Raw genomic sequence first — 68,809 nt, forward strand, 5'->3', positions numbered from 1 at the left:
CCCTGGATAAGCGGAAGAAAATGGATGGATGGATGGAAAAAGCGCACTTCAAGTATACTGCCTCTGTTTTAGTATAAAATAAGTATACTTGTAGTACACTTGAATAAACTACTTTTTGCTAAGGGCTGAAACGAGCTGCAGACTTTAAATTTCACACCAGAACAACCTGAAAACCTGAAATCTGCAGAATAAAATAAATCCAAACTCAGAATTTTGATATTTACATTATGAATGAGGTAATAACACACATTTGTTTCCCCCCAATAACTGAATAAACAAGCTGTTCTCAGAGGAAAACGAGATCCCCACTGTTTGAAGTTAGAAAAAGGTGGCAGGGTGTTTTTGCTTATATGTGACAAGATGCCACATATAAATAAAGTCAGACAGGAAGTGAGACAGCCGAACATGTCAGGGTGTAACCAGCTGAGTAGAGTAGAGGGCCGGAGGCTCTCTTGGCTTCATGCCTTGTGTTTCATACCATGACACGTATTCACTGACAGGACAACAAAGACGCGTTTGTGTAAAATATTTAACTGCTACTTGGTGTTTACAGAAGATTTAAGGACTTAAGTTGTAACTTTTAGAGTTTGTGAATTCCGTAAAATCTTTAAAAAAAAAGATTCAGGCTGAGAAGAAAAAAAGTTTGGTTTATGATAAGATAAGGTTTTGAATCCTTGGAGAGTTCACTCTCACTGTGACCAAACTATCAAACCTGCCCTTCAACTCTGCAGACGATTGTTAAAAGGAAATTGTTAATAAAACCACACAAACCTCTACGTATGTAACGTTCTGAACCGTTTGTCTTTGCTTATATTTGCATGTTTCTCTTTGTGTCTGAGCTCACTGATAAAGAAACAAAACAAAAAAAACAAACCCAAATGTTTACATTAGAGACACGAACAATGATTTCATTATAATCGTTCTCTCATGACCATTAAAACACGGTCGTGTTGTCACACGGCAGCTCTCTAGTTCTTTGAAGAACAATGTGTCAGTGTCAGTCAGTGTAAACAGATGATGTTTTTACAACAGGTGACTCGGCTACTTCAATATTATGTTTCTAGGTAAAGTGGTTCTCAAGTTATAAGCCTTTGGATCTCAGTAGGCACTCTTTGGGGAAAAAAAAGGACCCAAGCAAAATGCACAGACATGCCTTTAGAAAAAAAATTGTGAAAAATCAGGTTTTTAGTCTTTTGACTTCAAGCTGAGACCCCTGGCTATGGCCTAAATGTGTCTGCTGTGTCCATAGACATACCTGAACCTTTGTATCTTAGTCAGTTCATTGACATTTGAATTGGACGGAAACCAATGGAAAGTTACCCAGCCTGCTTTAGTCCGAGTGAGTTGAACCGTTTATGACGTTTAAAAAACAACATGGGTCAAACTGACACTGTCTCCTGCTGCACAACCAGCGAGAGTCAACACGGGGAAACAAACAGACTTCTGTTCAACACTTCATCTTTTGAGGCTCTCTTGGCTTTCTGTCACACACACTGTCTTTCTTTGTCTCTGCTAAAGACGTGTTTGTGTGAAGTATCTCACGGCTACTTGGTGTTCAGATAAGATTCCTATCAGTGCATGCAGCCACAAACCCACAAAGGAATCGCACATTCAAGTTTTGAGAGGAACATTCAGACACACACGCTGTTGATTCAAGATAAAGAGCCTGTCACACTGTGTGTCCTTTGATAGCGCTGACCTCTGACCTCTGTGCAGTTTTTGTGAATCGCTTGAACGCTCACGTCTCCCAGACAATCATCTACTCTCCCTCTCCCCTCAAACATCAAGAGCACGGTAACACACACCGACAGCCTCCACCAGCAGGCAGTGAGTCAACAACGTGCGACTGGATAGTGATTTTATTCACACGCTGACAGAAATATTACAAAAGTCAAAAAACAATACGATTCAAAATGTTAAGGAATACAATCAACGTAGATACAGATAGTGCAAAATCAACAGCAGTGAATTTTAGTGCAATGAGTGTTGAAAAATCCCCTCAAGGGATTTCAGGAAGTAAAAAAAAAAAAAAGGAAAAAATTGAGCTCACACATTCACTCATGGTTGACTGGAAGCAGACAGAGAGGTCAACAAGTGTGACACGATAAACACACACACACACACACACACACACACACACACACACACACACACACTCTCAGCCATGACACCTGGAGATAACAAAGATACAACAGGTGTCCAAAAGCTGTAAAACGTCTATTCTCAAAACAAAACCAACTGCGGCTCATTTCAGTTGCAGGACGTGTAAGAGCCAAAGTGGAGGCTCCGTTATGTTTGTATCCAGCTGCCAGTCACGACTTTACAGAGGCATCTGTGACAACACACAGATCAATATTCAACATTTTCCGCAGCAGTCTGTGAGAATATCTCACATGAACTAGCGCCATTTGTGAAGTGGAACATCTCACGAGATTCTCATGTTGGTAATGCTCAAATTTGCATGACTCTGAAGCTGTAATGGCAGAGTTTCTATCCATATTTAGCCTTTCCGTCATGACATTACAGCCAGCATACAGCGTGTACTTCACGTACATCTCGTAAAACTCTACACTCTGCCTGCTTCTTGAATGAATCTCCACTTACATAGACTATTTCTGTCGTCACTCACATGCTTTTAGCTTTTTTTTTTAATCACTCGGTGCTGCAATCATGAACACACCCCAGTCGGTTCTACCAGGTATGATATCAAGATATTCCAACGTGTGTGGAACCGAGCGGGATATTTTAATGATGTCAGCATTAGATTAGAAAAAATTCTGCAGAGTGAGAAGAAGGAATCAATGACAGAGGTAGTCTGTGTTGTTCAGTGAGGGAAAGTACAGGGAAAAAAGGAGCCCTGTCCAGTTTTTAATAACCTTTGTGGCTGGTGAAGTAGCGAAAGCTAAATTTACGAGGTTTCCTGTACGAGACGTGAATGCATCACGGGAAGCCAGAGCAGCCGCGCACTCAGAGGAGCGCAGCGAGACGAGGCGGACCATGAATCTTATCCTGCAGTTTGCAATGATTTTAGCGATGATTCTTCATCTTGATGGAAAATCCGTGAGGGGGATTGTGGGAGATCGGGTTCAGTTCCCTGTGAACTGTCCGATGAACGGGACGGCCGAGCTGTACCTGGAGGACGGGACGGAGAACCCGCCGCGTGTGGCTGCGCGTCGGGACGGAGTTTGCACACCAGGCGATGGATTCACTGACCGGCTGGATCTGAACTCCTGCTTCAGCTTCAGCCGCTCACTGTACACAGACTCCGGGCTGTATGAGAGCAGATGCGGCGGCGGCGGCAGAGACCACATACAGCTGGATGTGGTTGTGGCTTCTGAATCATCGGTCAGTGAGGGAGAACCGGTGACGATCAGGTGCTACTATAAGACTGCAGGCGGCGGACAGGTGGAGACTCTGAGGTGGGAGAAGAGCGGAGTCATGGTGCTGGAGGTGAACCTGTCCACCAAAGAGATCACAAACGGAACCGGGTTTGAGGGAAAGAGACTTTCAGCTGCTGGTGCCACAGAAGGAGACTTTTCACTAACGTGGGCTCAGGCTCAGGTCCAGGATGAGGGCGATTACTTCTGCTCCGTCCGCAGTCAGGGCGTCAGGAGGGCGTGGGGGGACCCTGCTGCTGCCAGGCTGAAGGTCATCAAGAAAGACCTGGACCCGACGACCCCCTGCCCACCTCAGAATGTAAGTCTGACAGCACACTCTCTGCGTAATTACGCACACGGTTCCATTGTTTATTAACAGTGTTCATGTCAGCTGGAGTCAATCGGGGTTTTATAACTACTGAGGTCGCGAGTCATGAGAACAAGAAGCAGCAGCAGTAGTTAAAGACCACAAGTGTATGAAAACATGTCCTATGTATACATATTACCATGATAAGACACAATTATGGGATACAAAGTTATAAACCGGAGATAAAAGCTGACATTTTATCTCATTGTTATGACTTTTGTATTTGTACTTACGGTGACTCAGGCAGGTAAGAAATCAAATAAAATCCCGACTGTGTTTGTGTCCACATTGGCAACCTGTCAACTACAGTAACATTTAATTATGACATCACCAGCTGCAGGGCAAAATGTGTTGTAGGTGTGTCAGACACTCTGCCTGCATCCACCCCTGACCCTCCCCCGATCAAGAGATAAGGGAGATGATTCACCTGGTAACCTGAGCCCTAACCAAGGAACACCAAGGAAACCTGTCATCATTCGAACTGCAGAACTTGCTTTAGGATTCTCACATTTTTAAGTTTCCCTCTGTATCAATGTGTTTCAGTAACAGCTGTCCACACATCCAGGGTGACAATAGTAACAGGAAGAGCTCAGAGATAATTCAGCATCATTTTACTTACTGCCTAAATCATCAACTAATGTGGGGAACAAACTGAATCCCTCCCCAACACTACAGGATGTTTCATTACATGATGCCAACACATGTGTTCTGTCAGAGACCTGCACCATGTTTAACATGGTGTCCCACCAGCTCTGAATGTGATGTTGTGTTTGTTTCCTCTCTGTGGCTGATCAGAGAACCTGTGGAGGAAGGATGGAGACTTGGATCACTGTCAGCATCACAGCAGCTGTGACGTCTGCGCTTTGGGCTCTTTGCTGGTTCTTAGTTTGGTGGCTGAAGTTCCGCAGACCAAATGTGTCACCTGGACCTGATGGTGGACGACAACTGAGAGATGTGAAGATGGGACTCCTGACCAATGGGAATTCTGCTGGTCCTCAAACCAATGGGAGTTCTAAGGTCTAGATTCAATAAATTGAAAAAAAAAACAATTGGAATCAACAGCCACCACTTAAATCCATCAAATACAGAATGCATTTTGATGCATGTTTGACAAATTAGACACCACGACTCCACAGACTTTGTCAGCACATTTTCCCTCATCAGGCTAAAGAACAATATTTGATACGTTCCAAAAAGATTATGATTCGATAATAACTCTAAATCTAGCCAACAACTGCACCGACTCAAACCCCTTCTTCATCCACCTACCTTGACCCCCCTTTCCTATCCTTTCCAAAGTCTTCTACCAGTGTAAATAAACTACCTTAATTGTTTAATTGTGGTGTGGTCTATGTGTGGTGACTCATGAGTCTGCGCCAGGGAACGTGTCTTTACAAGACTGCAAGTGTTTGTTTCTGTTAGTTCACCAGAGTTCAGCTCAATGATGATCCCACACAGACACAAGCTGCTGGAAGAGAACACCACTTGTTTCATGCTGTTCATGGTGTCGTTTAACTGCAGGATGGTAGATTTTACAATCCAGCGTTCTTCAGTAGTGAAAGCTGAGAGGAGAAACGCTTCTGTAACAATTAGCTTGTGAATACAAGTAGCTGCAGGCGTGTGTCTGCCATTATTTACACATGTTATTTTGTGTCTGGGATTACTAGAGACTTATGGCAAGACAGCAAGGGTGAATCTTGACACCATAACTCTGAAACAATAACACATACAGACTTGAACTTGAAGTTACGCCCAAAAAACAACAAAAGTAGTAGTAGTCAGCAGTGTTCACCTGCTGAAGCTAACGGGTTTGTCTGTGAGCAGTCAGTCACTGGAATGCTGCACTGCAGCATCTATGAATGAATAAATATTACTGTCACATTTCCTGCTGGCTGGGAAACACCTTTTATCAGCTGTATGAACCAGACCAACAACCAATGTGTTGTCATGTCAACATGAGACTGACTGACGCAGGCATACCGACATTATACATGTTTGATTACACATGTGCTTCACCTGCTGACCTTCCACAGTCTAATGTGTTTAATGAATGTGTGTGACATATTTAGTCCTTATGATCGACCATAAAGGCGCAGTGAAAATGCACAGGGTGAGGCAGAAAGTACTGTGCTGCACTGATAGGTGTCAATGTGGAGCTCCTGAAATACAGTGGTGTCTTGACTTGCAGTGTAATTCATTCCGTGACAGAGCTCGTATGTCGAATCAGTTTGCTAACATGCATGTGTAGAGGTGGGTAAAAATATCGACTCATCAATGCATTGCAAAACATTTTTTTCCCCAATTCAATATCGATGCAGAAAATCCTCCTTGGAATCTATGCCGAAGTCAAGGTACCACGTATAGGTTTCTATTTTGGGTTCATATTTGGGTCCATATATTTTTACGTCGGACTCCAGTCACGAACCTCACCGTACGTCACTGTTGTAGAGGTACAGCTCTGGTGAAATACTGTGAAATGCTTCCTGTGGCTGGTCACAGGAGCGCAGAGGGAGCTGGACTTTATTTGCATGTGTTTTCTTTGTGCCGGGACTCTCCAGTTCTTTAAAGAAGAAAGTGTCAGTGTGCTGAACATTAGCTGCCACGGTTTCTGTCAGGTGCAGCTCTGTTGTTGTTGATGTCGTCCCGTGTCCATGGTGACAACACAAAAGTCATGTCAGTTGAGTAAGTTGAGTTCATCTCTGATAACACACACACACTCAACCATCACTCCAACATGTACCTTGTTATGACTTTATTTCAGACATAATGTGGAGTTTATGTCGATTGTCCTCGTCAGACATTATCAGCAACAGGAGCAGGTGAATTCGCTACTTTAAGTGGTTAAGCCCAGCCCTGATCATGGCTGCCAGGCTCATGGCTCATGGCCAGAGTGACTGTGTGTGTGTCTGGAGGGCAGACTGTGTGTTGGAGGGAGGACAGAGTGGGAGGAAGTGTGTGTGTGTGTGTGTGTGTGTGTGTGTGTGTGTTGGCGGGGGGAGGTCGATGGGTTAAACTAATAGTGTCTCCTGTAACTGTAAATATGTGAGAACCTGGGTCCCTCTGCATGAATCCAATGAGTCAACACAAAGAAACAAGCTTCTGTTCATTGGAACCTGATTAAACATGTTGGATGGCATCAGGAGAAGGTTTATGTCACACAGTGTAGAAGGTGCAGTCACGGCTGATGGGAAGGTGGAGACTCTCTTGGCTTCATGCCTTTCTTTGCTTCGTGTCTCATACCATGAGAAATATTTGCTATCAGGCCAATAAAGACGTGTTTGTGTAAAGTATTTAACGGCTACTTGGTGTTCAGACAGACTACTATCAGTGTATGCAGCACTGATCATGAGAGAGATTTAAAGGCTTAATTTGTAACTTTTAGAGTTTGTGACTCCCTGGAAAATCTTATCTTGAAGAACAATTACTGGACTTGTTTTAATAAAGCAGGTCTTCCTCACACTTCATCTGCATCTTCTTAATCAATCTTTTTTTTTTTTAGCTTATCTTGCATCACATTAACACCAAAAAGCCTCTGAACACACAGTCAGGTAAATACCCTCTACGCTCCTCTTGTCTCTTTGTAGTCCCGTTAAGTTTAAGAAAAATGTGCCCGAAGGAATCACATATTCCAGTTTTGACAGGATCATTCAGACACACACACACACACACACTGTTGATACAAGATAAAGAGCCTTTCACACTGTTTGTCCTTTAATGGAGCTGAGCTGACCTCTGACATCTGTGGGAATCATTCAGTTCATTCAGATTGATCACTCACTTCCTCACTGTGACAATCATCTGCTCTACCACTCCCCTCGAACATCAAGAGCACGGTAACACATGCCAGCAGTGGGCCGTGACTCTGCAGCGTCTGACTGGATAGTCTGATAGCTCAGATCAAGATGTGACTGGATGGGCCACATGACATGGAAGCTGTTGAGAAATATCTTCTAGGGGAACACTGAGAGGCTGTCCCTGGACAAATGGCAAGGACATAGAATACGAATTAGACAGTCATGTCAAAGACCTGCTGGTTTATACAAATTGTGCGTGCTGGCCGTAGGAGCCAGAGTCACACCGTCCAAACAGCACCTATAAATAGTTAATAGTTCAGTGGTGCATTCATTTGCAACTCGTAAAACTCTATACTCTACCCGCTTCTTGAATGAATCTCTACTTACATAGACTATTTCTGTCATCACTCTCTTGTTCTTAACTTTTTAAATCACTTGGCGCTACAATCATGACACACCAAGTCGGTTCTACCAGGTATGATATCAAGATATTCTAATGTGTGTGGAACCGAGCGGGATATTTTGATAATGTCAGCGTTAGATTAGTAAAAATGCTGCAGAGTGAGAAGAAGGAATCAATGACAGAGGTAGTCTGTGTTGTTCAGTGAGGGAAAGTACGGGGAAAAAAGGAGCCCTGTCCAGTTTTTAATAACCTTCGTGGCTGAAAGGTAGCGATTGTCTTATTTTACGACTGTGCATGAATGCATCATGAAGTTTCCATTGGTGCTCATGTTATAACTGGTGGAGCAAAGCAGCCGCTCACTTAGAGGAGCGCAGCGAGAGGAGGCAGACTATGAATCTTATCCTGCAGTTTGCAATGATTTTAGGGATGACTCTTCTTCTTGATGGAAAATCTGTGAGGGGGATTGTGGGAGATCTGGTTCAGTTCCCTGTGAACTGCCTGATGAACGGGACGGCCGAGCTGTACTGGGAGAACGGGACGCGGAACGCGGGACGGAGTTTGCACAGGCTCTGAGGTGGGAGAAGAGCGGAGTCATGGTGCTGGAGGTGAACCCGTCCACCAAAGAGATCACAAACGGAACCGGGTTTGAGGGAAAGAGACTTTCAGCTGCTGGTGCCACAGAAGGAGACTTTTCACTAACGTGGGATCAGGCTCAGGTCCAGGAGACTGTGGAGAAGGAGGATGTGTTTGTCTCACTCACAGACAGGTTAAAGACACCAACAGTGGCGTGCGCAGACTTTTTGAAGTGCAGGGGCGAAAAGAAGGGCACTTTAGCGCGTGTTTTACTCCCAGGAGGGCACTTTAGCGTACGTTTTGGCTCCTAGGAGGGCACTTTAGCATACGTTTTGGCTCCCATGAGGGCACTTTAGCATACATTTTGGCTCCCATGAGGGCACTTTAGTGAGCGTTTTTCAACAACTGGGCCACAAGGGGGGTGACTGCCCCCCTGACCCCCCCTTGTGCACATCACTAGACACCAACACACTGACTGTACAGGCCCGGGACAGTTTATTTTAGAGGAGTGAGACAAAGGAGGACAAGTTTAGCCTTCTTTTTCTCTCTCTCCTTCTCTCACACGGCCATGTTGCTTCCTTTCTCTTCTGACTTCCATCCTTCCATATTTACACTGGAGACATGTCCTCGGTTACTACCACAGCCACCTCTGCATACCAACCAGAGCATATTTTGACGTGATCCAGTAACAGTTTTGATGATCCACCAACATTGGCCCCCTTCCTTTTTTCATCCACCAAACATCGACTCCCCTTTCCTATCCTTTCCAAAATCTTCCACCAATTCAAATAAACTACCTTAATGTTAAATTGCGGCGTGGTCTCATGGCGCTCTGAAAGACTGTTGGCATGTGTCACCATGGAAATCTGGCAGGCTGCACTCGGTGTTTGTTCACAGTGAGGAAGTGAGTGTTCAAGCGTCTGTGAGCTCTATCAAAGGACACACAGTGTATCAACATCCTCAGTTCCAGGACAGCCAGAAAAAACGCTTCAGACAACTGTCAGACCTGGTTCTCATTAAGCAACACATAATTAATGTGACCAACAAAGACGTTTGTAGATGAAGCCTCTCACATTGCAGAAGTTTCTAATGGAACAAAAACAGGTCGTATGGTTCCTGTTAGTTGAACATCTTGGCACATTAGCACCACTTAAAGTAGCTGAGTGAGCTATCGCGTCTACTCCCACTGCTAATGTACCTACAGATGTCCACATGTGATAAAATGTGATGAATCTCAGGCAAGTTCTGGAGTTAGAGGGACCGTCCTCTCTTGAGTGATTCCTTAGCAGGTTTGCAGACATTTGTTCACGATAGAGAAAATGATTAAACGTCAAAAACACTCTGGATAATGATGTCCGACGAGAATCAGCGAGCTCACACACAAAGATAAACACATGCAAACAAAGGTCAGTTCAGAACGTTATACGTGAAAAAGTAAATGTGGGTTTATTGTCTTTTTAACAACTATCTGCAGCTCTGTAGCTTTGAGTCACTGTAAATCAGAGCGGAGGCTGTTCAACAGTGATCGAGGCGTAGCTCAGGAAATCCCCCCAACTGAGAACACCTACACACTCCCAGCTGTTATTATCCTGTTTAAAGTGGCTAAATTAGGCAATTGATTGTTTCTCTGTGAGCTCTGCATGCATACACTGATAGAGTGAGCTTATCTGAACACCAAGTAGCTGTTAAATACTTTACACAAACACGTCTTTGATGTCCTGTTGGCAAATATTTGACACGCAAAGCAAAGAAAGGCATGAAGCCAAGAGAGCAGCAGCTTTGTTGCTCTGTTATTCAGCTGCCCAGAGATTTGGAGGTTGTTTGCTGCAGAGGGCTTGATTATTGTTGAAAAGCACTTGTTTTTTAAGTCACACAACAATGCTCACTTTTTTTTTTGGTCTGAAGCCCGAACACCTTGGTCCACCTTGAGCCTCAGACAAGACAAAACAGAGGCAGGAAAGATGAAAAAAAAGATTATCTGTGGTTTTGCACAGACGCACTTGGCTGACATTTATTCAGGTGATGATATTTCTGCAGCTTTATGGTGGATAAATGTTATAAATGTTCAAACACTCTGGTGTTTGTTCACAGAAGAATGCTCACTGTTGCTCCCCTTGGCCTCCCAAATTTGCCTCAAGGGGTCTTTTCAAACTGGAACTATCAGCCGCTGCCCTCCACCCTCCACCCCCCACCCGTCCTGCCGTCAGAATGGAAAAAATGAGGGAGGAGCCAGAAAGGAGAGATCACTGCCGTGGGATCGCTTCTCCTTGTCGGGAGAACAGAGGGCTTCGTGTTTCAGGCTCATGAGGGAACTGTAGCACATGAGCTCAGATCAAGATGTGACATGCTTTTGTGAAAGTGACCAAGGAGCCGTGGCAGGGGATTAATTATGGTGTTTCACCTTTTCTCTGGAGGAATGAATCAACCAGCTTGCTGTTCTTACTTAAGTTAAAGAAACACTGACGTGTTGCTGCAGACATGAAGGAATTCAGACTCGTTACTGTTTGTTCACAGGGAAGTTTTCTCAGGGCCGAAAGGAAAAATGCTTTTTCAGCCATTTTTGATTCAGATTTAACAAAAGGTGCCCACCAAAAAATACAAAAAAACACTTTGTTTATATGTTTTTATACATGAATCCAGTTGTGTCGTCACCCTGTGGAGCAAAATCTCAGTTCTCATTACTTCATGACCTTATTCACAGATTTAGGCTGAAACTGGATCAGATCAGATGATCTGTGGAGGCTGCTAATGCGCAGATAGCTTGTTGCTACAGTAGCGGCTAACAGCGGCTAACTGTACCCGGATCCAGGTGGACACGGACAGCTGGACAACAGGGAATCCAGCACCGAGGTGGTTTACAGTTTACCAAAAACTAAACCAGATGATTCAGTTTGGCAGCAGCTGGTCTTGATTGCTGCCTCGGGTCGTGTTTGCTTGTTATTTTGCGCTCACACTTCTGGCTATCCGCTAAAATCCCTCCCTGTCATACCGTTTTTACAAATAACATCCAGAGGTTCACTTCAGCTTTTAATATTATTCAGTATCATTTTAATCACTTCTGCAGTAACTATCTAGGATACTGTATGAAACGCCAGCTCATTATAAAACACACTGAGGACACAGTGACTGCTGCAGCTCTGTTTTTGCTGTGAAGCTCCAGAAATGTTGCGATGTCACCTGACATGACGACATGATGGCTACTGAATTGTCATTTCTGAGTAAAGAACTGTCTCATTATGAAAACAAAATGATTCAGCTGCAAATTTTTATAAGCACACCACATGTGTCAGAGCCTGTAACGACTTGTCATGTCACTAAAATGGGTGTATGTGTGTGTACGTGTGTGTGTGGGGGCAGTGTGTGTTTGCCTAGACAGAGGACTTGGCTTCCCCACCAGCCTTATCTGATCCCACAACAGTATTTATAAGACAATGATATAAACTGTGAAATATGTGTTATTCTCAAGCCCTCCTCACTGTTTGAAGCCAGGAGGATGGGTCACTTCTCTAAGAAGATACTGTGATGGTTGAATGTATTTAAGCCTGAAAATCAGTGGAGGAGGATTCAAAATGTCTTGTGCACCTTTAAGGATATTTTACGTGAGCTTTACACGACTGGGGGAATATTGTCGTCGATTAATAATTTGGGTTCTGTGATTCTGTGAGCCTGTGTTTCAGTTTCACATCCACCAGCTTGTTCTCGTACTGCATTTGAAAAAACAGGTTGAAGGTTGTTTTCCTCTGATGACGTGGCAGGACGACCGTCCTCCACCGACACTGAAGAGGTGGTTCTTCTTCACCAGATCACCAGATCGAGCGTCGGCACAGTAGGTCTCTGCAAAACTACAGATGAATTAAGACTTTACGTTTGTTTGTGTTGCAACTGTGAGTTTCTGTCACGTTGCTGTTCTCTCTGGTTTGGTTTGGGCAGAGAAACGACACGGTTTGTTTTAAAAAAAACACCTGTTTTGGTTCTAAATATTCTTCTCTTTGTATACACAAATAAATCGTGCTAATCTGGAGCGTGCTGTCACTTCCTGTGTGAACCACAACCCCAGTCTTTTACCCAGAAAAGACTTTCAATGTGTTTTCGAGGACATCTAGCTGTAGGTTGTGATTGAAGCCTGAGTCACATCAGAACGCAAAGGTGGAACTCCCCCTGAGTCTCACTTTAAACTGATCGACTTCATCATGCATTTCTTTTCCAGTCAATCTCTGCCCTTCTACCTTCAGAGATGACTCCCGTGTTCCAGAGAGAAACACTTGCACAAGAAGTGTCTTTCATTTAATTGTTTGCAGGTGTCCCTGCTTTGCCCGCCCATACCCCTGACGTCATGCTCACACACAGCCTCGGATCTTATTATAGCTTGGGCAGCGAGTGTGTGAGTCTTCACTTCTCTGCAGAAAGGCCTCCCCTTTCTCCTCGACTGCTGAACTCACTGAGAGGTTGTCAGGTGGTTTTTCATTAAACAAACATGTTGAGGCACAGATGCTCACGGATGAGTAAATGTTTTACCCGCATTCTCCGATTTCCCTCCTCGCCCTCTGGATTTAAGCTTCTTGGGAAGCGTTGTCTTGAAACTGTCATCCAATATTTTCATTCTGGGACAGAGTTAGGGTTAGCAGAGGACCCTCTCTCTCTCCCTCAGTACAGACGGGGGTGCTCTGAGGACGCTTTCAAGCCTCCAACTTTCCCGGAGCTGAGGTCCAGTCCAGAAGTTTGACAGGAAGAAGAAGGATCGCCACAATGCAATATTACCGTGATGTACTCACGTTTGCTTACATGCAAACCAATCTCAGTCTCGGTCCCAGCACATCAAACACAGCTGCTCTACGCTTCTAAGTGTGACACTGTGGTTTCACCTCTAGCTGGGCGTACAATCCATTTATGAGAGTGCTGAGTGGTTTCACACACCACTATCACTGACTCCACTGAGAGTGGATCACACCTAAACCACCAAAGACCCTCTAATACAAACTGAACCCAGGAAGCATGACTCAGTTTGCAAGACAGTTTGCAAGAACAGGTCAGAACACAGGAAAGCCAACTCATGAGGACTAGAAGCTTTAAGTGGCCGGTTAATATGTTCAATTTGCAAAGAGGAAAAAGAAGTAAAGGTGGGAGGAAAGTTAGAGAAGTTTACTCTGCAGCTCTTCCGTCTGAACCACATGTGTAGAGAGAGCAGATAAATGTCTGGAGAGAGTTCACAGTGAGTCTCAGGAGGGTTGATGGCTCTTCTGTGGTTTGTGGCAAAGCAGGCGGAGTGAGTGACGACTTCAACACGTTTGAGTTGTGAGTTTCACTTTCAACATCACAATCACACAAGAGGAGTTCCAGCTGCAGTTGACTGTGGTCAGTCCCAATCCCTCATTACAAACTGCCCCGTGCCTGAACAAACACATCTTCCTTTCCCACCAGCAACTTCTTTTGTTTTGAAATATGGTTTCTCAGGTTGGCTTTGTCCTCTCTCCCCCTGCCTGCCTTCTCTCCCTCTCCCTCCCTCTCTCTGCCTCTCCTCCCTCACATGAGGAAGCTCCCAGAGCTCCTATACACATAAAACATAAAGCAAATCAAAGAAGATCTTCGAACGTGTCCTCACAGCTACGTAGTGTCCCTTTAAGTGTACCTGGTCACCGAGACCGACACAAGTCGTTTGTCCTGGTTCCTGCTTCTTCTTCTTCTACTCAAAGCCTGATGTTTCCCAGCAGAGAGAAGGCAGCACTTGTCATGAGGAGATCCTCTGAGCTGAGTGGATGGAAAGTTACCCAGCGTGAGAAAATCTGAGCTGTTTATGGCATATGATGTTTAAAAACGGTCCAGCTGTGGCCCAGGTGGCCCTGCAAGAACGAGCCGCCCTGTTTGTCTGCATGCTGCTGGCCCTGCCCTCAAGAAGAAGAGGAACAATAAGAGTCTCAGGACAGTTTAACCTCTCAGATGAACAATGCTAATAAATTACCGATCATGTTCCTTCAGGGATGTATTTCCTAGAGACAGGCGAAGGAAAACAGATTAGTCAGACCTGGTAAGACCCGACTGTGACCCAGCCTCCACACATCCTCCACCGGCCAGCTTCTCCCCCGAGCCCCCAAGACTTCCCCTCTATCAGCTGCACTCTCCACCCAGGTCAGTGATCGTCCCAAACAGTTCATGGTGTTGTTTGACTGTAGGATTGCAGCAGTGACAGCTGAGAGGAGGAAGGCTTCTGTAACAGTTAGCCTGTGAATACAGTAACTGCAGGTGTGTTTGCTGAAGCCTCTGTCATTATTTACACATGTAGCATTGTGCCAAGTGTCACTAGAGACAGGGTTTGGTTAAGCAAGACAGCAAGGTTGAATCTCGACACCATAACTCTGAAACTATAGCACATAAAGACTTGAGTTGTCAGTGTGTTCACCTGCTGAAGCTCGCAAGGCGTGTCTGTAACAGGTGTGTGTTTGCGACACACAATAGACTTGACATTGAGGCCCACAGCTGTAAGTAACGTTCAGGATTAAACACCTCCCCCCCTCGAAAGAAAATGGTTTGTGTACATCCCTGTGATGGCTCTCAGTTCATATCATGTTTCATTAGGATGACTGAGACAGTGAGAGCAGCAGGAGTTCAGTGAATAATAGTTGCCCAGGACTTGAGATCACCAGTAGTCCAATTTTAACTTCCTTTATTTTTCTTTTCTTTTTTTTTTTTTTTACAGTATTGGACCTGAGCTGCTCTTGGTCTGATGCTGTGGCCTCAGACTGTTGGGCTTCCCCCTTCAGGAAGCGTGTTATGGAAACACCTCGGCTGGAATTCCTCTTGCGTGTGATCATGACATTGCAAGTGAAAACCTCTGGGAGTGCCGTCACTCTCAGCAGCCGTGCTGACTGAGTGCTCTTTTTATTTACACTCTGAGTGTTTTACTGTCTGCTAATTGACACTGTCTGTTTGCTATGTTAACAAGCCAAAGAACACACAGTTCAGCAGCTTGGTTTTGTTTGAGACGGCTGCTTGTCACTTCAGTCACGTTGTGGCGTGTGGCTGTCATTAACACTTGTGTGCGCAGTGACTTGTAGTCTATGACCTTTTGGTTGTGGTAACTTATTTATGGAGTGAGCTGGAAACATATTGTGTGTAGTGATGGCTACAGAGTGACGCCTTTTTGCGTGGTGGTTGTTGCAGTCCACTTCTCACTTGTCTTGGGTCTGTGTGCAGCTGTTAATTTTGGTTAGAGGGAGAAGTGTGACGTGCTGTGTGTGCACGTCAGATGACTGCAGTAAGTCTTTAAGAGTCTGAGTTTATAGAGACGAACAAACAATGTGTGACATGTGTGATTCATGGCAAGACTTGAGTGGGATCAAGAGAGTATTTCTCTCTCCATTCACTAATTCACACACACACACACACACACACACACACACACACACACACACACACACACACACACACACACACGCTCAGTGCAGTACCAAAATAGTTGGAATATTTCCACACACACACTCGGCTGGGACTTCCCTTCCTGAACAGCACAGTCAGCGAGAGCCTTCAGCAGCTTGACTCTAGACTCAGAGCTGCTCTCAGTGTTTTGAACCAGACACCTCAGAACAACTCGATCTATATTTGTGGTGAGAAAACACAGATGTTTTCTGTCCTCCACCCATGTTGGTGGTCTGTGTGACATGTGACACGAACGCATCTGAAGTCTTAATCTGTCTGTGGTTCTGCAGAGACACCCTCAGGGTTTCCAGTGAACACACCCTTCCTGGGGGCAAACGGGAAAGAGAAGAATTCAGCAGTGTTGCTTCACTGTGACACAACAGAAAATCAATGCAGATCTCTGCAGGAGAGACGGAGACAGTTACCACAGAAGAAGAAGAAGAACTATCTGTGGCCGTGAATGTGTGGTGTAACATCCTCTTTTAGATACAAACTTTTTCAAAATCATTTTTCAATGCGACTTTATCGACTCCTTCTTCACCTCAGGTCGACATTTCTGCACTGAAATGTCGTTAAAAAAACCATATAATTTGTAGAATCGTGTCCCCCAAAATGTTTCCAATGAAATCCACAAGTTTACAGAGAAGTAGCGTCACCACAAACAACCACCTCGCCTGTGAACATCTGGTGTTCAGCTCCACCAGCGAAGGATCATGTGTGGTTTCTTTGTGGTGATCGCTCGAGTGTTTGTTCACCAGAAAACAACCACAGTCATTTAAACAGGCAGCTCAGATGGTGCTGTCGCGGAACATTACCCTAACCAAAACTGGTTGGAGGGCAACGTGTAATGTACACGGAAATGTGTCTTTTTGAAGTCTCGTCATGTTTTTTATGTTCCCTCTTTTATGTCCTGTCATTCCAGATCGCCTGTCTGATTCCCGCCCTCGTGAACAGGCTCAATTATCTCCGGCTGGATGGCGGACGAGACCGGGCGGCTGCAGCCGGTGGCAGAGCCCCAAAAAGGCCGCGATCAAGTCAGACACTTTTCCCAGCAGCCTTCAGTCTGAACAAACATTTACATCCTGCTGCATCTGAGTCTATTTGAGGGTCTTTTGGTGGGTTTACCTTACCGGCACTTTCATGAATGGATTGTACGAAGATGAAGGTCAGGTGGCTGAAAACTTTGTGTATCAGCAGTTAGAGGTGAAACTACTGCATCAGACTTAGAAGCGTAGAGCGGCTGTGTTTGATGCGCTGGGACTGAGACTGAGTTTGGTTTGCATGTAAGCAAACGTGAGTACATCACAATAATATTATGGCGTGGCGATCCTTCTTCTCCCTGCCAAACTTCCGGACCCGACACCGACCTCAGCACTGGGAAAGTTGGAGGCTTGACAGCGTCCCCCGTCTATACTGAGGGAGAGAGAGAGAGTCCTCTGCTAACCCTAACTCTAACCCAGAATGAAAATATTGGATGACAGTTTCAAGACAACGCTTCCCAAGAAGCTTAAATCCGGAGGGCGAGGAGGGAAGTCGGAGAATGTGAGTAAAACATTTCCTCATCCGTGAACATCTGTGCCTCAGCAGCCATGTTTGTTTCATGTAAAACCACCTGACATCCTCTCAATGGGTCATGCAGTTGTTCATCGTGGAGAAAGAGGAAGTCGATCAGTTTAAAGTGAGACTCAGGGGGAGTTCCACCTTTGCGTTCTGATGTGACTCAGGCTTCAATCACAACCTACAGCTAGACGTCCTCGAAAACACATCGAAAGTCTTTTCTGGGTAGGCGACTGGGGTTGTGGTTCACACAGGAAGTGACAGCACGCTCCAGATTAGCACGATTTATTTGTGTATACAAAGAGAAGAATATTTAGAACCAAAACAGGTGTTTTTTAAAACAAACCGTGTCGTTTCTCTGCCCAAACCAAACCAGAGAGAACAGCAACGTGACAGAAACTCACAGTTGCAACACAAACAAACGTAAAGTCTTAATTCATCTGTAGTTTTGCAGAGACCTACTGTGCCGACACTCGATCTGGTGATCTGGTGAAGAAGAACCACCTCTTCAGTGTCGGTGGAGGACGGTCGTCCTGCCACGTCATCAGAGGAAAACAACTTTCAACCTGTTTTTTCAAATGCAGTACGAGAACAAGCTGGTGGATGTGAAACTGAAACACTCACACTCACTCACAGAATCACATGACCCAAATTATTCATCCACCACAATATTCCCCCAGTCGTGTAAAGCTCACGTAAAATATCCTTAAAGATGCACAAGACATTTTGAATCCTCCTCGATTGATTTTCAGGCTTAAACAATCTCAATCATTGAAATGTCTTCATAGAAACGCGACCCATCTTTCTGGCTTCAAACAGCGAGGAGGGCTTAAGAATAACACATATTTCACAGTTTATATCATTGTCTTATAGATACTGTGAATAATAAGTTTCTGAGTTTGTGAATTACTGCGACATTAAAGGATAACTTAACAGGGCTCCTTGAATGGAGAGTTAGCATTGACAGCTAACAGCATGGGGTCAGAACTTTCCACTGTGTTTTAAAAGTTATGCAACATCAGCAGACAGCTTACAACACTGCACTGTAGCGTAATGAATAAAAAAGTGGTCAAAACAGCGTGTTTGTGCAAGCTGCTACATGCCGGTTTGTTTACATCCCTGTCCTCTAGTCCAAACTAGACGATCCGTCGAGCGTGTGCTTACTCCCTCACTGGCAGAGACCGAAACTTGAATTTTGCAGACAGAAACATACTCCAGGATTTTCGTTCATGCCCATGTTACAGCCTGTCATGAGCCATGAGCCTTACAACAGCCTGTTTTGAGTCTATTCGCTTTGCACTGAGAGCTAGCTTGTCTGCGCTGATTAAAAAGAGACTGAATACTATTAAAAGCTGATGACTTTTGGACTCAAGAAGTCCACATGAAACAGGAAGTGAGCTTCTGGATGTTGTTTGTAAAAACGGTATGATAGGGAGGGATTGTTGTGGATATTCAGAAGTGTGAGGGCCGAATAACAAGCGAACACGACCTGAGGCACTAATAAAGACAGTAATGAGTCTAAATTGCTTCACGTGCAGCAACACGTCGGTGTTTTGTCAGCGTCAATTAGACAACAAGCCAGATGTTGTTCATTTTCTAGAGAACTGATGCCACACAGTAATTAACCCCCTGCCACACACACACACACACACACACACTTTGGGACCTTTCCTAAAGCATTTTCCTTGGCTGTCATGATTCATCTGAGGCTGCTGTGCTACAACACAATGATCTCTGTGTTTTCCCACAGGAGTGATGTCTCACTCACATTACGGCAGGAGGGCGGAGGCTGATAGTTCCACTTTGCAAACACCCCCTGAGGCAAATTTGGGAGGCCAAGGGGACGATGGTGGAGAAACAGTACGACTGAACGCTCAATGATCTGCTCTCCCTCTCCCCTCAAACATCAAGAGCACAGCAACACATGCCAGCAGCCTCCTGGTCGTACCATGTGGGACTGGTCCAGGACCTGAGTGTCTATGAGGTGAGATAGACGTGGTTCAGTGTGTGTGTGTTTGTGTGTGTGTTAGAGGCCTTGAAGTGAAGTGTAGTAGTCATCAGGTTTGTTAGATATGTGTTGGTGTTGCTGCATGTTGAGTTGTTTCTGTTTTTAAACTCTCCTCCTTCAACTTCCCTTCACTCCACAGCGACATCTGTTGTACAGAGGCTGATGTGGTGCAAAAGTCCAATTCTGTCGGCCAGTCAGGAACCAACCAGCTCCCTGGACAACACACACACACACACACACTTGGACCTCCCACAGCTCGGTGTGTTCTTTGGCTTGTTAACATCTCTCTAGTACTCTGCAGTGAGCACTAGAGAGGACGAGTCTGCAGTGAGCTCCGGCCTGTCTGCTCTGAAAGACTTTGAAGTGAACAACACTTCACCTTCTAGAGCTCCTGTTCAGGCTGCATCAACCACGCTGCATTGAAAAATGATTCAAAGTATTCTAACTTTACTTATTTAAAAGAGGAAGAGGATGTCTCTAGTTCATCTTCTTCTTCTTCTTCTGTGGTAACTGTCTCCGTCTCTCCTGCAGAGATCTGCATTGATTTTCTGTTGTGTCACAGTGAAGCAGCACTGCTGAATTCTTCTTTTCCCGTTTGCCATCAGGGAGGGTGTGTTCACTGGAAACGCTCCTTGTGTCCAAACCCTGAGGGTGTCTCTGCAGATCTACAGGTAGAGCAAGACTTCAGGTGTCTTCATGTCACATCTCTGTACTCGTGCTCTGTTCTGGTCGCCACCAGCATGGCTGGAGGACAGAAAACATCTGAATTTTCTCTCTACAAATGCTCTGGGGTGTCCCTGACATCCTGGTCCTGGTCCTGTTTGGTTTGAGGAGGCCTTGAGAGTGTGAAAAAAAAATTAAAAATCACATCCGTCAGAGAGCACCTGCAGAGCGGGTCTGTCTGTGGACGTGAAAGTCACATCCTGATTTAGTCCAAGACTTCCTCTATTAGTGGGAAAACTTCCTCTGAGAGTTCATGAAATCCTTTGAGGAGATTTTTCACTTTCATCATTTTCTCAACGCACAGAATGTGTTTCTTCACTGCAGAAAGAAAAACACAATTCTTTAAACACATTATCTTCCTCCTCCATCAGGTCTTCATCACTGTCTGTGTGAAACAGCGTGTTTCAACATGCAGCTTCCTGGTGGGAGAAACTATCTTCCCGTGCCTCGACAGTTCCGTCAACAACACATCATCACTGATGAACGGCGGGATGTTAGATATGATCATTAACAACAGTGCCGGTCTCGATCACTTTGTTTACTTTTCAGTATCATCCACAAACCCGCCAGACTCATATCTGAATGACTGTAAACATTTGGGTTTGTTTTTTTTATCAATGATTCACATGCAACGAAAGGCCCAGTTCAGAACGTCACACGTGAAGAGGTTTATGCGGTTTTATCAACAGTTTCCTTTTAACAATCGTCTGCAGAGTTGAAGGACGGGTTTTGCTAGTTTGCTTTCCATCATCGCCCAACAGTGAGAGTGACCTCTCCAAGGATTAACAACGTTCTTATCACCATATTTGCATGTGAAGTATCATATTCAAAACATAAAGCACAGCTGGAGCTGTAACCCTCGGCAAACCTCACAGCAGTGCGACTGTAGCGCTGAGTTTTCTCTGCTGTCCTCTTGTTGGTCAGCAGCAGACATACAGATGAGGATTTCAGCTGGAGGCCCAGAAGAGGCAGCAGCAACTGATAGCCAGTCATAATTACACCTGATGTGTTGTGGGATGACATGACATGTTTGGAATGAAGAGAATTATGGGCTAAAGATGGGAAATAAAGATGAACTGATGAGGTTCTTCCATGACGTTTTATCATCAGGTCCAACTTGGGTCTTAGGTAAATATGCCACATGCCCACATCTCCTTTCAACATCGCACACAGAAGCAGATGATGGGTGTGTCGGTCTGATTCATACAACAGAAAAAACAGGTTGTCCCAGCCTGCAGGAGGTGTTGTCATATTTATTAATCCAAAGATGTTGCAGTGCAGCATTCCACATTTAATCCTGAACGTTACTGACGATGATCCTATAAAAAGGCCAAAACAAACATGTTTTCCAGAGGAATTAAGGAGCAGTAAATTGTTTTCACTGCAACGGAGCTGTGGGCCTCAATGTCAAGTCTATTGTGTGTCACACACACACACACACACACCTGTGAGCTTCAGCGGGTGAACACACTGACATTTTTCACATTGTTTTGTTTTTCCTGTCACTAGTGACACCTGACACAATGCTACAGGTGTAAATAATGTCAGAGGCTTCAGCAGACTCGCGCCTGCAGCTACTTGTATTCACAGGCTGATTGTTACAGAAGCGCTCCTCCTCTCAGCTTTCACTTCTGAAGGCTGGCGGATTGTAAAATCTGCCGTCCTGCGGGTAAACCACACCATGAACAGCATGAAACAGGTGGTGTTCTCTTCCAGCGGCTTGTGTCTGCGTGGGAGGATCGCTGTGGTTAACTAATAGAAATGAACACCAGCAGTGTTGTAAAGACACGTTCCCTGATGCAGACGCATGAGCCACCACACACAGTCATCACCTGAAATGAATTACAGAGCTGGCAGAAGTTCACACTCACGTCTGTCCAGACTCACATATGAAACAGGAGGAATCTAATTAAACTTATTCGGTTTGTTCACCCTTGTTTGGTTTATTTAGTGTGACTGACAGATGTTAACAGAGGTGATTGTGATGATTCTTTAAGGCAGAATGATGCACTTTTTAAAAATTTTTTTAAGAAAACATATTTTTATTGAGCAACACTGGAAGACAAAAATTCAGAAGAACAATGCTCATGTTTTGTTTTGGTCAGAACCCCAAACACCTTGATCCACATCAGACACAGAGGCAGGAAAGATAATTACCACACTGGCAGGTTTTGGAGTTATTATTACATCATAATCTTTTTGTGAACATCAATCATTATTAAACGTCAATTATTCTGGGCCAAAAGTTCATCATTCCTGGGGAAACACCAAACTGCAGTCAGTATTTGATGGATTTAAGTGGTGGCTGTTGATTCCATTTGGTTTTCTGTTGATTGAATCAAATTCTGGACTTGAGGACCCCCGTTGGTTTGAGGCCCAGCAGGATTCCCATTGGTCAGAAGTCCCACGTTCAGTTCTCCACCATCAGGTCCAGGTGACACATTTGGTCTGCGGAACTTCAGCCACCAAACTAAGAACCAGCAAAGAAGAGCCCAGGGTCCAGACGTCACAGCTGCTGTGATGATGACAATGATCCAAGTCTTCATCCCTCCTCCAGAGGTTCCCTGATCAGCCACAGAGAGGAAACAAACACAACATCACATTCAGAGCTGGTGGGACACCATGACACTGACATGGAGCATGTTTTGTACTACATGTGCTCTCTGATCAGCTGCAGAAGCTTCAGTGTTGCAGCTTTATTCTCTTTATAATAAAGGAGGCTTACAGGTGTGGCGGTGGTCTGATCCGGGTCTTGATCCAGGACCTTGACCCTCCAGGCAGAGAGACCTCTTCTCTTCCCATCGTTTCCCTCCACATATGCAAAGTAATCCCCCTGGTCCTCCGGCTTCACCCGCTGCAGGGTCGGAGTCAGGTCTCCGCGTCTCCTCCAATCAGAGGGCAGAGAGAATCTCTCCTCAGAGCCGGTCCCATCTGTGATGGTCCCGGAGGACAGGTCCAGCTCACACACTGTCTCCCTGTTTCTGTCCAGCCTGAACATCCCCTGCGCTCCTGAGGTGACGTAGAAGAAGGAGAAGCTGACAGCTCCACCTGCGCTCACTGACACTTCAGAGGCTCTGACAACGTCCAGCTGGGTCGGTGCCTCCTCACAGCTCAACTCGAACAGCCCGTTGTCGTTGAAGTTTATGTTCCTCAAGACCACCGACGCGTTCAGGTCGATCCTGTCCTCGTAGTACTGACTCGGGATCCAAACACCGTCCCATCGAGCCACCAGGACATTACGGGAAGAGTCCAGTGGGTGCCACAGCTGGGCTCCCTTTTTCTGGCAGCTTGCAGTTTTTGGAAATTCAAAAGTGTCTCCTAGAATGACGAAGATACCTGAAATACCTGAGATCAGGCTGAACAGAGAGAAGAGAAGGAGAGAAGCCATTTCTGTCGTCTGTGGAAGAAGCAGCAGCTCTGATGACTGACTGAGCTCCGTCTGTGGGAGCTTTTATAAGCAGACGAGGGAAGCAGATAAATGTCAGCGTGTTCTGTGGTTTGTCACAAGGAACTAAAAGAAAGAAAGAAAGGTGAGTGATGACCTCGACACATCTCACTGCTGTGACTCTTCACTTTCAGCTCGAGCACAATCACACAAGAGGAAACCAGAAGGTAACTGGTTTCCTCATGTGTGACGATGTTGCTGAACCCACACACACACTGCTGACACACTGCTGCACGCTCGGCTGCAGGCTTGTGCTGAGAGAAAAATCCCTGCTGTGTGTGTTGGTGTTCGAACCTCACAGCTACCTTCACTGAGCTGCTGCACCCCGACACACCGTCACAGCAATCCTCTCAAAAACAGGACTGTGTGATTACTTTGTGGGTTTTTCTTTAAGCCTGCAGTCACATTTTCATTAAAGTCAACCAGACAACAAAAGAGACAAGAAGAGCGCTCTGTTGATCAGGCTAAATATAGCAAACAAGGGGACGTCTACAGTTGAGATACCTCAAAGCATCATAACTGTCGTTACCGGTTTGTTGCAGAATGACCCAGCTTTTTTTTTTTTTTTTATGGATTTTTTATTGAGCATCAACACCAGAAGTTATAAAAACAGAAAAACAGAGTCAGGACAGCACAATGTCATGGAAATATGGAGAATTCTGAATAAGATGTGCCTTTTTTAAAGTTAAAGATATATCATTAAAAATGTCAAGATACATCAAAACAACGCCACAGGAATCAGAGACGTGTTGAATATTCTGGGCCAAAACTTTATCATTTCTGGGCATGGCATCAAACTGCAGTCAGTAATTGAGGGATTTAAGTGGTGGCTGCTGATTCCATTTGTTTTTCTGTTGATTGAATCCAATTCCGGACTTGAGGACCCCCTGTGGTTCGAGGCCCAGCAGGACTCCCATTGGTCAGAAGTCCCAGTGACTGTCATGTGATCTCAGAGGATGTGGTTGTGTGTGTGGTGTAATTCTCCACCAACCACACTGGTTAGAGGGTGACTACTCCTGGAGGTCTTTTAGCATTTGAGTTTATAGAGAGGAAAAAAAGAGAAGAAAAATGTGTGATTCATGGCACAATTCCACCGGGATCAATCAAATATTTCTCTTTCTAACTACCAGACAAAAACAATATACATTTTGTTTCGGAAACAGAGCACAGAAAAACACATTTTGGTAAAATAAAGACTTATTTACAGCAGTGCATTTAAAAGCAGATGATGAGAAATCACATGAGAGGAGACCTTCATCTCCTCAAGACGTCTTCAGCATCTGGAATTGTCAGAAACGCAGTGTGGGATCAGTTCTTAGAGATTCCTTGAGGGTGGAGAGGGAGGCGGAGTCTCTGATGACCAGCCAAGTGTTAACACCGCCTATGAAAACATGTAGCAGTCTGAATCTATCCATGAAGCCTTGAAGTCCCCACATCCTCTTCAGAACCAGCAGGGTTCACGTCCACGTCTGTGGAGGGTCGTTCAGCACCGGGTCCAGAGGAACCATGTGGTCCACGACTCACTGTGAACTCCCCCACAGACCTGTATCTGCCCTATAGACACATGTGGTCAGGCAAGACTGAGCTCTGTTCATGGCATGTGAAGTTGGAGACTCTCCTTAAACCGTGCTGTGATTGGTTCCCTCGACAGTATGACATGGCAGCCACATCAGGTACACACACACACATCAGGTACACACACACACACACACACACACACATCAGGTACACACACACACACACACACATCAGGTACACACACACATCAGGTACACACACACTTGCCCGGTGTCTATCTAGTCAGGCTTCAGCCAGAAACACAACTCAACATGCAGCAACAACAACAAATATCTAACAAACCAGCACCCGTATCACCCACACACACTCTTATCAGACATCAGAGCCATCAGAACAGTCTTCCCTCCTCTCACACACAGTCGTCCCTCCTCTCACACACAGTCGTCCCCTCCTCTGGCTGTCAGTTTATATCAACTGGTTCACCCAATAACACGGTGAGCTTACATGTAATACCACGCCCACGAGTTTGCATTCTGTGATATAAACTGACAGCCAGTGGAAGTGGATGATAACAGAGTCTGCTGGTGGTTGTAGGCTGTGTTGAACAGGAGAGTTTGTAGGGAGGCAGCAGAGACACAGATGCTGGCCTGAGGCCGAGGACCACCACAAGACATTCATCTATCCATGAAGCCTTGAAGGCCCCACATCCTCTTCAGAACCAGCAGGGTTCTGCTCCTTTACAAGACTCATCTCCACGTCTGTGGAGGGTCCTTCAGCACCGGGTCCAGAGGAACCACGTGGTCCACTTGGTCTGCAGGATTTCATCCACCAACACAAACCGAAGCCTGCCAGACCAGCAGTCACAAACATGGACAGTCAGTCAGTCAGAGCTGGTGGTGGTGAAGTGTCAGTGAGCGCAGGTGGAGCTGTCAGCTTCTCCTTCTACATCACCTCAGGAGCGCAGGGGATGTTCAGGCTGGACAGAAACAGGGAGACAGTGTGTGAGCTGGACCTGTCCTCCGGGACCATCACAGATGGGACCGGCTCTGAGGAGAGATTCTCTCTGCCCTCTGATTGGAGGAGACGCGGAGACCTGACTCCGACCCTGCAGCGGGTGAAGCCGGAGGACCAGGGGGATTACTTTGCATATGTGGAGGGAAACGATGGGAAGAGAAGAGGTCTCTCTGCCTGGAGGATCAAGGTCCTGGATCAAGACCCGGATCAGACCACCGCCACACCTGTAAGCCTCCTTTATTATAAAGAGAATAAAGCTGCAACACTGAAGCTTCTGCAGCTGATCAGAGAGCACACGTAGTACAAAACATGCTCCATGTCAAACACTGACAGCCAAATGATATATATTATATATGTTTGTTTCCATGACGGCACTGTCTCCATGATCAACACTGGACATGTTGTTTGATATCTACTTGATATAAAGTGTCTTATATAAATGTGATGACACATCATGTGTAGTTGAGCTGTGCGTCTTCAGTATTCAGGCTGTTACAGACACATCACATCACGTCCGTCTGGATCTGATTCCTCTGTTTGTTCTCCTGTGCAGCAAACGCAGCGACCAGCTGGAGAACAGAAGGGAACCTGCAGTGGGACCGTCAGCGCTGTAGCGGTGTCCATGTTTGTGGCTGCTGGTCTGGCAGGCTTCGGTTTGTGCTGGTGGGTAAAATCCTGCAGACCAAGTGGACCACGTGGTTCCTCTGGACCCGGTGCTGAAGGACCCTCCACAGATGTGGAGATGGGTCTTGTAAAGGAGCAGAACCCTGCTGGTTCTGAAGAGGATGTGGGGCCTTCAAGGCTTCATGGCTAGATGAATGTCTTGTGGTGGTCCTCGGCCTCAGGCCAGCATCTGTGTCTCTGCTGCCTCCCTACAAACTCTCCTGTTCAACACAGCCTACAACCACCAGCAGACTCTGTTCTCCTCCACCTCTCTGCTCTGTTCATCTTCATCTTTGTGTCTCAGAAAAGCTCTTTGTAGGTCAGATGTCTCATCTCATGTGATTTCTCCTCGTCTCCTCTTGAACGCACTGCTGTCAATAAAACTCTGTTTTAAACAAATATTGTTTCCATTCATTGCAGCGTCCTCCATCAGAGTCTGAATGTTTATATGAGTTACTGTGAGTCTCCTTGGACAAACACACAGCGTCACATCACACTTTTCACTCTAACCAGTTTTTGGTTTTCCACCACATCAGCCTCTGGGCATCACACTGCTCTCTATCTTAATGTACAACAGATTCATCTGGCTGTTCTCTGGTGAATAAAAACTCAAGAGAGAAGAAACTTTCCCCGAGCTTAAGCGCTTCACGGGCCGGCCTCTCGCTTCCGCTCTCCCCGGGACTTCGCGTTTCCCGAGCCCGTCTCTCGCACCTGGTTTTCCGGTACTTCGCACTTCCCGACCCGGTCTCTCGCTGCCGCTCTCCCGGAGCTTTAGCACTTCCCGAGCCTCTCCTTTTTCCCACAGTATTTCCAGCAGTATTTCGGCTGCTTTTCCGGCCCCGACTCTCTCCTTCTTTCCCCTCCTCCGGCCGGCTGCACCCGCTCTCCCCGGGACTTCTCTTGCTCTTCAGTTCCCCAGCCATCTGTAAACAGTCTTAAACAGCGCGGTGAGCTCTCATAGACACATTTGTTCCGTTGAGAATAAAACACATCATGTGAATATTGAATAAGAATAAAACAAAGATGATCCACAGAGGTTGAGTCTGTTCTCTCTCAGAACTTCTTAATGTAAAGTGAACCTAGTCCTGGGCGTGTGTTTATGCAAATATCTCCCAACTATTTTTGGACTGCACTCTCTCTCTCTCTCTCTCTCTCTCTCTCTGTGTGTGTGTGTGTGTGTGTGTGTGTGTGTGTGTGTGTGTGTGTGTGTGTGTGTGTGTGTGTGTGTGTGTGTGTGTGTGTGTGTGTGTGTGTGTGTAGGTAAGGAGGTAAAGGTGTGGGTGGGTAAAAATCCTGCAGACCAAGTGGACCACGTGGTTCCTCTGGACCCGGTGCTGAAGGACCCTCCACAGACGTGGAGATGAGTCTTGTAAAGGAGCAGAACCCTGCTGGTTCTGAAGAGGATGTGGGGCCTTCAAGGCTTCATGGATAGATTACATCACATTTCCTACAATTCCAGATGTTGCTTGAAGAGATGAACGTCTTGTATCATGTGATTTCTCATCGTCTGCTCTTAAATGCACTGCTGTAAATAAATCTCTATTTTATCTAGATTTGTTTTTGTGTGTTCTGTTTCCGAAATGAAATGTATGTTGTGTTTGTGTGGTGGTGAACAGAGAGAGACATAATTGATTGATCCCGGTGGAAGTGTGTCACAAATCACACATAAAAGACATGTGTGATTAAAAAGACTTACAGCAGTAGTTACCCTCTAACCAAGACACCACAGCACACACACACACACACACACACACACACACACACACACACACACACACACACAGTGCAGTCCAAAAAGAGTTGGGAGATATTTGCATAAGACTTCCTGTCCTGCACAACACAGGGTAGCACCACTCTGTCCTGGACCTGCCAGTGAACCACATCCGTCAGAGAGGACCTGCAGAGTGGGTCTGTCTGTGGATGTGTGGAGTAACTTTCTCATTCAGCTCAAGACTTTTTCTGATAGTTGAAGACTTTCCTTAAAGAAAAACTTCGGCTGTTTTTACCTCATATCCCTGTTGATCGAGGTAAGCGAGTGCTGTCAGTCGCAAATATTGACCAGATATCAGGACGGCAGCTTAAGTGATCCTATGGGGGCAGACATAACCAAAAGTGAAACTTAAGGATGTCTGCCCCCATAGGTTCACGACGATTAAAACAGTGCGCTGGTTCTGCAGTTTAAATAAGCCAGCTATTTAGTTACAGTGAGACCGGCTCGGGACGCTCAAAGTCCCGTGGAGAGCGGCAGCGAGAGACCGGCTCGGGACCCCCAAAAGTCCCGGGGAGAGCGGCAGCGAGAGACCGGCTCGGGACGCTCAAAGTCCCGTGGGGATCGGCAGCGAGAGACCGGCTCGGGACGCTCAAAGTCCCGTGGAGAGCGGCAGCGAGAGACCGGCTCGGGACGCTCAAAGTCCCGTGGAGAGCGGCAGCGAGAGACCGGCTCGGGACGCTCAAAGTCCCGTGGGGATCGGCAGCTAGAGACCGGCTCGTGAAGCGCTGAAGCTCGGGGAAAGTGGGTGCGAGAGACCGGCTCAGGACGCTCAAAGTCCCGTGGAGATCGGCAGCGAGAGACCGGCTCGGGACGCTCAAAAGTCCCGGGGAGAGCGGCAGCGAGAGACCGGCTCGGGACGCTCAAAGTCCCGTGGAGAGCGGCAGCGAGAGACCGGCTCGGGACGCTCAAAGTCCCGTGGAGAGCGGCAGCGAGAGACCGGCTCGGGACGCTCAAAGTCCCGTGGGGATCGGCAGCTAGAGACCGGCTCGTGAAGCGCTGAAGCTCGGGGAAAGTGGGTGCGAGAGACCGGCTCAGGACGCTCAAAGTCCCGTGGAGATCGGCAGCGAGAGACCGGCTCGGGACGCTCAAAAGTCCCGGGGAGAGCGGCAGCGAGAGACCGGCTCGGGACGCTCAAAGTCCCGTGGGGATCGGCAGCGAGAGACCGGCTCGGGACGCTCAAAGTCCCGTGGAGAGCGGCAGCGAGAGACCGGCTCGGGACGCTCAAAGTCCCGGGGAGAGCGGCAGCGAGAGACCGGCTCGGGACGCTCAAAGTCCCGTGGGGATCGGCAGCTTGAGACCGGCTCGTGAAGCGCTGAAGCTCGGGGAAAGTGGGTGCGAGAGACCGGCTCGGGACGCTCAAAGTCCCGTGGAGAGCGGCAGCGAGAGACCGGCTCGGGACGCTCAAAGTCCCGTGGAGAGCGGCAGCGAGAGACCGGCTCGGGGAGCGCGAAGACCCGTGGAGAGCTGGTGCAGCCGGCCGGAGGAAGGGAAAGAAGGAGAGAGTCGGGGCCGAAAAAGCAGCCGGAGGAGGTGCGAGAGACCGGCTCGGGACCCCCAAAGTCCCGGGGAGAGCGGCAGCGAGAGACCGGCCCGTGAAGCGCTGAAGCTCGGGGAGAGCGGTAGCGAGAGACCGGCTCCTGAAGCGCGAAGTCCCGGGAAACCAGGTGCGAGAGACCGGCTCGGGACACCCAAAGTCCCGGGGAGAGCGGCAGCGAGAGACCGGCCCGTGAAGCGCTGAAGCTCGGGGAGAGCGGTAGCGAGAGACCGGCTCCTGAAGCGCGAAGTCCCGGGAAACCAGGTGCGAGAGACCGGCTCGGGACACCCAAAGTCCCGGGGAGAGCGGCAGCGAGAGACCGGCTCGGGACCCCCAAAGTCCCGGGGAGAGCGGAAGCGAGAGACCGGCCCGTGAAGCGCTGAAGCTCGTGGAAAGTGGGTGAAACCGGCCGGAAGAAAGGAAAGAAGGAGAGAGTCGGGGCCGGAAAAGCAGCCGGAGGAGGTGCGAGAGACCGGCTCGGGACCCCCAAAGTCCCGGGGAGAGCGGCAGCGAGAGACCGGCTCGGGACGCTCAAAGTCCCGTGGAGAGCGGCAGCGAGAGACCGGCTCGGGATGCTCAAAGTCCCGTGGAGAGCGGCAGCTTGAGACCGGCTCGTGAAGCGCTGAAGCTCGGGGAAAGTGGGTGCGAGAGACCGGCTCAGGACGCTCAAAGTCCCGTGGAGATCGGCAGCGAGAGACCGGCTCGGGACGCTCAAAGTCCCGTGGAGAGCGGCAGCGAGAGACCGGCTCGGGACCCCCAAAAGTCCCGGGGAGAGCGGCAGCGAGAGACCGGCTCGGAACGCTCAAAGTCCCGTGGGGATCGGCAGCGAGAGACCGGCTCGGGACGCTCAAAGTCCCGTGGAGAGCGGCAGCGAGAGACCGGCTCGGGACGCTCAAAGTCCCGTGGAGATCGGCAGCGAGAGACCGGCTCGTGAAGCGCTGAAGCTCGGGGAGAGCGGCAGCGAGAGACCGGCCCGTGAAGCGCTGAAGCTCGTGGAAAGTGGGTGAAACCGGCCGGAAGAAAGGAAAGAAGGAGAGAGTCGGGGCCGGAAAAGCAGCCGGAGGAGGTGCGAGAGACCGGCTCGGGACCCCCAAAGTCCCGGGGAGAGCGGCAGCGAGAGACCGGCCCGTGAAGCGCTGAAGCTCGGGGAGAGCGGTAGCGAGAGACCGGCTCCTGAAGCGCGAAGTCCCGGGAAACCAGGTGCGAGAGACCGGCTCGGGACACCCAAAGTCCCGGGGAGAGCGGCAGCGAGAGAACGGCTCGGTACCCCCAAAGTCCCGTGGAGAGCTGGTGCAGCCGAACGGAAGAAAGGAAAGAAGGAGAGAGTCGGGGCCGGAAAAGCAGCCGGAGGAGGTGCGAGAGATCGGCTCGGGACCCCCAAAGTCCCGTGGGGATCAGCAGCTAGAGACCGGCTCGTGAAGCGCTGAAGCTCGGGGAAAGTGGGTGCGAGAGACCGGCTCAGGACGCTCAAAGTCCCGTGGAGAGCGGCAGCGAGAGACCGGCTCGGTACCCCCAAAGTCCCGTAGAGAGCTGGTGCAGCCGAACGGAGGAAGGGAAAGAAGGAGAGGCTCGGGGGGAGCGGAAGCGAAATCTCGGCTCGGGTAACGTAATGCGTAGGTGGGCGTGTCTTCCCTTGTCTGCTTATAAAAGCTCCCACAGACGGAGCTCAGTCACTCATCAGACCTGCTGCTTCTTCCACAGACGACAGAAATGGCTTCTCTCCTTCTCTTCTCTCTGTTCAGCCTGATCTCAGGTGTTTCAGGTGTCTTCGTCATTCTAGGAGACACTTTTGAATTTCCAAAAACTGCAAGCTGCCAGAAAAAGGGAGCCCAGCTGTGGCACCCACTGGACTCTTCCCGTAATATCCTGGTGGCTCGATGGGACGGTGTTTGGATCCCGAGTCAGTACTACGAGGACAGGATCGACCTGAACGCGTCGGTGGTCTTGAGGAACATAAACTTCAACGACAACGGGCTGTTCGAGTTGAGCTGTGAGGAGGCACCGACCCAGCTGGACGTTGTCAGAGCCTCTGAAGTGTCAGTGAGCGCAGGTGGAGCTGTCAGCTTCTCCTTCTTCTACGTCACCTCAGGAGCGCAGGGGATGTTCAGGCTGGACAGAAACAGGGAGACAGTGTGTGAGCTGGACCTGTCCTCCGGGACCATCACAGATGGGACCGGCTCTGAGGAGAGATTCTCTCTGCCCTCTGATTGGAGGAGACGCGGAGACCTGACTCCGACCCTGCAGCGGGTGAAGCCGGAGGACCAGGGGGATTACTTTGCATATGTGGAGGGAAACGATGGGAAGAGAAGAGGTCTCTCTGCCTGGAGGATCAAGGTCCTGGATCAAGACCCGGATCAGACCACCGCCACACCTGTAAGCCTCCTTTATTATAAAGAGAATAAAGCTGCAACACTGAAGCTTCTGCAGCTGATCAGAGAGCACACGTAGTACAAAACATGCTCCATGTCAACACTGACAGCCAAATGATATATATTATATATGTTTGTTTCCATGACGGCACTGTCTCCATGATAAACACTGGACATGTTGTTTGATATCTACTTGATATAAAGTGTCTTATATAAATGTGATGACACATCATGTGTAGTTGAGCTGTGCGTCTTCAGTATTCAGGCTGTTACAGACACATCACATCACGTCCGTCTGGATCTGATTCCTCTGTTTGTTCTCCTGTGCAGCAAACGCAGCGACCAGCTGGAGAACAGAAGGGAACCTGCAGTGGGACCGTCAGCGCTGTAGCGGTGTCCATGTTTGTGGCTGCTGGTCTGGCAGGCTTCGGTTTGTGCTGGTGGGTAAAATCCTGCAGACCAAGTGGACCACGTGGTTCCTCTGGACCCGGTGCTGAAGGACCCTCCACAGATGTGGAGATGGGTCTTGTAAAGGAGCAGAACCCTGCTGGTTCTGAAGAGGATGTGGGGCCTTCAAGGCTTCATGGATAGATTACATCACATTTCCTACAATTCCAGATGTTGCTTGAAGAGATGAACGTCTTGTATCATGTGATTTCTCATCGTCTGCTCTTAAATGCACTGCTGTAAATAAATCTCTATTTTATCTAGATTTGTTTTTGTGTGTTCTGTTTCTGAAATGAAATGTATGTTGTGTTTGTGTGGTGGTGAACAGAGAGAGACATAATTGATTGATCCCGGTGGAAGTGTGTCACAAATCACACATAAAAGACATGTGTGATTAAAAAGACTTACAGCAGTAGTTACCCTCTAACCAAGACACCACAGCACACACACACACACACACACACACACACACACACACACACACACACACACGCACGCACGCACGCACGCACGCACGCACACACACACACACACACACACACACACACACACACACACACACACCCAGTGCAGTCCAAAAAGAGTTGGGAGATATTTGCATAAGACTTCCTGTCCTGCACAACACAGGGTAGCACCACTCTGTCCTGGACCTGCCAGTGAACCACATCCGTCAGAGAGGACCTGCAGAGTGGGTCTGTCTGTGGATGTGTGGAGTAACTTTCTCATTCAGCTCAAGACTTTTTCTGATAGTTGAAGACTTTCCTTAAAGAAAAACTTCGGCTGTTTTTACCTCATATCCCTGTTGATCGAGGTAAGCGAGTGCTGTCAGTCGCAAATATTGACCAGATATCAGGACGGCAGCTTAAGTGATCCTATGGGGGCAGACATAACCAAAAGTGAAACTTAAGGATGTCTGCCCCCATAGGTTCACGACGATTAAAACAGTGCGCTGGTTCTGCAGTTTAAATAAGCCAGCTATTTAGTTACAGTGAGACCGGCTCGGGACACACAAAGTCCCGTGGGGATCGGCAGCTAGAGACCGGCTCGTGAAGCGCTGAAGCTCGGGGAAAGTGGGTGCGAGAGACCGGCTCAGGACGCTCAAAGTCCCGGGGAGAGCGGCAGCTAGAGACCGGCTCGGGACGCTCAAAGTCCCGTGGGGATCGGCAGCTAGAGACCGGCTCGTGAAGCGCTGAAGCTCGGGGAAAGTGGGTGCGAGAGACCGGCTCAGGACGCTCAAAGTCCCGGGGAGAGCGGCAGCGAGAGACCGGCTCGGGACGCTCAAAGTCCTGGGGAGAGCGGCAGCGAGAGACCGGCTCGGGACGCTCAAAGTCCCGGGGAGAGCGGCAGCGAGAGACCGGCTCGGGACGCTCAAACTCCCGTGGAGATCGGCAGCGAGAGACCGGCTCGGGACGCTCAAAGTCCCGGGGAGAGCGGCAGCGAGAGACCGGCTCGGGACGCTCAAAGTCCCGTGGGGATCGGCAGCTAGAGACCGGCTCGTGAAGCGCTGAAGCTCGGGGAAAGTGGGTGCGAGAGACCGGCTCAGGACGCTCAAAGTCCCGGGGAGAGCGGCAGCGAGAGACCGGCTCGGGACGCTCAAAGTCCCGGGGAGAGCGGCAGCGAGAGACCGGCTCGGGACGCTCAAAGTCCCGTGGGGATAGGCAGCTAGAGACCGGCTCGTGAAGCGCTGAAGCTCGGGGAAAGTGGGTGCGAGAGACCGGCTCAGGACGCTCAAAGTCCCGTGGAGATCGGCAGCGAGAGACCGGCTCGGGACCCCCAAAAGTCCCGGGGAGAGCGGCAGCGAGAGACCGGCTCGGGACGCTCAAAGTCCCGTGGAGATCGGCAGCGAGAGACCGGCTCGGGACGCTCAAAGTCCCGTGGGGATCGGCAGCGAGAGACCGGCTCGGGACGCTCAAAGTCCCGTGGGGATCGGCAGCGAGAGACCGGCTCGGGACGCTCAAAGTCCCGTGGAGATCGGCAGCGAGAGACCGGCTCGGGACGCTCAAAGTCCCGTGGAGATCGGCAGCGAGAGACCGGCTCGGGACGCTCAAAGTCCCGGGGAGATCGGCAGCGAGAGACCGGCTCGGGACGCTCAAAGTCCCGTGGGGATCGGCAGCTAGAGACCGGCTCGTGAAGCGCTGAAGCTCGGGGAAAGTGGGTGCGAGAGACCGGCTCAGGACGCTCAAAGTCCCGTGGAGAGCGGCAGCGAGAGACCGGCTCGGGACCCCCAAAAGTCCCGGGGAGAGCGGCAGCGAGAGACCGGCTCGGAACGCTCAAAGTCCCGTGGGGATCGGCAGCGAGAGACCGGCTCGGGACGCTCAAAGTCCCGTGGAGAGCGGCAGCGAGAGACCGGCTCGGGACGCTCAAAGTCCCGTGGAGATCGGCAGCTAGAGACCGGCTCGTGAAGCGCTGAAGCTCGGGGAAAGTGGGTGCGAGAGACCGGCTCAGGACGCTCAAAGTCCCGTGGAGATCGGCAGCGAGAGACCGGCTCGGGACGCTCAAAGTCCCGTGGGGATCAGCAGCTAGAGACCGGCTCGTGAAGCGCTGAAGCTCGGGGAAAGTGGGTGCGAGAGACCGGCTCAGGACGCTCAAAGTCCCGTGGGGATCGGCAGCGAGAGACCGGCTCGGGACGCTCAAAGTCCCGTGGGGATCGGCAGCGAGAGACCGGCTCGGGACGCTCAAAGTCCCGTGGGGATCGGCAGCGAGAGACCGGCTCGGGACGCTCAAAGTCCCGTGGGGATCGGCAGCTAGAGACCGGCTCGTGAAGCGCTGAAGCTCGGGGAAAGTGGGTGCGAGAGACCGGCTCAGGACGCTCAAAGTCCCGTGGAGAGCGGCAGCGAGAGACCGGCTCGGGACCCCCAAAGTCCCGGGGAGAGCGGCAGCGAGTGACCGGCTCGGGGAGCGCGAAGACCCGTGGAGAGCTGGTGCAGCCGGCCGGAGGAAGGGAAAGAAGGAGAGAGTCGGGGCCGAAAAAGCAGCCGGAGGAGGTGCGAGAGACCGGCTCGGGACCCCCAAAGTCCCGTGGGGATCGGCAGCTAGAGACCGGCTCGTGAAGCGCTGAAGCTCGGGGAAAGTGGGTGCGAGAGACCGTCTCAGGACGCTCAAAGTCCCGTGGAGAGCGGCAGCGAGAGACCGGCTCGGTACCCCCAAAGTCCCGTAGAGAGCTGGTGCAGCCGAACGGAGGAAGGGAAAGAAGGAGAGGCTCGGGGGGAGCGGAAGCGAAATCTCGGCTCGGGTAACGTAATGCGTAGGTGGGCGTGTCTTCCCTTGTCTGCTTATAAAAGCTCCCACAGACGGAGCTCAGTCACTCATCAGACCTGCTGCTTCTTCCACAGACGACAGAAATGGCTTCTCTCCTTCTCTTCTCTCTGTTCAGCCTGATCTCAGGTATTTCAGGTATCTTCGTCATTCTAGGAGACACTTTTGAATTTCCAAAAACTGCAAGCTGCCAGAAAAAGGGAGCCCAGCTGTGGCACCCACTGGACTCTTCCCGTACTGTTCTGGTGGCTCGATGGGACGGTGTTTGGATCCCGAGTCAGTACTACGAGGACAGGATCGACCTGAACGCGTCGGTGGTCTTGAGGAACATAAACTTCAACGACAACGGGCTGTTCGAGTTGAGCTGTGAGGAGGCACCGACCCAGCTGGACGTTGTCAGAGCCTCTGAAGTGTCAGTGAGCGCAGGTGGAGCTGTCAGCTTCTCCTTCTTCTACGTCACCTCAGGAGCGCAGGGGATGTTCAGGCTGGACAGAAACAGGGAGACAGTGTGTGAGCTGGACCTGTCCTCCGGGACCATCACAGATGGGACCGGCTCTGAGGAGAGATTCTCTCTGCCCTCTGATTGGAGGAGACGCGGAGACCTGACTCCGACCCTGCAGCGGGTGAAGCCGGAGGACCAGGGGGATTACTTTGCATATGTGGAGGGAAACGATGGGAAGAGAAGAGGTCTCTCTGCCTGGAGGATCAAGGTCCTGGATCAAGACCCGGATCAGACCACCGCCACACCTGTAAGCCTCCTTTATTATAAAGAGAATAAAGCTGCAACACTGAAGCTTCTGCAGCTGATCAGAGAGCACACGTAGTACAAAACATGCTCCATGTCAAACACTGACAGCCAAATGATATATATTATATATGTTTGTTTCCATGACGGCACTGTCTCCATGATCAACACTGGACATGTTGTTTGATATCTACTTGATATAAAGTGTCTTATATAAATGTGATGACACATCATGTGTAGTTGAGCTGTGCGTCTTCAGTATTCAGGCTGTTACAGACACATCACATCACGTCCGTCTGGATCTGATTCCTCTGTTTGTTCTCCTGTGCAGCAAACGCAGCGACCAGCTGGAGAACAGAAGGGAACCTGCAGTGGGACCGTCAGCGCTGTAGCGGTGTCCATGTTTGTGGCTGCTGGTCTGGCAGGCTTCGGTTTGTGCTGGTGGGTAAAATCCTGCAGACCAAGTGGACCACGTGGTTCCTCTGGACCCGGTGCTGAAGGACCCTCCACAGATGTGGAGATGGGTCTTGTAAAGGAGCAGAACCCTGCTGGTTCTGAAGAGGATGTGGGGCCTTCAAGGCTTCATGGATAGATTACATCACATTTCCTACAATTCCAGATGTTGCTTGAAGAGATGAACGTCTTGTATCATGTGATTTCTCATCGTCTGCTCTTAAATGCACTGCTGTAAATAAATCTCTATTTTATCTAGATTTGTTTTTGTGTGTTCTGTTTCTGAAATGAAATGTATGTTGTGTTTGTGTGGTGGTGAACAGAGGGAGACATAATTGATTGATCCCGGTGGAAGTGTGTCACAAATCACACATAAAAGACATGTGTGATTAAAAAGACTTACAGCAGTAGTTACCCTCTAACCAAGACACCACAGCACACACACACACGCACGCACGCACGCACGCACGCACGCACACACACACACACACACACACACACCTGCAGGATCAGGTGAAGCTTTAAGTGGCCTGTTAATATGTTCAGTTAGCAAAGAGGAAAAAGAGATAAAGGTGAAGTGAAAGTTAGAGAAGTTTACTCTGCAGCTCCTCAGCAGATGAATGTCAGCGTGTTCTGTGGTTTGTCACAAGGAACTAAAAGAAAGAAAGAAAGAAAGGTGATGACCTCAATACATCTCACTTCTGTTCCAGCCTGTGGTGACTGCTGTGAGTCTTCACACTCTAATCACACAAGAGGAAACCAGAAGGTAACTGGTTTCCTCTTGTGTGATGATGTTGCTGAACCCACACACACACTGCTGACACACTGCTGCACGCTCGGCTGCAGGCTTGTGCTGAGAGAAAAATCCCTGCTGTGTGTGTTGGTGTTCGAACCTCACAGCTACCTTCACTGAGCTGCTGCACCCCGACACACCGTCACAGCAATCCTCTCAAAAACAGGACTGTGTGATTACTTTGTGGGTTTTTCTTTAAGCCTGCAGTCACATTTTCATTAAAGTCAACCAGACAACAAAAGAGACAAGAAGAGCGCTCTGTTGATCAGGCTAAATATAGCAAACAAGGGGACGTCTACAGTTGAGATACCTCAAAGCATCATAACTGTCGTTACCGGTTTGTTGCAGAATGACACAGTTTTTTGTTTTTGTTTTTTTTTTTTTAATGGATTTTTTATTGAGCATCAACACCAGAAGTTATAAAAACAGAAAAACAGAGTCAGGACAGCACAATGTCATGGAAATATGGAGAATTCTGAATAAAATGTGCCTTTTTTAAAGTTAAAGATATATCATTAAAAATGTCAAGATACATCAAAACAACGCCACAGGAATCAGAGACACACTGGCAGGTTTGGACTTATTATTACATCATAAACTTTTGGTCATGTGTCAAATATTCTGGGCCAAAACTTTATACTTTCTGGGCATGGCATCAAACTGCAGTCAGTATTTGATGGATTTAAGTGGTGGCTGTTGATTCCATTTGTTTTTTTTTTGTTGATTGAATCAAATTCTGGACTTTGACCACCCCGTTGGTTTGAGGCCCAGCAGGATTCCCATTGGTCAGAAGTCCCAGGTTCAGTTCTCCACCATCAGGTTCAGGTGACACATGTTGTCCACTTGGTCTGCGGAACTTCAGCCACCAAACTGAAAAGCAGCAAAGAGCCCAAAGCGCAGACGTCACAGCTGCTGTGATGCTGACAGTGATCCAAGTCTCCATCCCTCCTCCAGAGGTTCTCTGATCAGCCACAGAGAGGAAACAAACACAACATCACATTCAGAGCTGGTGGGACACCATGTTAAACATGGTGCAGGTCTCTGACAGAACACATGTGTTGGCATCATGTAATGAAACATCCTGTAGTGTTGGGGAGGGATTCAGTTTGTTCCCCACATTAGTTGATGATTTAGGCAGTAAGTAAAATGATGCTGAATTATCTCTGAGCTCTTCCTGTTACTATTGTCACCCTGGATGTGTGGACAGCTGTTACTGAAACACGTTGATACAGAGGGAAACTTAAAAATGTGATGATCCTAAAGCAAGTTCTGCAGTTCGACTGACAGATTTCCCTCATCTGTTCGTGACTGACTGCATGTCAGGTTTGACAGGCGAACTGTTAACATAACGGACCTGACACACCTACAACCCACGATGCCCCGCGGCTCACAACCTCACGCGCCCATCCTCTCTCTCTCTCTCTCTCTCTCTCTCTCTCTCTCTCTCTCTCTCTCTCTCTCTCTCTCTCTCTCTCTCTCTCTCAACCTCGCGGATAGGACACACGTTTTCATGGCAAAAGTCTCTGGAGCCGTGTGCGTAATTACGCGCGTCTCCCTGCAGAGAGTGAGCGGTCAGACTTACATTCAGAGGTGAGTCCAGGTGTGACCGATTGTCCGTCATCTCATCAGCAGGTCCCTGATCAGCAACAGAGAGGAAACAAACACAACATCACATTCAGAGCTGGTGGGACACCATGACACTGACATAGAGCGTGTTTTGTACTACGTGTGCTCTCTGATCAGCTGCAGAAGCTTCAGTGTTGCAGCTTTATTCTCTTTATAATAAAGGAGGCTTACAGGTGTGGCGGTGGTCTGATCCGGGTCTTGATCCAGGACCTTGACCCTCCAGGCAGAGAGACCTCTTCTCTTCCCATCGTTTCCCTCCACATATGCAAAGTAATCCCCCTGGTCCTCCGGCTTCACCCGCTGCAGGGTCGGAGTCAGGTCTCCGCGTCTCCTCCAATCAGAGGGCAGAGAGAATCTCTCCTCAGAGCCGGTCCCATCTGTGATGGTCCCGGAGGACAGGTCCAGCTCACACACTGTCTCCCTGTTTCTGTCCAGCCTGAACATCCCCTGCGCTCCTGAGGTGACGTAGAAGAAGGAGAAGCTGACAGCTCCACCTGCGCTCACTGACACTTCAGAGGCTCTGACAACGTCCAGCTGGGTCGGTGCCTCCTCACAGCTAAACTCGAACAGCCCGTTGTCGTTGAAGTTTATGTTCCTCAAGACCACCGACGCGTTCAGGTCGATCCTGTCCTCGTAGTACTGACTCGGGATCCAAACACCGTCCCATCGAGCCACCAGGACATTACGGGAAGAGTCCAGTGGGTGCCACAGCTGGGCTCCCTTTTTCTGGCAGCTTGCAGTTTTTGGAAATTCAAAAGTGTCTCCTAGAATGACGAAGACACCTGAAACACCTGAGATCAGGCTGAACAGAGAGAAGAGAAGGAGAGAAGCCATTTCTGTCGTCTGTGGAAGAAGCAGCAGGTCTGATGAGTGAATGACTGACTGACTGTGCAGAGTTCATGAACGGACTAAAGGGGGCGTGGCTTACCTTGTTTTTTTGGTTACCACTGCTACATGTGGGTGGGTTCACACAACAGAGCGCACCACACCACCCACTCTCTCTCTCTCTCTGTCTCTGTGGTTCCTTCGACTCTTTTTCTTCTTGTTGAGGCTGTCATGTCCACTCCTATATCACCTCCAGTTGATCTGAATGAATGAAGGTGAATTTGCGGTGTAACATCCTCATTCAGGTCAGAATTTCCTCTGATAGTTGAAACTTGAGGAGATTTTTCCCTTTCATCATTTTCTCAACACTTGAGCGTCTGTGAAGGCTGAATTGTCCTTATTGCACTAGAAGAACAGTGATTAGTGATGAAACACAACAAGGACAGATTGGTTTAGAGCCATTACAGACCATAATGTGTTTCCTTATGAACGTCACATGTTGTGTTTCCACTGCAGGACTAGAGAAGGCCCGGCAGAACGAACCAATCTTTTATTTTAATCCTTCCCACGCTGCTTCTGCCGGTTCCCAGAGCTCCTTCGTCCTCGCCACAGACCTCCAGAGTGGCTTCGTCTTTGTCGTCAGCCTCTAGTGGCTGAAAACGTTGTGTATCAGCAGCTAGAGGTGAAACTACAGCGTCAGACTTAGAAGCGTAGAGCGGCTGTGTTTGATGTGCTGGGACCGAGACTGACTTTGGTTTGCATGTAAGCAGATGTGAGTACATCACGGTAATATTGCATCGTGGCGATCCTTCTCCTTCTGGACCCGCCACCAACCTCAGCACCAGGAAAGTTGGAGCATATTGAGCAAATTAGCATATTGTATTTGTGTATACAAACAGAAGAATATCTGGTATTTTTTTAAACCTGAAATCTGTTGTTTCTCTGCCTTAACCAAACCACTGAGTGCAGCGACATGACGTACAGAGACTCACAGTTGCAACACAAAGAAACGTGAAGTCTTAATTCACTGGTGGTTTTGCAGTTATGTACTTTGCCGACATTGGATCTGGTGAAGAAGAACCACCTCTTCAGCGTCGGTGGAGGACGGTCGTCCCGCCATGTCATCAGAGGAAAACAACCTTCAACCTGTTTGTTTCAAATACCATGTCTCTGGGAGAAGTAAAAGAGGAACTGAAGCACTTTTCCAGTGCAAAGTCAGAGTGTTGTTCCGCTGCTGCTTTAAAGGTCATGTAGGAAATATCCTTAAAGGTGAACAAGACCTTTTGAATCCTCGATTAATTTTCAGGCTTAAACAAACTCAGTCATCAAAGAGAAAACAATCAGGCGATGAAGGTCTTTAAAACTTTTCAAGTCTTTTACTTAAAAAACAACAAGAACTGCTTATTCCGTCGCACCCGACAACAATGAGTCGATCTGTTGCTTGTATATGAAGATAAAGGTGAAGACGGCGACAGGTTTGTCAACACTGATATTGAAACTGAGATGGAATGATTCGTCTGTGGTTTTCCTGTGAGCTCTAGTGACATGAAACTCTATTCAAAGTCATAACAGCTCTGTCGCATGTGGTGTGCTCCTGTAAATTTACAGATGAAGCATTTGGTTTTCATAATGAGACAGTTCTTTCTCAGAAATGACGATTATTTTCAACGATTATTTCGTCCTCGCGCTGATGGAGAGTCAGGTGACGTGACATTTCTGAAGCTTCACAGCAAAAACAGAGTTGCAGCATTCTGCAGGATCCAGGTGGACTGATTTTAAGGCCTGTCAGGGTTCAGTGCACTGGGTTTTGGGGGTTTTTAGGGTTTTAGGGTTTTGGGTTTTTTTAGGGTTTTAGGGTTTTGGGGGTTTTTAGGGTTTTAGGGTTTTGGGGGTTTTTAGGGTTTTAGGGTTTTGGGGGTTTTCAGGGTTTTAGGGTTTGGTTTTTTTTTAGGGTTTTGGGGGATTTTAGGGTTGCAGGGTTTTTTAAGGGGAACAAACTTGACGTGAGCCCCTGATCCTCCTCTGATTCAAGGCTGGCAGTCACTGTGTCCTCAGTACGTTTTATAATGAGTATCCTGGATAACTACTGCAGAAGTGATTAAAAAGAGACTGGATAATATTAAAAGCTGATGACCTTTGGACTCAAGAAGTCCACATGAAACAGGAAGTGAACATCTGGATGTTATTTGTAAAAACAGTATGATAGGGAGGGATTGTTGTGGATAGTCAGAAGTGTGAGCGCAGAATAACAAGCAAACACGACCTGAGGCAGCAATCAAGACAGTAATGAGTGAATTGCTTCATGTGCAGCAACACGTTGGTGTTTTGTCAGCGTCAATTAGACAACAAGCCGGACGTTGTTCATTCTCTAGAGAACGGATGCCACACAGTAATTTACCCCCTGCCACACACACACACACACACACACACACACACACACACACACACACACACACACACACACACACACACACACACGCCTTTAGTAACTCTCCTGATGATTCATACTCCAAAGAAAAATCCCTGCTGTGTGTGTTGGTGTTCGAACCTCACAGCTACCTTCACTGAGCTGCTGCACCCCGACACACCGTCACAGCAATCCTCTCAAAAACAGGACTGTGTGATTACTTTGTGGGTTTTTCTTTAAGCCTGCAGTCACATTTTCATTAAAGTCAACCAGACAACAAAAGAGACAAGAAGAGCGCTCTGTTGATCAGGCTAAATATAGCAAATCAGGGGACGTCTAGAGTTGAGATACCTCAAAGCATCATAACTGACTAAATATACTTTCACGTGTATAAGGGAAAGTTTTACATCCTCATATCTGAGATGCTGGAAACACACTGGTGTCATTTAATTAGTGAAGCCTCCCCACATTAAGGCAATTTACCTGAAAAGCACACATAAAGCAAAGTAAAAGATATCATTAAATAACCGTGTAGTTAAAATGTGATATTGTGAAAACCAGATTAGTTCACAAAGTTCTAAAAGCAGGAAAATCAGGAAGACAATATCATGAATAAGCACTCAACAATCAAGGCAAAATCACAGAGAAGGAAGAAAAGTGAAACATGTGAAATAACCCTCGAGGTGGTCGGACAACATTCAGACGCCGCAAGAGACCCAGCGAGGGAACCTGTGAACAGAGAAGAGAAACAGCCACTGATTTCCTGTCAGACGCTGCAAATAGCACAATGCATGCATTCACATCCAGTCTGCAAGTAGTTTGAGGCTTTAATGTTAATATGAAACCCGAATACTCATTTCCTTTTCTACAGCATTATACCGGGTTTCTGAGGTTTTCACACCTTTTTTTTTGTCAAATTGTATCCTCCTCTCCATCTCCTAAGTTACAAACATCTCATGTCACTTGTATGAAACTTTTTTGCTGAACTTTGCTGAACTGGTAGGCCAAAGATGGATGGTGGAGCTACAGGTGCAGACCAGATGCAGATTTCTGTCTGTGTTTCCACAGGTAGCCTACACGTTGTGGGTGGTTTTGAGGGACCAGGTTGTTTCAACGTGTTAGATAAAGTTCCCTTCAAGTACATTTTGAAGTGCATTGAGTAGACTTTGGAAATATACATAATTCTATAAATAGGGGAATGGCGCCATCTTGCTGATGAGGTGGGTGACTGCAGGGCTCCTGTACAAACTCCACTGTCTCGTCACCTGTAAACAATTGCTGAGTCTCAATTCAGTATTAAATTACAGGAAGTTGACTTTACTTTCACTTTCAACTTTTTTTTTCTTTCTATCACACTGATGGCGCAGCAGAAAGTTCCGCCGGTGAGTAAACACCACTAACAGAATCTAACAGAACCCATCTAGTCAGTGAAGTGGACCTGAATATATGCAGCGTGTCGGTACCAGTGCAGGTTCGGTTCAGCTGCTTGTTGTCAGTAACTTCACGCAGCGAGCTGCAGACAGAGTTTTGTTCGATGATTCCGCCATTTTAGACGATCTGCGCCTCAGAAGAAGCAGGAAGAAGAGTCAAAGTAAAATGTAGAAACGTCATTTATCTTCTGTTGAATAGAGCCTGAAAAGTTATTTATGTGACATATACATAAAGAGATTTCCACCTCTGATCTGCTGTCACTGACGGTACATTTACAACTGACAGCGGTTGATGTATAAGTATTTAAGTTAAACATGTGTACTCGATAGTTACTCTGTTTCCCAGGACAGAAACATAATGAGTCTAACACTGTACCACTTTACAGACTGTGGGATAGTCATTTAATCAGGTAATAATGAATGCTGATCACTTTTCTTCGTGAAAAACTGTGACGAAGAAATTTTTACACACATGAAATTTTCCCTCTGCATTTAACCCATCACTAGCTGCACAGTCTAAGTACACACACACACACACATTGCAAGCAGTGGTCTGAGAGAGGAATAAATATTTTTAATTTAATTCTCGTCACATGAAACACAACAGATCTAAACCTTCTATAAGGCATGTGTTGTTTTATATGATATAACATCACACACACAAAAAATATATATATTCATCAACATCTCATGTGTGACATTTTCAAGAGCCCCAAGACCCTTTAGTGGGTCAGAACATGTGCAGAATTAGATCAAATCTCCAACAGATTCAAGAAAATAATTAATCCACAGAACTCAAACAACACAATTATCTGTTGTTACATTCCAACCTGTACAAGTTTGCAGCTGTGTTACTCAGATATTACTTTTGTGTGTCATTAATTACAGTAAATGATGACATTTATTGTTACTGATACAGAGAACTGTTCACCTTAGGAGGGTTGAGTTTGGCTTATTTACATCTTCAAACTGGTTTGATATCAGGCCTCAGACTGGACCTGTAATACTGAATACTGTTGTTGCACAACACTCAGCCTCTCCCAAGAGGAACATGATGAGAGTAAGTTACAGACTGTGGTGTCAACTGTTCTGAAGTCTGTGGTAGATGCATAGAGAAACACTTGATATCAACTTCTGATGAGTAAATGCCTCCAGAGAATAATAAGAACACTTCAGAGAGCAAGTTTACCATCAACCATCAGTCACACGAGGTAGATGTGTTTGGTTTTCATGTACAGCTGTCACCACAGTCTGACCACGAAGAGAGATTTGTTGACTTCATGACCTTTGCTTCTTAAGTTCTCACAACAATTCAGCTGAACTTGTCTTCTTCTAGTGATTGTCAGACTTTAATCCAAACCAAATAATGAACAGTATGTTTTTATCCATGTCTGATAATGATGATTTTGGTGATTTTAACATATTACAGGACAGTCGGTGTCTCAGAGCTCATTGACTTCAGAGGACACAAAGCAGCAGCACTGACACAAGTAAGTATTCAAAGACATTAACTCAACAAGTTCATCGGCCAAAGCCACTAAAGTCAAGAAGTCTACGGTCTGAATCTGCTGTGTGGAAAAGGTCATGAGATAACCTGTCTTGTGATCCGACACTACATTAATGTTGGCTAGTCATTAGTTAATTATGTCTACTTTATTGTAAAGGAACCTAAATTCTCTTTATTCTCCTTCAGCAGAACGAGTCTCTGATGTTTCCAGCACATTGACATCATGGCGGCTGCAGGATCTGGTGAGTTTTCTCTCACTTTCTACACTTTCTCTGTCCTCAGACTGTAACCTGTTAAGAACTAGCCTCTATTTTGTGTCTCTGCTTGATAGTTAACTGAATGTATCTCTGATCAATTAAATATGATAAAGGGAACACTTGAAATATTTGTTCAGATGTGTCAGTATAAGTATATATATGTCACTGGGTCCAGGTGAATTAAGTTGCCACACAGCATAAATGGAAGATTGTTTTTATTTATTACAGATTTAGAATTGATTTTTTCTGAGGCATGATGCAGCTGCAGCTCCAAATCTCTAGCAGACCATTTGAACACTCTGACACCTTTTGTGCTAATAAAGTGTATCAGAACAACATTAGAGAGGTGTAGAGAGGAAACGAAAATTGGAAACGTCACATTCCAAGGTGGTTTGATTGACGAAAATTGGAAAAGAGATCTCAGTAGTGTCTCATTCACTTTTCCTAGACAACTATGAGATCTATGTGAGACCAAAGTAAGGCTGTGGCTGATTTCTCCTGTTTCTCAATTGTTTCTCCTGAGAAACAGGTGCAGAAAATCTCAACTTGGGCTCCCTGTAAGTTTCAAAGGAGATCTCATCAAGCTCTCAATGAAGTTTCAGAATGTCTCCACAGTGCTGGAAAGGAGCAAGGTTTAAGTGGTAAAGTCTCAAGTCTCACCTATTGCTCCTAAGGAATTTTAGGAGAAACAAGTGAGAAATGTTTGAGACCAAAAAAGACTACAACGAGACTGAAATGAGAACTCTCATTGAGCTCCTTTATGGCTCCATAGCCATAAAGGAGCAAGCTTTGAGCAGTAACATTTTCCTCTGGGCAGGCACAATCTCCAGATGTGCCATTTTACCAGTTTGGCACATCTTGGCCTCAATCTGAGCCATTTAAAATGTCTCGGGTACCAAACTATATCCATCCATCCATCCATCCATCAGTTTTCATCCGCTTATCTGACCGGGTCGCGGGGGCAGCTGCCTGAGCAGGGACACCCAGACTTCCCTCTCCCCGGACACTTCTTCCAGCTCTTCCGGGAGGATCTCAAGGCGTTCTCAGACCAGCAAGGTGACACAGTCACTCCAGTGTGTCCTGGGTCTTCCTCGGGGTCCCCGCCTGGCGGGACATGCCAGGAACACCTCCTGAGGGAGGCGTCCCGGGGGCATCTGAAACAGATGCCTGAGCCACCTCAGCTGGCTCCTCTCCATGTGGAGGAGCAGCGGCTCTACTCCGAGCTCCTCCCGGGTGACAGAGCTCCTCACCCTATCTCTAAGGGAGCGCCCCGCCACCCTGCGGAGGAAACTCATTTCAGACGCTTGTATCCGGGATCTTATTTTTTCGGTCATGAACTCTCGGCCAAAGTTCATGACCATAGGTGAGGGTAGGGAACGTCGATTGACCTGTAAATTGAGAGTTTCGCCTTTCGCCTTACTGCGGCTGCCGCACCGATCCGCCTGTCAATCTCACGCTCCATCCTTCCCTCACTCGTGAACAAGACCCCAAGATATTTAAACTCCTCTACCTGAGGCAGTAGCTCTCCCTCAACCCGGAGGGGACAAGCCACCTTTTTCCAGTTGAGAACCATGGCCTTGGACTTGGAGGTGCTGATTCTCATCCCAGCCCCTTCATACTCGGCTGCAAACTGCCCCAGGACATGCTGGAGATCCTGGCTTGAAGGAGCCAACAAGACCACATCATCCGCGAAAAGCAGAGATGAAATCCTGTGGCTCCCGAACCAGACCCCCTCCGGCCCGTGGCTGCCCCTAACCCTAACCCTAGAAATTCTGTCCATAAAGATAATGAACAGAACCGGTGACAAAGGGCAGCCCTGCCAGAGTCCAACATGCACCGGGAACAGGTCTGACTTACTCCCGGCAATGCGATCCAAGCTCCTGCTCCGGTCATACAGGGACCGTACAGCCCTTAGCAGAGGGCCTCCGACCCCCCTCCCGGAGCACCTCCCACAGAATGCCACGAGGGACACGATCGAATGCCTTCTCCAAGTCCACAAAACACATGTGGACTGGTTGGGCAAACTCCCATTACCCTCGAGCTCCCTGCGGAGGATATAGAGCTGGTCCAGTGTTCCGCGGCCCGGAAGAAAACCGCATTGTTCCTCCTGAATCCGAGGTTCGACTATCGGCTGAATTCTCCTCTCCAGTACCCTGGAATAGACTTTCCCAGGGAGGCTGAGGAGTGTGATCCCCCAATAGTTGGAACACACCCTCCGGTCCCAATTGTTGCCGCTCGCTTGGCCTGCCAGTACCTGTCAGCTGCCTCAGGGGTCCCCCGGGCCAACCAGGCTCGATAGGACTCCTTCTTCAGCTTGACAGCATCCCTTACTTCCGGAGTCCACCACCAGGTTCGGGGAATGCCGCCACGACAGCCACAGCTCCGGACAGCCAGGGTTTGGGTCTGCCAGGCCAGGTCTGTCCAGCTTCCTCCCCTGCCACCAGATCCGACTCACCACCAGGTGGTGATCAGTTGACAGCTCAGCCCCTCTCTTCACCTGAGTGACCAAAGTCGATCACTGACCTCCAGCCTAGGGCGTCCTGGTGCCACATGCACATATGGACACCCTTATGCTTGAACATGGTGTTCGTTATGGACAAACTGTGACTAGCACAGAAGTCCAGTAACAAAACACCACTCTGGTTCAGATCGGGGAGGCCGTTCCTCCCAATCAAACCCCTCCAGGTAACACTGTCGCTTCCCACGTGAGTGTTGAAGTCCCCCAGTAGAACGACAGAGTCCCCGGTTGGAGCACTCTCCAGTACCCCTCCCAGGGACTTCAAGAAGGCCGGGTACTCTACACTGCTGTTCGGCCCATAAGCTGAGACAACAGTGAGATCATCTCTAGCCGGTACCGCTCAACCTCTCGCACCAGCTCAGGCTCTTTCCCCCCGAGTGAGGTGACATTCCATGTCCCCATGGCTAGAATCACCATCCGGGGATTGGGTCGCCGGGGCCCCCATCTACAACCGCCACCCAAATCACACTGCACCTGCCCCTTCTGGACTCTCCTGCAAGTGGTGAGCTCACTGGAAGCGGGCCCACGTCGCTCCTTCGGGCTGCGCCCGGCCTCCAGGTGGTCGCCTGCGAGCCCCGACCCCAGGCCTGGCTCCAGGGTGGGGCCCCGGTGACACCAATCTGGGCAATGTACGTGTCCTTGATATTTTCTCTATCATCAGGGGTTTTTGAACCAATCATAGTCTGACCTGTCACCTAGCCTTGGGAGACCCTACCAGGGGCATTAAGCCCCGGACAACATAGCTCCTAGGATCATTCAGGTGCTCAAACCCCCAAACTATATATTTCACCTATATGTTACCATAGGTGCTCATAAAGACACCCAATTGAGTTCAGCTGGGGCTGAACCGGTGAGGTCAGATCTATCTGATCTGATTGGACAGATGACTTTCGAAGGCAGAATTCCAGGTAGAAGCTGTTTGTGTTTTCCCGCAGACCATGTCTCACAATGTCTCACTGACATGGTTACAGTAAGTTACAGTGTGGGAGGAGTGAGGTTTACGGGCTTAGAGTTCTGGATGTATTTACACCTTTTCTTTTTTAAGTATATATTTTTGGCCTTTTGGAACAGATACAAGAATAGGGTCATGCTTAAGTCATGACAGGAAACAGGCTGAGAGAGAGGGGGGAGTGACACGCAGCAAAGGGCCCCAGCCTGGGACTTGAACCCAAGTCCACTGCAGTGAGGACACATTCTCTGTACATGGGACGCTGCTCTACCCACTGAGCTAAACAGCATCCTGTATAAAGCCCACAACTGTTTGTGCCATGCGTGTTAACACAATATTCCTTTCCAACATCTGGCTATAATGTGTCTCCAAGGTGGTTTGATTGACTAGATTTTTGTGTTGATTTATACTCATACTTCCTATTTCAATGACGATGAGTTCATATCTGTTATAAATTGTGCCTGCTTCAGTAATCAAGACTAAAAAGCCACAAAAAAACATTAAAACAAAGTTTTCTGGATCAACTGGCTGATGCCATGGCAAAGTAAAGCCCACCACTGTTTGTGCCATGCGTGTTAACACAATATTCCTTTTCGGTCTAAAGGGATAAGTAGGGTTCATCTGTGTTTTGTGTTTTTATGGATGGTGATTCAGGTGCCAAGAGGCGCAGCAGGAGCCCTGAACATGAACGTCCCGACTGTGAGTCAAGTTGTGAGAACATATTATTAAAACAACAAATGCAGTTATCAGGAACTTTGTGAAGTGAAATGCCTGCTTGACAGGAGTGTAAGGTAGTAAAGAAAAACTATTAGTTGTATCTATAATTAACCAACATGTGTTGGATTTTACAGTCGAATGGGTTACCTAGGCTGTTGTATCTGAGAAGTACAGAGGTCATAAGGTCATAAAGCTGTCATGTCCAGAAAGAAGAGAGCTGCAGTATTTAACAACAAACAACATGTCCCAACAACTGGTCCACTACACACAGTCAGCAAAACCATAATGATGATTGTGCTGCACAACAAACCACACATATTTCTGCCATATTCTTACAGAACAGCATGCGTTACCCAGCGATGACCATTGTCATTTGCAGATAAAATTTAAATGAAAAAAATAAGTTAATAATCTTTTAATAGTTGAATAGTTGAAATTGTTGTTTTTTTTAAATTTTGTTATAGTTTTTCCTGACTGATTTGAAAATCATGACATAAAACATGGGTTTTGCCTTTTTTAGGGTAAATATACCAAATGGCAAGTGTACAAAATCACAATTAAAAATCTCAATTCAAACTAAAATCGAAAACTGTGCAACTTAACATTAGTAAGATCAAGGTGTAATTATTTTGTAAGAGAAAGATGGTAAATGACAGTTTTTAACAGAATACATTTGAATGATGCCATTGTTTGTGCCTCAGTCAAAGGACAATTGATTAAACAATGTGTATATTTCTGTATCCTGCAGTTAAAGATGAACATCAACCACATAAGCGCAGAGCGAGCAATGACAATCTGCCACCTCACAGTGAGTCAAACTCATCTGAGTCAGAATTATTCTTGTGTTTATTTAGAATTCACTTTGTCTGATGGATGATCCATCTAAGGGTGCAGGAATGATATTAATGTAAACTGTACAACAGATCTGTTATCACATGATCTTCGGTCTAAAGGGATAAGTAGGGTTCATCTGTGTTTTGTGTTTTTATGGATGGTGATTCAGGTGCCAAGAGGCGCAGCAGGAGCCCTGAACATGAACGTCCCGACTGTGAGTCAAGTTGTGAGAACATATTATTAAAACAACAAATGCAGTTATCAGGAACTTTGTGAAGTGAAATGCCTGCTTGACAGGAGTGTAAGGTAGTAAAGAAAAACTATTAGTTGTATCTATAATTAACCAACATGTGTTGGATTTTACAGTCGAATGGGTTACCTAGGCTGTTGTATCTGAGAAGTACAGAGGTCATAAGGTCATAAAGCTGTCATGTCCAGAAAGAAGAGAGCTGCAGTATTTAACAACAAACAACATGTCCCAACAACTGGTCCACTACACACAGTCAGCAAAACCATAATGATGATTGTGCTGCACAACAAACCACACATATTTCTGCCATATTCTTACAGAACAGCATGCGTTACCCAGCGATGACCATTGTCATTTGCAGATAAAATTTAAATGAAAAAAATAAGTTAATAATCTTTTAATAGTTGAATAGTTGAAATTGTTGTTTTTTTTAAATTTTGTTATAGTTTTTCCTGACTGATTTGAAAATCATGACATAAAACATGGGTTTTGCCTTTTTTAGGGTAAATATACCAAATGGCAAGTGTACAAAATCACAATTAAAAATCTCAATTCAAACTAAAATCGAAAACTGTGCAACTTAACATTAGTAAGATCAAGGTGTAATTATTTTGTAAGAGAAAGATGGTAAATGACAGTTTTTAACAGAATACATTTGAATGATGCCATTGTTTGTGCCTCAGTCAAAGGACAATTGATTAAACAATGTGTATATTTCTGTATCCTGCAGTTAAAGATGAACATCAACCACATAAGCGCAGAGCGAGCAATGACAATCTGCCACCTCACAGTGAGTCAAACTCATCTGAGTCAGAATTATTCTTGTGTTTATTTAGAATTCACTTTGTCTGATGGATGATCCATCTAAGGGTGCAGGAATGATATTAATGTAAACTGTACAACAGATCTGTTATCACATGATATTAGTTGATAGAGTTGATTCAGTGATTTAAGTAATTGTCATTCCAGTGTCTGAGCTGAGGGTGGTTCTGCTGGGGAACAGCTGGTCTCAGAGGAGTTCAGTGGGGAACTTCATACTGGGAGTGACTGCGTTTGCCACCGAGGGAGAACCACAAAGCTGTCAGAAAGTCGGAGGACAAGTAAAAGGGAGACACATTGTTCTTATCAACACCCCAGATCTGCTGCGTCCTGACATCACTGTAGGAGAATTGAAAGAACATGTAGATACCTGTGTGAGATTCTCTGCTCCTGGTCCTCATGTGTTCCTGCTGGTTCTACAGCCTGAAGTCTTCACTGAGCAAAACAAACGGAGGCTGCAGTCAATCCTTGAAAACTTCAGTGATAAATCATTTGATCATTCACTGGTTCTGATAGCACCACCCAGAGAGGAGAGTCCAGGTTCCATGGAAGGATGCCTGCAGAATCCACATTTGAGAGACATGATCACAAAGTGTAGATCCAAAATAATGTGGCCTGTTGACCATCAACAGCTGTTCGACCAAATGGACAAAATAGTGCAAGAGAGCAAAGAACCTCATGTGACCCATGAATCTTACAAAGATGCAACATCTGATTTACCTGGTGGTCCTCAAGGCACAACACAAGGAGATGGACTCCATATAGACTTGGGTCCTGTCAAGGCTGCTGGTAAGTACGAGAGCTACTTTAACAATGTGGTGATGAGCAGAAGTCATCCCTGATCAGATTTGAACATTCAGTCAGAGTTCTTCAGTTGATGGTGTTATCTTTTCATAGGGCTGAAATATCTGTCGGGCACAGAGCATTCAGTAAAAAAGCCACTCGCCCGCTGTGAGTATACCTGGAACTGATAATCATGCAATTAGAGGTGACATTGATTTACTGGAATTAATACTGATGATTCTGTTTTTCAACAGTCCTAAAAAAAAATTCTCCATCACACACTCCCTCAACTGTGGAAAGCACAAGCAACCAGCGTAAGTAAATTAAATAAATCTAGAATGTGTAACGTGCAGTGGGCCATAACAGTAGTAACACACTACAGTAATGTGATTACTTTCACAGCCTCCATGCCTGCAGTAGCCATGGCCAGAGGCATTATGTTTTCTGGTTGTTCATCTGTCCCATTCTGAAACAACAACAGTGCACTCAGTTGAGTTTAGATCTTCTGGTGTGTCCGACTGAACAGTCCAACTTTAATGGAATGACAGGGCTGTTATCATTATGCCACAATCAAACATCTATGCTCTTCTTTTCTATGTGTATGTGACAGCTGCCAACTCTTACACATTGAGCATGAGACAAATACATTTGACACAGATCTCATGCTACACATGCGATCGAGATGTTTTGCCTTAAGTTTGTTTGTTGGAGTCGAAATCACGCAAGAACAAGCACTGCAATGAGCACTTTTGTGAAGTGGCTAATCACAATCACTTTGTGGTTGAGCAACTTGCCAAGTATGATAATGTTTGGCTGTCATCTTTCAAACCAAATCAGTTTCAGGGAAGTCATTCGCCGTAACATATTACCAAACACATTATCTGATGGGGGCAATTAAGGACCTGGACACTAGATGAAGGGTGCTGGCCCCCAAGAAAGGTTGATACCTACTGCTATAGGTGATCAAACTGCAAGCTGTGGTGTAGTGTTTGAATTTGGCATCACCTACCTGTTGCCATCAACCCTAATGTGCTCCACCCCTTCTTTTTCAGCACCATCTGTTTCAACACCTACAGTCAGGATTGTACTGATGGGGAAAAGTGAAGACAAAATGACAAAGCTGGGTAACTTCATCCTACAGAGTCAACATTTTAATTTACCAAAACATTCCAAACAAGTGGTGTACGCCTGGAGAGAGTGGAAGGGAAACTATCTTAGTGTAGTTAAAACTCCAGACATGTTCAGTCTGTCTGTGGAGGCAGTTAAAGAAGAGATGGTGAAGTGTTTCAGTCTGTGTCTCCCTGGACCAAATGTTCTGCTGCTGCTAGTGAAGCCCTCCAACTTCACACAGAAGAACAGAGATACACTGAAGTTCATCCTGAGTTTGTTTGGTCCAGAAGCTTTTAAACACTCGATGGTCATCACCACACATGAGTGGAAGGAAACTAGCACTCTGCATCAGCTCCTTGAAGACTGTGGAGGAAGACGCTACAACATGTCTGAAGACAACCACGGGTCATTAATGCAGAACATTGAGAACATTGTGCTTAAAAACAGAGGAGCCTTCCTCACCTTCAGTGACGAGACCATCAGACCACAGTCTGAACACATCAGACCAGCTGTGAACCTGGTTCTGTGTGGGAGGAGAGGAGCAGAGAAGGCGTCAGCAGCTGAGGCCATTTTAGGTCAGACAGAGTTTCCCTCAGTCTCCAACTCATCAGAGTGTGTTCAGAGTCAGGGAGAGGTGTGTGGACGTTGGGTTACTCTGGTGGATCTGCCTGCCTTGTGTGGGAAACCTCAAGAGGAGGTGATGGAGGAATCACTCAGGTGTGTCTCCCTCTTTCATCCTGAGGGCGTCCACGCCTTCATCCTGGTCCTACCTGTGGGTTCTCTCAACGATGAAGACAAGCTAGAGTTAAAGACCATCCAGGACACATTCAGCTGTCAAGTCAATGACTTCACCATGATTCTGTTCACTGTGGACTCAGATCCTGCAGCTCCAGCTGTTGTTGACTCTGTTAGCAAGAACAAAGACATCCAGGAGCTCCGTCAGAGCTGTGGAGGAAGATACTTTGTTCTCAACATCAACAACAAGCAGCAGATCCCAGAACTGTTGAACACTGTGGACAGAATTAAACCGTCCTGCTACACAGCTGCAACATTAGCACACGCACAATGGGATAAGGTCATCAAGCAGCAAGCTGAACTTGAGAGTCTGAGAAAGAAAATCAACATCACTTGTAAGTACTTTGAATTTAAATGTTTTTTCTTTGTTCAAAAGCATTTGTACTTTCCAGTCTTGATACTACATCTTAGCAACTGTGAATATTTCAAATAACTCCAGATCTTATTATTTTGCAGCTGCTGAGGAACAGAGTCCAGCGTGTCTCAGGATCGTGCTGATTGGGAAGACTGGCGATGGAAAAAGCTCTTCAGGAAACACCATCATAGGAAGAAAGGTGTTCAAAGCTGAATCAAGCCAACATTCAGTTACCAAACATTGTCAGAAAGAAGGAAGTGAAGTGAACGGTCAGCCTGTGTTTGTGGTCGACACTCCCGGTCTGTTCGACACAACTCTGAGCCATGAAGAGATCAATAAGGAGATGGTGAAATGCATCAATCTTCTTGCTCCAGGACCTCATGTGTTCCTGTTGGTCATGTCAATTGGCAGATTTACACAAGAGGAGAAGGAAACATTAAAACGTATCCAGGGAGCCTTTGGGACGAATTCTGAAAGGTTCACCATCATTCTGTTAACTGGAGGAGAAATACTAAAACATGACCGTCTGTCCATTGAAGAGTACATTGACAAGAAATGTGATGATTCATTTAAGAATTTGATACAAGACTGTGGAGGAAGATATCACGTGTTCAATAACTGGGATGAACACAACCACACGCAGGTCGATGAGCTGATAACCAAGATTAACACCATGGTGAAGACAAATAGAGGCAGCTGCTACACTAATGAGATGCTGCAAGAGGCCGAGGCAGCGATACAGAAAGAGACGGAGAAGATCCTGAAGGAGAAAGAAGAAGAGATGAAGAGAGAGAGGGAGGAGCTTCAAAGAAAACATGAGGAGGAAATGAATGAAATGAAAAGAAGACTAGAAGAACAGAGAGCACAAATTGAAGAGGAGAGAAAGGTGAGAGAAAAACAACTTGAAGAGAAGGAGAAAAGCATCGAGAAAGAACGTGAGGAGAGAAAGAAAGAAGAGGAAAGCAGAGAAGAAGAGAACAGGAAGAGAAAACAAGAGGAAGAGATTCAGAAACAGGAGTGGAAACAGAGAGTTAAAGCTTTGGAGCAAAAAATAAAATCAGAGGCAGAATCAAAGGAAAAAATTTACAAACAACTGGAGGAGAGCAGAGAAGAGATGAGAAGAGAGCGAGAGAACGAGGAGAGAAAACAAAAAGAATGGTGGGAAAAACGATATCGAGAAGATGAACAGAGACGACAGGAGGAACAAGAAAGACTGAGGAAGCTTCAAGAAGAATATGAACAAACAAGAGAAAATGATGAAAAGAAGAGAGAGGAAGAGGATCAAATCAGAAGAGAACAAGAGGAAAAAGAGAAGAAAGAGTTTGTGGAAAAAGAGCGAGCAAGAATTGAAGAGGAGAGAAAAGTGAGAGAAAAACAACTTAAGGAAATGAAGGAAAATATTGAGAGGGAGCGTGAGGAGAGACAGAAAGAACAGGAAATGAGGGATGCAGCAGACAGGAAGAGAAAACAAGAGGAAGAAAGTCAGAAACAGGAGTGGAAACAGAGAGTTGAAGCTTTGGAGCAAAAAATAAAATCAGAGGCAAAATCAAAAGAAAACATTAGCAAAAAACTGGAGGAGAGCAGAGAAGAGATGAGAGAAGAGCGAGAGAACTGGGATAGAAAACAAAAAGAATGGTGGAAAAAACGAGATGAAGAAGATGAACAGAGACGAGAGAAGGAACAAGAAAGACTGAGAAAGCTTCAAGAAGAATATGAACAAGAGAGAAAAGATGATGAAAAGAAGAGAAAGGAAGAGGATCAAATCAGAAGAGAACAAGAGGAAAAAGAGAAGAAACACATTGCTGAGACCTACGAGAATAAATTGGTGACTCTGGAGAAGAAGTATGAAGAAGAAGCCAGAAAGAAAGCTGAAGAGTTTAATGAATTCCAGAAGAAATACACCAAGGATATTGCAGACAAGGAGAGACAGCATAAGGAACAATACGACATCTTAAAGGCACTTTCAGCCCACAGTGAAGGACAAATGAGGAACAAACATTATGGTCAAATTTCTGACCTGGTGAAATGTGTGGCTGAGAAGAGAGGGAGTCTGGAGAAAATCAGGGCTTTACTGAATAAACAACAAGAGGAAATGAGCAAGCAGAAAAATGAGGAGGCAAAGAAAAATCTGCAGCAAAAACATGAAAAAGAAATAAGTGACTTGCTACAGAAACTTTTGAATCAAGCCGACACATCAAGCTGTCCGATTTTCTGAGGAGATTTGTTTCCATGTGAACATCACGACAACTCAGCAGTTTCAGTTTCCTTTATCTCCTTTCATTCGGTTTCAGTAACTGAAACTTTTGATGGTAATACTTTGCTGTGGATTATACTGTTATGTTTACCAGTGACACAAAAAATACAAACATTACTTCTGTCTGTTGATTTTCATTGTCAAGAAATGTGAAATCAGCAAACTTGTTGAAATGTGTCATTTCCAGCCGTCACAGTAACATTTAGTGTAACTTGGTCCAACCTTGTGACTTTTCTACCATTAAGTTTTTGTAAACGAGCTTTGTGATTCTATACAATGCTAACCTGCAGGTAACCATAGCAACAGAACTGATGCTTCAGCCTTTGTTTGCAGTGAAGTGCAGAACCATTTTTCTTTTTTTTTTGTTTAAATGTCAGATTTGTTAAAATACTCACACAGTTTTTGAATGTGATCATGTTGATGCTGAAACAAACTTGTACTGAAGTTTAACTAACCGACTAACTGTTTTATTTTAATTGAAATTACAACTGAGGCGAATGGTGGGGCAAGATGAGACTCATTCTGTCCCAGAAACATGCAGTTTTTCCAGATCTAGATATATTTTTGAACATGTTCAACATGCTTGAGTCACAGAAGACAGAAAAGTGAATAAATTAACATTAATTCAAAACCTGGCATCAGACATTAAGTTGTCTTGTCAGGAACGCCCTTTCTGGGTTTTAACATTTCAAATTTATCCGTAACAGTTTTTCTCATGTGGAAGTGTGAGTCTGTGATTCATTGTATAAGTTTTCAACAAAATATTTTTTTCTCCTGTTATTTTCTTCATCTTATTGAATCAGGCATTAAGAACAATACATGCAGCTTCATGCTGAAGGAGAACCTCAGGTTTATTTTGGACCTGTGTTTGTGTATCTGCTGCCCTCCTCTGGTTCCATGATGCATGTTGTTCCTCATCTCCCTTCAAACTTGAACATTTTCCATGAGACTTATTATCTTGATTTGTGATTAATATGTGCCATAATTTGATTTCCTTTTCATTACACAGATGTTGTGTGAGTTCACTTTGTCCTTTTAGATAAGTTGTTTTTTTTTAAATGACAGAGGCCTCCTACATAGCTCTCTGACCATTTTGTTTATATTTTATTTGTTTTATTTTGTTTGATTATACAAATATACGATGAAGTCATAATGTTGTCAAATTTTTATCAACTTTAATTTTTAAATCTTCCAACCTGCTGTGATGATCAACCAACAGAATGTTCAAATAAAATCTGCTCATATTGAATCTACAAGTTCAGACATGATTTATTTTAGATATTCTGCTGAAAGAAAGATACATATTAAAAAATAATCTGTATGATGGAGAACATCACATGACCAACGACTTAACAAAGTGAAACTAAACTTTGAGGCTGATGACTGACCTGAATTATAATTGAGTTTGGATTCCTAAAATAATGGTTCATACAGTTTTGACCACTATAACATTTGCCAAATTGACATGCTTACAATCAATTTACTGTAATCTGTAATAATTTTGGTGTGAATTGGTATACATTTGGTGAAATCAGTCATGATGTGTTCATACAGTATATACAAATGTATTTTTTCTTACTTTAAACAGTTATGTATACTTCAAAAAGTGAAACAACTCCACTGACTGCTACAAGTAGGTATCTCTTAAAAGTAACTTGCTTTCTGTGCTAAAACTTATCCACAGACCTCGAAGGAGTGTAACACTGGTTACAATATGACCTTAGACATGCAAAAACACAAGTATCATTCAACTTTGCCAAACCAGATCATTAGCTTACTTTCTTTGGCTGAGCTAATGTTAGCCCGAACCCTCAAGTCAAGCAGATAAACAGCCTTCACAACACATTACACTCTAATTCTTTGATGCATCGCATTTGTAATATATATTATAGCACAAATTACATCTTAGAGACCATACCACACTCGTTGGATGATAATTAAAAGACTATTTCTCTTACCGTTCTCTCGCTCTCTGTTCATAATCAGTAAGGACGCCGATTAAGCAATACATTACACAAAAAAGAAACTTCCGCTTGGGACTGGATTGCATATATGGCGGTGCCCTTGTCGGCCATATTGACTGCAGAGGCAAATATATATATACATTTTTTTAAATTAACGTCCAATTCGGCAAACCGGAAGTGGCGTGACTTTGCCTCTGTATATTTACCTAGTTTCAAAGTCTTATATTTCATTAGTTTTATGACAAATTGTGACTTTCTTGATTTAAGAAAATGTATTTTAAATTCACTTACATCATATGTGTGATTCATGTCACAACTCAAACGGAATTTAAAAAAAAAAAAAAAAAAAAAAAGGATTTTAAAGTTTTTTTCTGAAATGTCCAAACCGGAAAGGGCGTGACTTCAGCCAACCGTTGGCGACTCGCGCACAGCCGAGGGGTTAATTGGGGTCACCGTTGATTCCAGCCATTTGATTGTCATTTCGTCGGCCGTGGGCAGGATGGTTTCCAACTATCTCCTCGTCGGTGGAGCTCGCTAGCCCCAAGAGTTTTTAAAACAAACATGAGGGCGACCCGCAGCGGACACAGCTTCCTACGTGTCCTCGTCCTGTCCTCCTTCGTCTTCCTTCTGTGGTCCACCTGCACCGGAGCTGTGGCCGGGCACAAAATGGCCGCTCACCAGCCCACCATGTTGAAGCGCAGCCGCCGGAGTCACCAGAGCGCGAAGCACAAAGGCGCTCACCACCGGCCGCTGACAGACGAGCAGAAAGAGGACCAGAACCTGCAGTTCATGTTGAGTTTGTACCGGAGCGCCGCCGAGCCGGACGGCAGGCCCAAACAGCACCGGAAGTTCGGCTCCAACACGGTCCGCCTGCTGAGACCCTCGGCCTCCTCGGTGCACTACCTGCCAGCCTCCACAGGTGACATTTAGTGAGCTAATTAATCTATAGTTTTAATTTTTCATAGCTAACTTGGCTCCAGAGCAGGTTTAGCCTCGACTTTGTGGGGTTATTCCACTGAAAATGTACAAATGAACACAGTGAAACTTAGAGAAAATGGAGTAGCAACATGTCATTCTACTCAGAACAGTTGTGAGCCACCTGACAACTAAAGGGACAGTTCGAGGTCTATTCATGAGGGGGTTGTTATGAGGCACACCAACAGGGAAGCAGAGACATACTGGAGACACCTAAAACTCCCCAAAAATATAGTCTAATGCCGCTTTTACACCAAAATTTTCAGGTTTCCACAGATCGTTTCTTTTTCTTCAAATCATATAATGACCCAATTGCCCCTTCCTGCAGACGAAGCAGCCAGTCTGTGATTTGATCAAGTTATACGGCACTTTGTACTTTTCCGGGTAACGACACCAGTTAAAATACTTACCACAGTATCCTTATTTATGCACCACCACTGCTGGATGTTGATAAGTTAGCTTAAGGTCATGTACTGCAGGTAATACACTGACCTCATACAACCCCACATCAAAAGACTTGAATAATCACTTTCACCCATGGCTAGTGAAAGTGCAGTTTGAATCATATCGCCCTGGTAAAAAAAAATATATATATACCCTGCCGCCTTTCCAGTATATTTGTTGAACACCTGAACCTGACTAATACTGGATTCTTTGGGTAAATCGGTGGTTGCAATGATCGTTTAAATGCTATTGTCAATGGGAATATAATAATCATACATTACTCTTGTAATCTTCTCCTGCATTTTGTTCTGTGAAATACAAAAAAGTCTGCTGAAAGATGCATATCATACAACACCTACACCAATTTCTGTGACAGGCCAGTGATACTGGCTGTCTGATTAGTTAAAAAAAAATGGAAAAATCCACCTTAAGCATCTTGGGTAAAAGGTGTAAGTCGGTAGAATCGGAAGATTTACAGCATCAAATGTTCTCTTCTTCTGTGCCTCCGTGTCTCCTTCAGACCACCACTACAGCTTCACAGTACAGTACAACATCGACACTCTCCCCTCGGAGCATCTGATCAGAGCATCGTTCATCCACCTCCGCTCCACCACCCAGGCCCTCGAGCCGCCCCGCTGCAGGGCTCAGATCACCCCACTTGGCAAAGAGAGTCTGGTCACCCTGGAGCCCCACGAACGATGGACGGAGACGGACATCACCGCTCACGTCCAGCTGGGGAAGAACCAGAGCACGGGGGGACACTTGACCCTCACTGCCCAGTACTGGTGCTCAGAGCCTTGGTATGCCAAAGACAACAGCAGCCTCTTGTGGTGGTGGACTCCTCCTCAAGGGAAAAAAAAATGGAGAGGCGAACCACATCTGGAAGTCCCGTCTCTTCTTTTATACCTGGAGGAGGAAAGAGAAGTAAAGGACTGGATGGGGGACTTGCTGGGAGAAAGCATCATGAGGCGAATAGGGCAGTGGCATCCTTCGATTCACCGCCACCGCCGCTCCAAAGACGTTTCAAGCTCTGAGCCCAAAGATGAATCACTGGATGTTCTGAAAAACACTCCTGCTTCCTCCTCCTCTTCTTCCTCCTCTTCTTCCTCCTTTTCCACCTCCCCCGCTGCCTCCATCGTCTCTGATATCCCCGAGTACAAACGCAAAACTGGCGTGCCCAAGAACCGCTGCAAGCTCCACTCCTTCCGGCTGTCCTTCGACGAGCTCGGCTGGGGTCACTACTTCATCGCTCCGCCGGTGTACAACCCGCGGTTCTGCAGGGGAAACTGCCCGCGGGTGCTCCACTACGGCTACCATTCCCCCAACCACGCCATCATCCAGACGGTCATCAACGACCTGGGCGTCGGGGACGTCCCCCCTCCGTCATGCGTGCCTTACAAGTACATGCCCATGAGCGTGCTGGTCGTGCACAAGAAGAAGGTGGAGTACAGGGAGCTGCCGGACATGGTGGCTGAGTCGTGCACGTGTCGCTAAACACGTCGCGTGCTTCCAGACAAAAGGGGGGCAGATTTAACTGGGTCGTACATGTGACCAAAAAGATCGTTAGATCCCCGTTAAAGCACTTTAAAAGGCAGCTGCTGACTCGTGAAGAACTCTGGGTTGACAGATGAGCGAATGTGTCGTGTCAGTTTACAGTTTGTTGTTTTTCTTGTGAATAATTGTTCTGTGAACTGTTTAAAAGCACTGCGATGATGTGCTGCCTCCCACATTGGACAGGTTGGTCTGGCCGAGTTAGGTAGTCCAGATCTTGGAGACAGATCAGGTATTCCCCATAACATAGTCCTGGTATATGGGCGAGAACAGGGGTCATCTTCAATTGCAGTCTTTTGGACAAATTGACTTGTGGGTTCTTGTATTCATAGTCACGAATGTAATTTTCCTACTGAAATCAAAGATAACTGGTACATTTTGAAGCATTTTCAGCCATTTGAGAGCAACTTAACTAACTCTAAATGGTAATTTAACTCAGCTAAACCTAACCTGCAGGGTAGCTTAACAAAATAAAATACAATTTCTTGTTCTTGATTAACCTGGCTCAACATCAGGGTACCTTTTTTTTTTTTTTAAGAGAACTCAAAAAGTAACCACGTGTCTCAAACCACAGCCAATTAATGAATATTTCCTTTCTTGTGCAATCATCTTTGTTTTCCTGTATCATTCTTTTTTTAAAAACTTGCTCTTTGTTTCAGTATCATGAGGAACCAGCAAAAAATATAACAACCTGTATGCGTGTTTAACACATTTTGGATTTCTGTGCTGCTCTCTAAGAAATTAAACACTACTTGAAGAAAATAATTTTAATGGACGAGGTGTTGGATGTAACCGTGAAGGCCTTGTGACGTCACAATTTTGCTGTTAACAATCTAAACTTTTCTATGTATTTATAATGGGAGGGACCTCCAAAAACTTGGAAAAAAAAGTGCTGCTACTGTCTTGTCTTAGGAAAACTAAACAGAAAATGAAGAGGAGGCGCAACCGTGTTGTGTGTTTAAGGGGGGGAAAAACACAAGTGTTGCAGTGGAAATGTATTCAATTTTTATTACAAGTGAAAATGAATAATGAAATAAAATGCATGTTTTCTAAAACCTAATTTATTGTCTCTTTGATGCTGTTGAAAGTGTTTTGTTTACAAAAGTTTTGACTTTTTGTTCATGTTTGCCATGGACATGCTGGACTACAAGACCAGTAACTTCCTGGAATATCTACTAGTTCCCTGGTAACCTGGTCCAGATCAACAAATAGTTTGGCACTTCTTGTAAAACAACCTTTGTTTTTTTGGAATGAATGCAAAAATATACAGAATATTATTTTTAACGTTAACGTTTAACAGTCTCCAGTCTATATGCTGAGCCAAGTTAATTTGTTCATGGCTGTCACCAACATGAAAGTGGTTTTGATCCTCTCATCCATCTCCTGGCAACAAGAACTGAATAAAGGCATTTCCCAAAATAAGATATAATGAAATTTCCCCCCTATTATTCAAAATCTTAACTGTATTTAATCGAGACAATGAAAATCCTCTCTGTAAAGTTAGATAACATTTTGAATAGACAAGCTGTTCTCAGAGGAAAATAAGGTCCGCAGAACACTGTTTGAAGCTAGAAAGGTGGCAGGGTCCGCCACGTATAAACAAAGTAGAACAGTGTGAAGTTGTGTTGTTCCTTGAAGGTCAGTTTTTTATTCAGTCATGAAAACAAAGTTTGTTATTGACACATAAAAATAGTCACTGAAGATCTTTCTCTTCTGATTAAAATGTCTTCCCCCCCAAACTACAGAATGCTCCCTTAAACATAAATATAAATAGCATCTAAAATACCTTAATTATTCACATAATTCTGGAAGACAGTTCAGTGGTATATGTTCAGGGTGGTGCAGTGTTGCGTTGAATCCAACAGAGGGCACTCTTCACTAAGAACAAATACTCCAGCTGTGGATCCTGGTTTAATTCCTTTACTGTTTACAGAAAAATGAATTTATGGGACACACTGCTGGTTCTTTGTGTTCTACTTGCGGTGATCTCTGAAGCCTGTTAGCATGAGTTTCATCAACTTGTTTTGTTTGCCTTCTTATTTGTCCTTGACCTTCCTATCAGGAGAAGCCTTTGAGGAGGGCTGTGTGGGATTCACCTGAAGGGAACGAGGTCAAACAGTCTGTCGTTGTCACACATATGAAGATAAGTGGGCTTGTTTACACCAACATGGGACGGTTCAATGAATAACTTCCTGACACAGAAACCAGGGGATGAAAGCAGATTTGTTTCTCTTTTTTTTTTGTCCCCTCTTTGTCTTCTAATCACAGGACCAATGTCCGGCTAAATATTTTAGTTACTGCAGGGTGCAAAGGAAGAAGTGTTGTTCCTCTTTTCTTAATATGATATAAAAACCAACCAATTAACTTGCAGGTGCAGAACGATCAAGGTAGCTAGCCGACAGCTGGTGCAACTTCTTGGCCTTAAAGCGAAACATAATTAGTCATTTAAAGGCAGAACGTACTAAAGGAGGGCTGACGTGGTGTAAAGGTCGTGTAAAATCAGAAAGGGGTGTGACTTGACCTAGAAGATGTTGATTTTTACGCCTGAAATTGTTCTGGGTTGATCATAAGTTGCCATGTATTTAATAACGACTGATAAAAGAGCTTCAGAATTTAGCTTCAGATCAATGTTTTTGAACACAACAGTACAAATATTTACAGAAAAAGTATTTGATGAAATTCAAAGAATAGCATTTGTAAGCGTGAAAACACTTTTATATTCCACCTCAGGTTAATTGTTTGTTTTTTAAATTTTGCGTTAAAGTTGCATTTTGTAAGAATTTCTATTAACTAACATTACCGACTATGAAGAAACAATCGCCGTATTACGTTGAGGAGGTATTTTTCTCTCCCAGCGGTCTAAAACTCCTTTACGGCTCAAACACCAATACTCCCTTGGTAGCTGCATGGCTAACGGCGCTAACAGCAGCGACAGTGATGGATGTTTAGACAGAATACAGTCAGCAGTGTTCAGCAGTTGCTCTGGTGGTTTAAATGTCTTTTCAATTAATTGCAGCTCGTTTTAAAAATAATAACACGAAAGAGCAGTTACAGAAAGTTCATTCATATTCTGATCTGGCCTGAGGATTGCTGATGTGTTACCGTAACATTTGTTTACATAGTGACTGGAAGTCCTGTGTTTTTACGGGACCTCCCTCTCTACTTCCTCAAGGGATTTCGTGCTTCATTGCGGTTTGGTCCTTCCTTCTCGTCTCCTCTGACAAGATGCTGTAATGCTCTCGGTGCAGAAAACGCACTTTAGCATGAGTGCTTCCCATAAATGTCTTACTAGGGGGATGTGTCACACCAGGAGGACACAAGCTGTGACTAATCAGGTTGGACTGAAGCCAAACGGAGAGGGTCGTAAAGGTCAGCAGCTACAGGAAAAAAAAAAGACTCATGTTCTATTACTGGATCTGGTGTGCAGAAAAAAAAAAAAGTGTGTTCTTGTGTGTTACGAAATGAGTCAGCAACTAGACAGTTGCGCAAACATAACTGTTTGCATTTCTTGTATGCTGTGTTTTTATTCTGTACACTGTACCTGGAATAAGACACGAGCTGTCTGGCCCTTATAGCATATTTATTCAGAATGCAAAGAACTGAGCCACAGACGTGATGGAAAGTCCTGAACTTTGGCTCTCTCTGACTGTTGGGCGTTTGGATCAACACTCAGCAGTAAAAGCTAGTTTTCTTAAATGGTGCATGAAGGAAGGGAGCGTTGTTAATTAGACCACACCATCCGTGATATTTACATAACACATATTATTGTTTCGTTAAAACTTCTGGCGTCAGATGCTACAAAAGCGCCTCTTGCTCAACTGCCCCGTTAGCAGCCGAGCGAGCTAGTTCGTTCACCAGCTCTTACTGACTAGCACTAGCACGTTATCCGGCTAGCTATGTGATTAAACTTAACCTTTGTTTTCCTGCAGGAAAGTAGATTTTGAGCCTACTCAACTCAATATGGTTTGTTTCCTGGTAATAGCTGTAAAACTGTACGTGCCTGCAACATTTTGATGACTTCAGATTACTGTTTAATGGAGAGATAAGAGATAAGCGCTGCCGGAGGTGAACTATCGCCACATTTGCTATCAGAGTTATTGGCTTTGATTCAAGGCCTGTGCACATTTATAGGGACGTTCTTGGTAACCCAGTTCTGTTTAATTGACCCCGCTCAGTCCACATGAGGACTGACGAACTGTTCAGATGAGGTCGCGTCTGCAACCCTCTCTTCGATCCGTTTGTCCAAGGGAATTGTTCAATTTTACTTCAGGACAATCAAAGTTTAAAGTACACTGGGTGGTCAGACAGCTGACTGCGGCACCGTCAGTCCATAAAGGCCACGTTCAACCACGTTTGTAGACGATCCACATATGCTGAACAAAAATAAATCACAAAAATTGTTTACAGCATGTAATGTGGGACAAATAAAGAGTTTATACAACATAATAATATAGTAATATTTTCTCTCTATTAAAACTGAAATAAGAAACTTTCCTGCATCTTGTCACATTTGTCAGGAGCAACAGCTAATTTAAAAGTATATGTCTTGCCAATGACTCCAACAACTGTTCAAGAAAGAAAAGACAAGAAAACTACTTGGTTAGCTTAACTTTTTAGTTACGTAACATATGTACGAGTAAGTTAGAATAACTCACTGTTGACTTTTGGTTTCACACTGGACGTGAACAACGGTCTCCTGGGTGGGATTGTTGGTTTGTCGCCAGGATTATAAAAAAATTACTGAACAGATTTCCATGAAACTTGGATGGGGGATGGATCTCGACATAAAAAAAAGCAAAACAAAGAATGTTAGGCACAACAAACACCATACAACTTGGTGCAAACAGTTTTGTCTGTAAATAATGAAGCATATTCTCTTTAAAATGTCACTATTTATTATTATTAATATGTGTCCTTTTGCAGTTTCCATGCTCAGAGCGATTGATGAGCGCTCAGCTATAATTTGTCCCTCAGAATTTTTTAACCACTTGCAGAAATCCAACACTTTGCATCTGTCCTGCATCAGTAAATCACACAAAAAAGCATGGGAAAGTACATTTAATTAACTTATTGTCTTAGTTTCTCTCCTCCGAGACCTTCACGAGCTCGCTCGGTCTCTGCAGCTGCTCAGCCAGTCAGGCACAATCTGATGAGTCGTGCTTGGTGAAGATATATCAGACAGATGTTCTGCCTTTATGTAATGCAGGGGTTCCTGTCAGCATCTTGTTCCTCTGGAGGTCTTTTCCCTGATGAACAATCTTACAGGAATCGTGCACAGAAATGTTCTCTGTCTCGGCCAGGAATCTCTTTTTGGATAAAAACATTCCAGTCTCTTCCAGACCAGAATTGTCCTTGAAAACATGACTGCCCTAATCTGGATGTTGTGGCGCATCATAGCGTTAGAGGTAAACACAAAGAACTTAAAGGATAATAACAGCACCGTCTGAGCTGGAAACTGACGTTCTGTTTGTGAGTCTATGCACACACATGTCCTGTAGAAATGTTGGTGCTCTCACCTTTGTCTTACTAACCCAGTTAATGAGATCCAGCCGTGTGCGGGCAGTTTTTACTACCCACTTCAGGTTCACTCAACAAAACAGGCCTGATTCTGCCTTCACATAAAACTTAAATACCTACATCTGGAGCTTTAAAATGACTTTTCTTTTTGGACTATAAACTGGGAGGTTCGACATACAGATAAGCCAGGATAATGGAGCCGGCTATGAAAATCCAAACGTTGCAAACACAAGTGCAGCTTAGTAGATCACATGCAAAATCATAGTGAGCCACGACCTATATTTTTTGATAAGGGACACTCCTGTCTCTGATGAAAACCGAGGCCGGGCCTCAGGACTGGACTTGGTCCCCATGTACTGCTCTTTGAAATAACTAGAACAGACCAGAGCAGCTGAGCTATCCGTCTCCATGTGAGCTGATAAACACAACATGGTTAGTGCAACTCTGCATGTGATTAAGAAAAACGTGCAGTTACATTGTCATGTGATGCAAAAAAGTTAGCCATACGCTAGCTAGCTTGGTCGCTGGACGTCTCCAGTGCGCATGCTCGATAGGCTGCTCGATATAGACGATCTGGGTATTTTCAAAGATGGGAAGTCGAGCTTTTTTGTCTTCAAAACAGTGTCGACGTATTGCTTGCAACCTGGAAAGCAGCAGTATGATGTCTGATCCTCCCGCTGGGGGCGCGATGTTGGTGAAAAAT

At 46.1% G+C, this 68,809-nt stretch overlaps 6 protein-coding genes and 2 long non-coding RNA genes across 17 annotated transcripts in view; 5 read left to right on the top strand and 3 right to left on the bottom strand.

The window, feature by feature from the left end:
- Nucleotides 1-216: 216 nt before the first annotated feature.
- Nucleotides 217-5,081, top strand: LOC119027017. Its single transcript, XM_037111812.1, has 2 exons — nt 217-3,696; nt 4,540-5,081. The coding sequence occupies exons 1-2, from the start codon at nt 2,998-3,000 to the stop codon at nt 4,765-4,767; spliced, it is 927 nt and encodes a 308-aa protein (XP_036967707.1). The 5' UTR covers nt 217-2,997; the 3' UTR covers nt 4,768-5,081.
- Nucleotides 5,082-22,365: 17,284 nt separating this feature from the next.
- On the bottom strand, nt 22,366-40,726 carry LOC119027011. Of its 3 annotated transcripts, XM_037111798.1 has the most exons (4): nt 40,017-40,726; nt 39,802-39,855; nt 39,140-39,180; nt 22,366-22,735 (listed from the first exon to the last, which is right to left on the bottom strand). In XM_037111798.1, exons 1-4 carry the CDS (start codon nt 40,677-40,679, stop codon nt 22,507-22,509), a joined length of 987 nt encoding a protein of 328 aa, XP_036967693.1. In that variant the 5' UTR covers nt 40,680-40,726; the 3' UTR covers nt 22,366-22,506. The 3 variants fall into 3 exon arrangements, with proteins under 3 accessions (XP_036967693.1, XP_036967695.1, XP_036967692.1); XM_037111797.1 differs by lacking the exon at nt 22,366-22,735 and having other exon boundaries at nt 38,614-39,180; XM_037111800.1 differs by lacking the exons at nt 39,140-39,180; nt 39,802-39,855; nt 40,017-40,726 and adding an exon at nt 22,938-23,656 and having other exon boundaries at nt 22,379-22,776.
- On the top strand, nt 31,586-33,238 carry LOC119027019. The gene is made up of 2 exons (XM_037111815.1): nt 31,586-32,530; nt 32,857-33,238. The coding sequence occupies exons 1-2, from the start codon at nt 31,868-31,870 to the stop codon at nt 33,115-33,117; spliced, it is 924 nt and encodes a 307-aa protein (XP_036967710.1). The 5' UTR covers nt 31,586-31,867; the 3' UTR covers nt 33,118-33,238.
- On the top strand, nt 36,216-37,686 carry LOC119027018. Its single transcript, XM_037111814.1, has 2 exons — nt 36,216-36,977; nt 37,305-37,686. Exons 1-2 carry the CDS (start codon nt 36,315-36,317, stop codon nt 37,563-37,565), a joined length of 924 nt encoding a protein of 307 aa, XP_036967709.1. The 5' UTR covers nt 36,216-36,314; the 3' UTR covers nt 37,566-37,686.
- Nucleotides 40,727-44,384: 3,658 nt separating the features above from the next.
- Nucleotides 44,385-58,904, top strand: LOC119026988. 4 transcript variants are annotated; one of them, XM_037111760.1, is made up of 12 exons: nt 44,385-44,459; nt 45,937-45,997; nt 46,201-46,256; nt 50,381-50,437; nt 51,204-51,263; nt 51,459-51,503; nt 52,270-52,329; nt 52,509-53,147; nt 53,256-53,309; nt 53,396-53,455; nt 54,194-55,381; nt 55,503-58,904. In XM_037111760.1, the coding sequence occupies exons 3-12, from the start codon at nt 46,238-46,240 to the stop codon at nt 57,614-57,616; spliced, it is 4,296 nt and encodes a 1,431-aa protein (XP_036967655.1). In that variant the 5' UTR covers nt 44,385-44,459; nt 45,937-45,997; nt 46,201-46,237; the 3' UTR covers nt 57,617-58,904. The 4 variants fall into 4 exon arrangements, with proteins under 4 accessions (XP_036967655.1, XP_036967656.1, XP_036967658.1 ...); XM_037111761.1 differs by having other exon boundaries at nt 44,386-44,459; nt 50,393-50,437; XM_037111762.1 differs by having other exon boundaries at nt 44,438-44,459; nt 46,204-46,256; nt 50,393-50,437.
- Nucleotides 52,346-59,909, bottom strand: LOC119027042. 5 transcript variants are annotated; one of them, XR_005077276.1, is made up of 6 exons: nt 59,614-59,909; nt 54,714-54,774; nt 54,151-54,228; nt 53,079-53,266; nt 52,729-52,915; nt 52,346-52,617 (listed from the first exon to the last, which is right to left on the bottom strand). It is a non-coding gene; the product is annotated as an uncharacterized LOC119027042 (long non-coding RNA). The 5 variants fall into 5 exon arrangements; XR_005077278.1 differs by lacking the exon at nt 54,714-54,774 and having other exon boundaries at nt 59,614-59,907; XR_005077275.1 differs by lacking the exon at nt 59,614-59,909 and having other exon boundaries at nt 54,714-54,852.
- A 118-nt stretch (nt 59,910-60,027) lies between these two features.
- Nucleotides 60,028-63,649, top strand: bmp15 (bone morphogenetic protein 15). Its single transcript, XM_037112914.1, has 2 exons — nt 60,028-60,538; nt 61,559-63,649. The coding sequence occupies exons 1-2, from the start codon at nt 60,181-60,183 to the stop codon at nt 62,530-62,532; spliced, it is 1,332 nt and encodes a 443-aa protein (XP_036968809.1). The 5' UTR covers nt 60,028-60,180; the 3' UTR covers nt 62,533-63,649.
- Nucleotides 63,650-66,984: 3,335 nt separating this feature from the next.
- Nucleotides 66,985-68,809, bottom strand: part of LOC119027651 — a 2,348-nt gene continuing 523 nt past the window's right edge. The window contains exon 2 of the long non-coding RNA XR_005077459.1: nt 66,985-68,809. This exon is cut by the window's right edge and continues 20 nt beyond it. This is a non-coding gene — a long non-coding RNA (uncharacterized LOC119027651).

The sequence above is a fragment of the Acanthopagrus latus genome, chromosome 10, assembly GCF_904848185.1.
Source record: "Acanthopagrus latus isolate v.2019 chromosome 10, fAcaLat1.1, whole genome shotgun sequence".
Lineage (NCBI taxonomy): Eukaryota > Metazoa > Chordata > Actinopteri > Spariformes > Sparidae > Acanthopagrus > Acanthopagrus latus.

Bases quoted from the DNA above. Each gene is read 5' to 3' on its own strand.
- LOC119027017 (XM_037111812.1), top strand. From the start codon at position 2,998: ATGAATCTTATCCTGCAGTTTGCAATGATTTTAGCGATGATTCTTCAT. The intron at 3,697-4,539 runs GTAAGTCTGACA...GTGGCTGATCAG, and splicing joins CCCCCTGCCCACCTCAGAAT to AGAACCTGTGGAGGAAGGAT.
- LOC119027018 (XM_037111814.1), top strand. From the start codon at position 36,315: ATGGCTTCTCTCCTTCTCTTCTCTCTGTTCAGCCTGATCTCAGGTATT. The intron at 36,978-37,304 runs GTAAGCCTCCTT...TCTCCTGTGCAG, and splicing joins ATCAGACCACCGCCACACCT to CAAACGCAGCGACCAGCTGG.
- LOC119027019 (XM_037111815.1), top strand. From the start codon at position 31,868: ATGGCTTCTCTCCTTCTCTTCTCTCTGTTCAGCCTGATCTCAGGTGTT. The intron at 32,531-32,856 runs GTAAGCCTCCTT...TCTCCTGTGCAG, and splicing joins ATCAGACCACCGCCACACCT to CAAACGCAGCGACCAGCTGG.
- LOC119027011 (XM_037111797.1), bottom strand. From the start codon at position 40,679: ATGGCTTCTCTCCTTCTCTTCTCTCTGTTCAGCCTGATCTCAGGTGTT. The intron at 39,856-40,016 runs GTAAGCCTCCTT...GTTGCTGATCAG, and splicing joins ATCAGACCACCGCCACACCT to GGACCTGCTGATGAGATGAC. The intron at 39,181-39,801 runs GTAAGTCTGACC...GTGGCTGATCAG, and splicing joins ACCTGGACTCACCTCTGAAT to AGAACCTCTGGAGGAGGGAT.
- LOC119026988 (XM_037111760.1), top strand. The intron at 51,264-51,458 runs GTGAGTCAAACT...ATGGTGATTCAG, and splicing joins TGACAATCTGCCACCTCACA to GTGCCAAGAGGCGCAGCAGG. The intron at 53,456-54,193 runs GTAAGTAAATTA...CTTCTTTTTCAG, and splicing joins GGAAAGCACAAGCAACCAGC to CACCATCTGTTTCAACACCT.
- bmp15 (XM_037112914.1), top strand. From the start codon at position 60,181: ATGAGGGCGACCCGCAGCGGACACAGCTTCCTACGTGTCCTCGTCCTG. The intron at 60,539-61,558 runs GTGACATTTAGT...TGTCTCCTTCAG, and splicing joins CTACCTGCCAGCCTCCACAG to ACCACCACTACAGCTTCACA.